The sequence below is a fragment of the Ananas comosus genome, linkage group 15 (assembly GCF_001540865.1).
Source record: "Ananas comosus cultivar F153 linkage group 15, ASM154086v1, whole genome shotgun sequence".
NCBI classification, from domain to species: Eukaryota; Viridiplantae; Streptophyta; class Magnoliopsida; order Poales; family Bromeliaceae; genus Ananas; species Ananas comosus.
In genome coordinates, this window is record NC_033635.1 from 4,589,380 (window position 1) to 4,661,468 (window position 72,089).

At 35.5% G+C, this 72,089-nt stretch overlaps 4 protein-coding genes across 9 annotated transcripts in view; 1 reads left to right on the plus strand and 3 right to left on the minus strand.

Moving 5' to 3' along the window:
- On the minus strand, positions 7,422-20,057 carry LOC109721290 (probable histidine kinase 5). Of its 4 annotated transcripts, none has more exons than XM_020248812.1 (14): positions 18,872-20,057; positions 16,619-16,909; positions 14,794-15,207; positions 13,977-14,180; positions 13,396-13,565; positions 13,081-13,293; positions 12,787-12,973; positions 12,164-12,215; positions 11,808-12,037; positions 11,593-11,691; positions 10,538-11,196; positions 9,587-10,093; positions 8,534-8,954; positions 7,422-7,804 (listed from the first exon to the last, which is right to left on the minus strand). In XM_020248812.1, the coding sequence occupies exons 1-13, from the start codon at positions 19,124-19,126 to the stop codon at positions 8,693-8,695; spliced, it is 3,543 nt and encodes a 1,180-aa protein (XP_020104401.1). In that variant the 5' UTR covers positions 19,127-20,057; the 3' UTR covers positions 7,422-7,804; positions 8,534-8,692. The 4 variants fall into 4 exon arrangements, with proteins under 4 accessions (XP_020104401.1, XP_020104400.1, XP_020104399.1 ...); XM_020248811.1 differs by having other exon boundaries at positions 7,422-7,763; positions 13,977-14,255; XM_020248810.1 differs by having other exon boundaries at positions 13,977-14,255.
- On the minus strand, positions 40,802-50,206 carry LOC109721392 (heat shock protein 90-6, mitochondrial). Its single transcript, XM_020248993.1, has 20 exons — positions 50,191-50,206; positions 47,904-48,104; positions 47,734-47,807; positions 47,400-47,525; positions 47,198-47,291; positions 47,018-47,101; positions 46,479-46,622; positions 46,276-46,389; positions 46,046-46,105; positions 45,851-45,925; positions 45,622-45,726; positions 44,969-45,100; positions 44,775-44,867; positions 44,609-44,686; positions 44,237-44,491; positions 44,051-44,153; positions 42,908-43,082; positions 42,439-42,544; positions 42,004-42,093; positions 40,802-41,330 (listed from the first exon to the last, which is right to left on the minus strand). Exons 2-20 carry the CDS (start codon positions 48,015-48,017, stop codon positions 41,145-41,147), a joined length of 2,208 nt encoding a protein of 735 aa, XP_020104582.1. The 5' UTR covers positions 48,018-48,104; positions 50,191-50,206; the 3' UTR covers positions 40,802-41,144.
- On the plus strand, positions 52,857-56,901 carry LOC109721166. Its single transcript, XM_020248609.1, has 4 exons — positions 52,857-54,322; positions 54,651-54,862; positions 55,038-55,261; positions 55,540-56,901. Exons 1-4 carry the CDS (start codon positions 52,870-52,872, stop codon positions 56,315-56,317), a joined length of 2,667 nt encoding a protein of 888 aa, XP_020104198.1. The 5' UTR covers positions 52,857-52,869; the 3' UTR covers positions 56,318-56,901.
- The window catches only part of LOC109721781 (protein ROOT HAIR DEFECTIVE 3-like), an 8,705-nt gene continuing 2,749 nt past the window's right edge, over positions 66,134-72,089 (minus strand). For all 3 annotated transcript variants that reach the window (XM_020249562.1, XM_020249563.1, XM_020249564.1), the window contains 14 exons: positions 71,996-72,052; positions 71,581-71,739; positions 71,193-71,261; positions 71,005-71,096; positions 70,681-70,759; positions 70,004-70,169; positions 69,731-69,855; positions 69,257-69,519; positions 68,816-68,912; positions 68,327-68,488; positions 68,130-68,234; positions 67,735-67,829; positions 67,162-67,258; positions 66,134-66,626 (listed from right to left, as the gene is read on the minus strand). In XM_020249562.1, coding sequence (XP_020105151.1) covers positions 66,384-66,626; positions 67,162-67,258; positions 67,735-67,829; positions 68,130-68,234; positions 68,327-68,488; positions 68,816-68,912; positions 69,257-69,519; positions 69,731-69,855; positions 70,004-70,169; positions 70,681-70,759; positions 71,005-71,096; positions 71,193-71,261; positions 71,581-71,739; positions 71,996-72,052 — 1,809 coding nt within the window. In that variant the 3' untranslated portion in view covers positions 66,134-66,383. The remainder of the gene's footprint in view (positions 66,627-67,161; positions 67,259-67,734; positions 67,830-68,129; positions 68,235-68,326; positions 68,489-68,815; positions 68,913-69,256; positions 69,520-69,730; positions 69,856-70,003; positions 70,170-70,680; positions 70,760-71,004; positions 71,097-71,192; positions 71,262-71,580; positions 71,740-71,995; positions 72,053-72,089) is intronic.

A 72,089-nucleotide genomic window follows, 5' to 3' on the forward strand; every position in this document is an offset into this window, starting at 1 on the left:
GACTCGTTGATACATTTTTAAATTATTTTGTAGCTAACCTCTATTTTTTGAATATTTACACCAACATGAAGCATTACAGGTCGAAGCTGCCAAACGGCATGAGGAGCTGCTTAAGTTGTTAGCAGCTCAGCCACCTCCACTCAAGAGCCAAGACGTGGCAAGCCCTCTTGAGGGCAAAATTCCACCATGCGGTAATCTTGGGAACAGTAGAATGCCAATAACAATCAGAGCAGATAAAGGCAAAGGGATTTTACCAACTCCAATGAGACAACCAGAAGAAGATAAGAATCACAATTCACCATGTATCTATCAACAAGCATAACCATCAACAATTACCTTACCTGAGACTGGATTTTCCTTTTTTTGATGGTGAAGACCCTCGAAGTTGGATTGAAAATTGCGAGCAATACTTTGAGTTATATCAAATACCCCAGCACCAATGGTTAAGTGTGGCAACCATGCATTTGATTGGTAAGGCAAGGACATGGAAACAGGGATATTTCATTAACAAACAACTCGTTTCGTGGGATGAGTTCACCGAGGCCGTATGTCGAAGATTTTCATAAATGGGAGAGAGATACGTAATCTGGGAATTCAGTAATTTAAGGCACATGGGTACATGTGAAAAGTACCAAGAAAGGTTTGAAGAATTGAGATTCCTACTACTTTATTACAATCCCCATCTAATTGAAGAGTACTTTGGCCTGAAGGAGGAATTAATTCCATTCCTAAACATCGCGCATCCGTGTTCATTGGAGGAAACATACGAGCAAGCTCAACTACATGAAAAGGCCCTTGCTGCCCTTAACCGAAGGAACAGATACAATCCTAAGGCATTAGGAGCACCATACGAATCGAATTCTTTATATAAGAACGCTGTCAGCAAGCCCACTGAAAATACCAAGCCTCAATATTCCACCTTACAAAAGAATCGTACAAACCAAACCCCGATTAACAAGCAACTAATGGATCAAAGGAGAGCTGCTGGATTGTGTTTTCGATGTGGAGAAAAGTACCACCCGGGGCATGTTTGTGCCAACAAAACCCTAAATACCATGCAGTCTATGGAAGAAGTCATGGAAGTTTACGATGAAGACTGTTTACACGAGGAACAGAATAAAGGAGTAACTTCAATGGGGGAACAACAAGAAACAAAAGTAATTCCTGATGAAGGAGAACTACAAGAAATTGGAGTTTCCATACATGCCTTGAGCGGAGAAAAGCCCCAAGATACTATCAAAATACGAGGTGAAGCAAAAAACAAAACAATTACTATTCTGATAGATACGGGAAGCACGCATAGCTTCATTGACTTACAAGTGGCTAAGGAGGTAAGAGCAAAAATGCTGACAGCATTGCCGTTGGTAGTGACAGTTGCTAATGGGCATAAGGTGTTAAGTAAACTTCAATGCCCGGGGTTTTCTTGGACCATGCAAGGACCACGCATTCTCAACATATTTAAGAGTGATCAGGTTGGAGGGTTCAAGCATCGTGTTGGGTATTGATTGGCTCAAATCCTACGGAAAGGTAACCTTTGATTTCTTATCAAATTCAGTCACCATTACCAAAGAGGGACAGATACTAGAGTTGAAAGGGATTGAAGAAGGAGCTAAGCTAAAACTCATTACCGCAACCCAATGGAGTCAAGAGATGGAAACAGGAGAGTGTTACATTTTAAGTCATCAAATGCTACCCGAAAAACCCAAGCCAGAAGCAAACATTCACCTTTGCATCCAGCAAGTGTTAGACTAGTGTCCAGATATCTTTGAGGAGCCGACAGGGTTACCACAGCCTCTCAGCCAGGATCACAAAATTTTGTTACAATCTAACACCACGCCAATTAATGTAAGGCCATATAGATACTCACATGAACAAAAGGAAGAGATTGAGAGGCAGATAAGAGAGCTATTGAACAACTCGATAATACAGCGTAGCAACAGTCCAGTCGCCTCACCGGCTCTGTTGGTAAAAAAGAAAGACGGGAGTTGGAGGATGTGCATTGACTATCGGCAACTTAATAAAAGTACTATCAAGGACAAGTTTTTCATACCCATCATCGATGACCTATTAGACGAATTGGGAGGCTCGAAATACTTCTCCAAGATAGACCTGCGATCTGGTTATCATCAAATCAGGGTGGACCCATCTGATATCCCAAATATAGCATTCTGAACTCACCAAGGACATTATGAGTTTAAGGTTATGCCATTTGGCCTCACCAACGCACCCGCCATCTTCCAAGCTATTATGAACTGCACGTTCGAACCTTACTTACGAAAATTTATTTTGGTATTTTTTTATGACATTTTGATCTATAGTAAAAGTTTGGAGGATCATGTGAAGCACTTACAAATTACATTAGAAGAGTTGCGAAGAAATCAATTATATGCTAAAAGGAGTAAGTGTTACTTCGGGCAAGACAAGGTGGAATATTTGGGCCATATTATTTCCGCAGAAGGAGTCGCCAAACACCCAGACAAGATTGAAGCTATGATCAAGTGGCCAACACCCAAATCTGTTAAGGAGCTTCGAGGATTTTTAGGACTAATGGGTTACTATCGGAAATTCATTAAAAGGTATGGACAACTTAGTAAACCATTGACCAAACTATTGAAAAAGGACCATTTCTGGTGGAACGACGACACCCAGCTAGCATTTGAAGAGTTGAAGGCAGCCATGACTAAAGCTCCGGTGTTAGCTATGCCCAACTTTGATCTATCTTTTACCATAGAGGTTGATGCATGTGACACGGGAATCGGAGCTGTAATGTCTCAAAACAGAAAACCAATCGCTTATTTGAGCAAGGCGATCGGGGGTAAACATCTTGGGTTGTCTACATATGAAAAGGAGTTTCTAACTATACTCATGGCAGTGCAAAAATGGAAATATTATTTAAGCATAAGGACCTTCATAATCAATACGAATCATGAAAGTTTAAAACATCTTTTGGAATAACGAATATCAACTCCAATGCAACAAAAGGGAATGATGAAGTTAATGGGCCTTAACTATACAATCCAGTATAAAAAGGGGAAGGAAAATGCTATAGCCGGTGCATTATCGAGGATCGTTAACGAAGAAGGCATTACGCTGGCTATAACAGCAGCTATACCAACTTGGGTTCGAGAGGTGGCGGAGAACTATAAAAGGGATCCACATTGCGAGAAAATGATAGGTGAGTTAGCTTTGCATCAAAACACCCAAGGGGACTACTCATATGGCAATGAGCTGCTACGATATAAGGGCAAATTGTACATTGGGGAAACAGGACCATTAAGGAAAAGAATTCTTGACCAAATGCATAATTCCGCTTTGGGAGGCCATTCAAGGATACAGAACACCTACCAAAGAGTCAAAAGCATTTTTATTGGCCGGGGTTAAGGAGAGTAGTTGAGGAGTGGGTAAAGGGGTGTACCGTATGTGCTCAGAACAAGGTGGATGGAACACCCTACGCAGGTAACTGCTAAAATAAAGGACTATTTATAGACACATTTGGGTGCATAGAAATTGGATGAAAGATATTGGCATGTAAAATTTGTTTGTACTATTTTTTGTGGCAATATTTGTAGGCCATAGGCTTTTATAAAAAAATAAGAAGATGATTGAACATGCCTTGTGGATGAACTTCTTTTCTATTATCATAATAACTTAAATGCATTCTCAGTGAATAATGAATGACAACCTTAAAAATATAAATAAATAAATAAAAGACAAAAGTTACAGCCAAGATTTTGTTTTTAAATTGATTGTTAAAAGAAGGTTTGCATGTTATAAGGATATTAAATATTAAATAGTCTCGGAGAAATAATATTGTAAGGATAAAGAGAGACATCATCCATTAACTATATATCCACCAATGATCAGAAAGCACATAGCCGAGAAATTTCTAATAGCGAGTTTATATTTAACATTTATGTTTTTTGAAAAAAAAAATCAAAATTATCCTTGATTTAGAGCTAGAATTCTTAAATATGTCATATTTCTGGTTTCTCTTTTTTTTTTGATTTTTTTTTCTTTTATATTGCTCGGTGACCCTTTTACACTGGAAACTCCTTTACAAACTATCTACATAATATTAACCCGATGTAAGGGCACAAACCCGAGCACCAATTTCGAGTTTCCACAACAAAAATTTTAGGATTCTGCAGTTTCCTTTTGGAACATTGCATTGCTGCCAACGCAGCTTAACACTAACTTTGGAAGGAAAAAATTGCACAATACTCTAGAACTTTATATTAAATGATATTTATATTTTATTAATTAGTAAAAACGTATAGAACTTGTTTAAACTATGGACCATATTTCAATTTACTATCAGATCATTCAAAAATTAAATTTTACCATCCAGTCTTTCAGTTTGTTTAATTTGAGTCAGTCAACGCCACTTTAAATCAACGATACTTCGAATTTAAAATTTAAGCTAATTTTTTACTTTAATAAATTTATAGTTGTGAGAATTACATAAAATATACTAATTAAACCAGTAAAAATAAACGACTCATCCAAATTTTGAAGTCAAAGTATAACATTCCAATAACCCTATAGTGGATGAAAAAAGAGTTTTGATTAAAAATGTAAGAAACCACGCACCCTAATTATACTAATAATAATAATTGAGATTAAGTATTTTTAGTCGGTGGTTTAGACTGATGAGTTATAATTGCTAACGCGAAGTCAAGCAAATTGAAAGGTTGAGCAGCCAACTCAAAATGGTTCATAATTCATGTAAATTGTGTATTCTTTTTTTAATTTTCTAGATCAAAGAAAAATAATTTATTCACCAATTGTTTTCATGCTCATTTTCATACTTCTAGAAACGGGAATTAATTGGATCTTAGAAATAAATTGTAACTTTAACCTACTACAAAATTCTAATTTTCATGATTTTTCAAAATATGCATTCCATCGTCTTGCTAATTTATCATAGCCTTAAATAATGAGATCATTTATTCTTTCTTATACTCTTTTGCGCATTTTTTTACATTTCTCTCAACAACGAAATAAGCCAACCAAATTTTGGGCGTGTTTGGTTCGCTTCTTTTTCATCCTGGAATCGGAATCGGAATGGGTGAATCCGTTTGTGGGTGTTTGATACGCGGGAGTCCCATTCCAATTCCGATTTCCGAATGGAATGGGAATCCCCCAATCATCTCTTTTTTCAATCCGGCCTAGGAGGCCGGATTGAAAGTTGAATCCGGACGGAATGGATATTTATTCGGATTAAATTTATTTTTTCAAATTTTTTAATTAAAATATGAGTTAAAATTTAAAAATTAAATATATAATTTTAAATTTTAATTTAAACTTAAATTAAAAATTAAAATTTAATCAAGTATTTCGAATCTAACTTATGAATTTGAATTTAAATTAAATTTTAATTTATATAAAGTTTTATTCAAATTTTATTTCAAACTTAAATTAAATTTATGGATTCAAATTAAAATTTAAATTGTAATTTTAAGTTTGAATTTGAATAAATCAAAATTTAGTTTCATATTTTGAATTATCCACTCAACTTCAAAGTTTAATTTTTTTTAAAAAAACATAGATTTAAAATTTTGACATTATTTCAAAATTTTGATGTAATTTTTTAATATTTAATATTTAATTTGAATTTAAATTAATATATTATAAAGATAATGTTAATATACTAATTTGATTACGTTTTTTATATCACCTGAACCAAACACCGACAATAGAAATGATTTATTCCGATTTCGATTCAGGTGATGAACCAAACAGAATTAGGTAATGAGTCATTCCGATTCCGATTCCAGTTTATTTTGATTCCGATTCCGACTCCAACTTCGAACCAAGCACGCCCTTTGAGTGAACAAAACAAGATGCTACGCAAGTTGTTCCAAGAGTCAAATGATGCTACAGATTAGGACTTTTTTTCAAAATAATCCTATAAATTTTTTTAATTAGGTAAATAACTCTATGAAATTTTTTTTGACAAACTAATCCTTCTTTTGCCATGTAGGAGCCACGTTAGAATTTTTTCTTAAAAACGGTGAATAATTCACAGCCTTCATAAAGACGATGAACGATTCAGTGCGTTTCTTATTTTTTCAGAAACTTCTTGCGCTTATTTACTATTTCTTTCTATATCCCATATATAATTCTAACCACCACATAAAAATTTTAACAAATCACATACAATCTTAACAACCTGAAAATCATAATAATCTATCCGTACAATCCATATATAACAACCTGAAAATTCTAATAATCTATTCATATAATTCTAACTATCAAATAAAAATTTTAATAATCCACTTATAATCCTAGCAATTTCACTTTTTTTATATTTTCCATATAATCCACGTACAATCTTAATAAATGCGGTGAACAATTCACCGTCGGTAAATAACATGAAAGAATGCGGTGAACAATTCACCACTTTTGAAAGACATGAAACAGAATAATTCACCGCGTTTTGAAAAAAAATTCTACATGGCGAAAAAAGGATTAGTTTGCCAAATATAAATTTGACTGGACTATTTTACAAATTACAAAGTTTTAGAGGATTATTTTGGAAAAAAGTCCACAGATTTATAAGATGATACGTAGTATTTAAACTTGTGTATATGCTCATGCAATTAAACGTTATAGTTGTAATTTTGTTTTAAATGGCTGAAACATTCTGTAACTGTTATACCACATCCAGAAGATACTAATTCTGCACCCATAAAAGAAGAAGTAAATAGTTTTTTTAAAAAAGACTTAACTAGGACAGATTTGAGGAGCCAAAGTGTATTACTCAGATCAAGTTCAATCAGATTCCCCNTGCTACCTTTCTCTCTCGAAAAAAAAAAGAAAAAAAAAAAAGAAAAAAAAAAAAAAAAAAAAAACTGATTCTAAAACTGCCCACCAATACAAAAATCCAGTACACTCTTATTAAGCTCCCCACAAGAATAAATTTTGATGTAATGGAAAAGGAACCAACATAACAGATGCTCTGAACATCCAAAATGAGAATGGTTGCAGAAGAATTACACCATAAATCCTATCCAAAATGAGAATGGTTGCAAAAGAATTACACCACAAAATCCTATCCTGGTTTATCATCTATTCAACACCCAGATCGATATGTGCATTACAGTTAATTGCTGTATCCTCACAATATTGCTATTTGTTGCCGAATACCAATGTACAGCAGTACACGGCAATACATGTAAATAAACTCAGAATACACATATTTATATGTAAAATGCTCGTAAAAGAGAGCTCTAAGAATCCATTACCGATTCAGAGGACGAAAAGGAATAATACATAAATGCTTATTCTTTTGGAAACAAAATTACATACATTAGGGAATACAATATGGGTAATAGTACAAAGCAGTAGGGGAAAAACGAATACATATACAAACACCGTAAGAATAATGAAGAATACTGTAATAATATAAAGATAAGATGAGAAGTTAAAAAATTAAAACGTATTTTTCCTGCTTCTGATAGAATACAGTTTGACCATCCATACATCCAACAAATTTCTGTGGTACGAGGGGGGGAAAAGAAATACTATAGTTCACATACATATATACAGCATTCAATAAATTATATTGCATACCCTACTCTAAGCATCACCAATATACAAGTCAAAACATATGAACAAAAGACAATTGCTTAACTCATTACAAAATCATACATACAACATGGTGGGGTGGAATCTACTTAGTTATCTCGTGAGGATGCTCTTTGAGAGGGACTACGGGTTTCTCGGGAACGTTCCGTAAAAAGTTCGCTGACCATCTTATCCTGGAAATTGAAGTCATCCTCTTAATGTAGTGTTTCAAATCCTGAAGTATATAGCAAAATTGATGATTATAACATCCGCTCAAACTCTATACTATGAAGAGCATCAGCAGATGATGAATGGTGCAACCAATACATCAATGGGCATTGTTTGGCAAGAGTGCCAGCTATTTTATTTGTTTACCAACAAAAAGAAATATAGAGATGTCCATCTGCCAGGGCACTCCACTGAATTGAAGAAGCATTGAAAACGAAAAAGAAAAAAAATAAAAGAAGAGAAAGCGTAATTAAACAAGACCTAACAGTTTTATTTTTCGTATCTTTGAGCTTTTCAGTTTCTACGTTTGTGCTTTGTTAATTTCAGCGGTTTCATTTTCATATAAGATGGAACATCCTTTCTACAAATTCACCTGAAATGTAGTTCAAATCAAACTGGTTTTTTATCAAATCGTCCAAGTTTCTTGCAATCACAAACCAATCACCTCTAAGAATTTCAATATTCGAAGGTGCAGTTGTTCTCACAGTAACAGTTGGCTGATGATGGTATCTTTCTCCACTTAACAATATAAAGGCATAAACTAATTCAGACTTAATATGTCTTGACATAACTTACAACACCAGTATATATAATATATACACATATAGGGCAATATTGCTCTCAGAGAGTGGTATAGGGTTTCGGGATTGTTGTTTTCTGTTTGAGGTTTAGGTATAGGGTTTTAGGTTTCAACAATTGAACCAAGAAAAACAAGTATGAAGAGAAAAGGACTCACCGGATAATCGGGCAGCCATTGAAAAACCAAGTTCAGATGGTCCGCCACTATACAGCTCAGCCATCCAAAGAACTGTTTTGCCATGCTTTCTGCTTACGAATTAGTCACCCTGCATGATTGAGGAGATAACCAGAGAAATCAGGCAGCAATGACAACTTCCTAGAACGTTGGATCTACCGCATCGGACTCAAAGAACCGAGCCACAGCAGAGTAGAGCTGCTCTTCTTCAAACGGCTTAGACACATAGCCATCCATACCACATCGCAAACATTCATCATGTGTTGCCTGAATTACATCTGCTGTCATAGCTAATATAGGTGTGTGCCAATGGGTCACATCCCCGTTATCCATAGATACTTCTCTCTCAATCAGTTCATTTATTTTTTTCTCACAAGAACGGATTTGTCTCGTGGCCTCGAAGCTGCAAATGATGGTAGGAAAGACTAAGTAGAATATAATATGAAGTGATTCTAGTAACATAAATAATGAGCATTGAGAAAAAGAATGAAAAAAATTTTGACAGAGAGTGGTGTACTCTACAAGTAATTGGGCAAATCTCTCATTATAGCTGTGTAGAAGTCAGGTCCATCTTTTTCACATAATAGAATGAAAACTGAAGTGACTCTCTTGATAATCACTAAAGAGTTACTATAATTGGTGAAAACAATAAAAGATAAAGGTTAAGAAATTCAGATACTTGAGAATACATCCTACTTGAACAGAAATGAAGAAGTTCACTCTTCCAATCCATTAAATGAAGATAGAGGTTAAGAAATTCAGATACTTGATAATGCGTTCTAACTTTAAACAAAAATAAAGAAGTCGACTCTTCCAATCCACTAAATGTTATAAGTTGTGTAGAGAATTTTTAAAGAAACCAAAGATGCCAAATAAACGTGAAAAAAACAAATTGTCACAACAACAATTATTAACCTCTCATCATTCATGCAATGTATGGGGACTTACTAACTATAAGGTCAATCATGTGAAGCGCACTATCTCTTCAAGTAAAACTAATCTCCATAACAGGAGCAAAAGGAAAAAAAAGAGTACCCATCCATCTCAGGCATCTGAACATCCATAAAGCAAGCATCAAACTTGTGACGAGGCTGTAGCATCACAATTGCCTCCTTTCCACTAGCTACACAGGTAACAATAGCTCCATATTTCTTCAAAGCAGCAGCTGCAACTCTACGATTAACTGCATTATCATCTACTACTAAAATCTGTTTCTCTTTCAAAAGGCTTTGAAGTGCCAGCGGCTGTCCTCTAACCTGCTGCCTTTTTATCCCTACACCAAGCGCTTTTCGAAGGCAAACAGCCATCATACTAAGGCGAAGGGGCTTCCGTATACAGTCAATATATCCTGCTGACTTTAACTCATCAATCTCAGTTAGACTTAAAGAAGTAGCCAATAGGAAGAGCTTTGGGGTGCTTTGTCTTGGCTTAATTGTACTGCCATTTCGTCGAAGGTCAGTAAGATGACTGGGAAATGCCAGACCGGATCCTTCACCCCAAGCTTCCTTATCAACAAGCACCATGTCCAATTTGCTCGTCCCGCTGAGAAAGTAGAATACCAAAGTAAATAAAGGCTAACAAATATTGTTAAGAACTCTTATATATGTTGATGAATGTGGCTTATATCTAGTGCACCCTGCCGGGTTCTAAGAGTCAGCCTCAGTAGAATTTAGGGCTCTTTTATTATAAAATCATGATTAATTGGATATTTTAGTATACATTATTTTTGAATATCATAATCAATGCTAAACGAAACATACATAATCAATGCTAAATGAAACATACCATTACGTTCTCACAGCAACATACTTAAATGAATCAACATTTACAAAAAAATACTCTCAAAGAAAATTGGGGCGGTGAATCAACATTTACAGAAAATAAAGCAGCAGTTAAAAAAAAAAAGCTATGGCATGCTTAAAATATATCCTAAACTAGCATCCAACTTTCAAACAGCTAACCAAGGAAAAAGAAAAAGACAATTACCTTAAACTGGATGCCTCGAAAATGGCCGAAAGTGCAGCTTTTGGGTCAGTGGCAATATCTGCTTGTATCCCTAATCTCTGCAGATGATACTTCGAGATCTCAGCACGTACTCTTCTCCCATCAACAACCAGTGCTCTCATTCCCCAGAAATCTGAGAGAGTAGCATCGAAATGGTACCTCTTCATATCTCCTGAATTCTTCTTTCCTTCTGTGAAAACAGCAGTGAAAAAGAAAGTACTTCCAACCCCAGGTTTACTAACAAAACCTATTTCTCCACCCATTAGGTCAACTAAGCATTTGCTAATGCTCAATCCAATACCAGTTCCACCATATGTACGGGAAGTAGAACTATCAGCTTGCATAAAAGGTGTGAAAATACGGCTTTGAGCATCTTCAGGTATTCCAACACCAGTATCTTCGACTGTTACTAATAGGTTTACTGAATCACTTGGTTCAGTTGTAGACTTGAACATTCGGAAGTTTTCCAAGTTTCTCCGTCTATCTACTACTTGAAACCCACTTAATGTGTTATATGATTTATCTCTGCAATTAGTACGTACTTCAGCATTTTCATGTGATATTGGGCTGGTAATGTTATTAGAGATCTTCACTTCTCCAACCAGATGCACCGAGACAAAGATATGTCCTTCTTCTGTGAACTGCAGATGTAACCAAATCAGCTACAGGGTTATAATCTAGGGGAGCCAAAAATGATTGGTAAGCAGTAAGAAATAAAAGTTTCAATTTCTATTATGCAAATGTATCACAAACTTTCAGAAAGAATGTGCAAACTCAAGTGGAGAGGCAGACATCATACGGTAATCAAGAAAACATCATTACATGCAAAAGATATAAAGCTAAAATTGATATACATTATGTAAAAAATTGACATAATCTAAGCTTTGGAATTGTAAAGGTTTGTTTATTTTAAATTTTTAATACGATCAAGACCATGCAACATATTGTATACCTGCAGAAATCATTAGACTGACACTTTTGACAAATAAGCTCAATAAAATAGGGAGATGCTTGATAAAACTAAACATGCAACAAACCTTCACAGAATTTCCAATGAGATTTGTAAGGATCTGCCTGAACCGCCCTGGGTCCCCAATAAGAACTTCTGGAACTTGATCAGATACATACACGGCCAACTACTCTCACCACAAAAAAAAAAAAAAGAAAAAAGAATGAAATACCACAAATACAATGACTATTAGGGCCAACAACAGCTAAATAGAACTAAATATGTTATGATTTAGGGCTTTACCTCTATACCTTTGACCTGTGACTTGTCTGAAAATAGAGAAAGCACATTATCCAGAACATCACGGACGTCAAAAGGAACAGCCTCTAGCTCAAGCCTTCCTGATTCTATCTTAGCCTGATCAAGGACCTCGTTTATTAGAGTTATTAGAGCCTTTCCACTTTGTTGAGCAGTCACTGCAAAATCTTGCTGAGTTGCGTCGAGCTCCGTGTCGAGCAGCATCTGCAACATGCCTGAATAGCAAGACCATCAGTACCTTCTTCTTGTCAATATTCTCTAGCAAAAATGTGGAAAATCAACCTTAAATAACAGGAAAAAAAAATGCATACTCATTACAAGGATTTTAAAAATTCACATACCTAAGACGCCGTTCATTGGAGTTCTAATTTCATGGGAAACTGTTGCCAGAAACTACATTGGACAATAAAATCTAATTAGTTACAAAAACAACTGAGTTAGACAATAAAATGGAAATATAATAGTTAGAAAAATAGAGGATAGATGGCAACAACAGAATTGTCATACGTGTAGTTCAAGCAAGGATTTAGGTGCCATGACACGGGGTCGTGCCAACCATTTGCAAATACAGTGCATGCCATGTCCTGCAGATGTCATTGCCAAAATACCATGTGTGCTGAAACACTTTGGCAAGAAATATATATTTCTTTTCGCATCAGTATATTTTAATTGCTCTTAATATATTTGTTTTATTAATCTATTGTACTCTATTAAACTAATTACTCGATAATTTCGAAAAAAGAAGGTTTTCAGTCTTGCCATCAGTATGTGTGTTGTATTATGCTGAAACCTTGTTAGCACAGAGCGGCACAATGGGCGCTTAAATCCTTGAGTTCAAAGTTCCAGTATTGTAGGGAAACAAAACATATAGACATGACATACTGGAAAAGAGGGATATAACTTGATTCTATGAGTATTACATATAAAATATTTTAATTTTGGTGGGGCGGGGTTTGGGGGGAACCTGTGACTTTGCTACATCAGCAGCTTCAGCTCGCACTTTTAGTTCTCGCATTTCACGGTAATCATCTTCCACCTTCTCGATGCGATTTAGAGCTGCATAAAATATATGCCCAACAAGCAAAACAATCACAGCAACTCCAATCGATGTTGTAATTGCTGTCCATGGCAACGGAGGCTCATTTTTAAATCTGAAATAAAAAAAAAACAACAGAAAAACAACATCAAAGTAGGGAAATAAAGCTCCCCAAGACAGCAATTTTGGAGGTTAATATAGGCTGCATGTGAGATCAGCTACCTGCAATGCATTTCATGTTTACGCAATGGATCCCCAAAATCCACATGGCTAATATGGAACCCACTTGACTTAGAGACATCAGGGCCATACATTTTAATAGGGGAAGACGAATTAGTGGTGTCATATAAGTTAACAACAATTGTTTGCTTGCTAGCAAGCTGCTGCAGAAGTTTATCCACCAAAGATGGGACATCAAATGATGCACCAAGATATCTGCAGTATAAATAAATCAGGAAAGAAAGGAAAAAACCTAAGGGTCTCTTTTGAAAACAAAAAGAAAAATATGCATGTTGTAGCGTAGTCACAGAAAGTTACCCTACTGTAGCTTCAATGCGTTCTTGGGGAATAGCATTTGGAGGAAGGTCAGAGTTGTATACTGCAAAAGTCAGCACTACTCCAAGGTGATTGGATTTCAAAAGCTTAAAGGGAGAGGTAAGGACCCCCTTTCCGGTTGACCTAGCTCGTAAAATGTTATCATGGTCTTCCTAAGTACAAAGTCAGAAAAGTTGTTAGATTCTAAATGCAAAATTAAAAGAGGCATATAATATGCATCGAACCATTAAATTACTAGGGAATCCTCAATTCTTGCCACTTCATATTTTCATGTCGCACCAAGTGCAGAAATATTTAGATTCCAGGTCATCACTTTTTGGAAATTTAAAGAATCCTGTGAACCGAACAAACCCCTAAAGAATGTCTTATTTCTATAGAAGGTGTGGATAACAACCCAATCCTAATGATATTTAATACAAAGAAGCATACGGTGAAAGGTTCAAAAATAGTACATGCATGCTATTTAAATCTCACCATCAAATTGCAGAAATACAGTTTTCTGGGATAATACAACAGGCATATAATCATATAAGAAATAAGAATGGCTTGATATATGAACTCACCTTGCCAGACATCATATCTATGGACACGATGTGAGATACAGTTTCTTGGGAGAATATAACTGGTGCATATTCATCTTGGATGGGTGAGGGGTTGAGCTTTTCGGGATTATAATCATCTTGAACAGGGGAATGATCCTCGGTCTCCATTTTCTTTATTTTCCATCCGTGCTGCTGCTCAAACAGCTCTCGCTGCGAGTGCAATACCTTTAATGCATAGGCAACACCACTTGTTAACGGCCTTTCAAATGCTGTCCTTGCCGTGTATTCCGCAAAGGTTTTCTGCCAGAACAGTTATAATAAGATCATGCTATCTGGCTAGTAAGTAAGACCTACTCCTTACTCAGGTCAAATTTTTCTTGAACTCAAATTTTTGATATTTTATAAAATGATCGATAAATTTTAAATGACAAATCAGAATTTGTTAGATCCCAAGTGTCTAAGAGCTTTATTTAAGATATGAAAATATTTGCCATAACTTAACAAACTTACGAGGAAATAGTATGCTGATATAATAATATTTCAACCACTATCAGAATTTTTATGATTATATTTATCTGATTTCACCCTGCTATTTTCTGGTTTGGGTAACTTATGTCTAACAGAATAAAAGAGTAATAAATATACAGAAAAGAGATAGATCTTCCAGACATGAGTTAATTGGAGCAAACATTATCTCATAAATCCCATATCACGATAAACTGAGGGCACCAAATACATAGCCAAACTTAAGAAACCAAGGCATGTGAGGGCTATCTTCAATCGACAAGCTATATTGATATATCAACAAGACAAAAAATGCATAGATAGAGTACTTTACCTGATCGATGGCAGAAGGATTCTTCCCATGGTGAAAAGTTGAGATCAGGATGGCCATAGCATGCACATGGTTCATGCTCACATTAAACTGATCCTGAAGCATCCGAGCTCTCTCGTCGCACATGTTCGCAAGAGTTTCCGTTCTCCTCTCAATAATATTCGCATTCATGCTCACAAATATCCATACTGACACCAAGACCCCAAGAAAAACACCCATATAAAGGATTTTTTTCATCCACTTTCCACCACTCTTCGAGTTCTGCAATTGCAGATGCTTCTGCTGATGATTTTGTTTATATGAGGACTTCGATAACTCGCCAAGTCCAAAAAGCACAAGTAGCCCCAGTAGAATCCACCATAGTATTTTTGACAGAAGCTTCTGATGCTCTTTCGCTGTGTTTATTAACTTCTTAGCCTGCAAGATATTTACATAATCCTACATAAAAATGATGAATGGTACTTTATAGCCAGGAAACCAGAATTCATCATCCCAACATCTTTTCTGTTTCTGCTATAATTCCACAGAAATGTGAATGAGCCACTGCTCTATTTATGCAGATAGAAAACACTAAGTCTAACATTTGTTTGATAATGAGACTAGCATATCATGATTCTAAACATATTTCTGACACCATATATAACAGTAATCATCACAATTAAGTCAATAAAAGTTGTACGTCCTTCACATTTGTAACACTAACATGAATACACAAACAACCCACTTGCTCCGTGATTAGAATGATCACCAGTAGCGCCTTCTCTGAGAATAGAATATGCATCAATTACAATTAAGCGATATGCTTAGGGGTGGTTAAATGATAATGAAGGAAGAATCAATCACAGCAAGTCTCAACTGGGAATCTATTTGACCATTTGATGAATTAATTCATCTACTATAATATCATCCACTTTCGGTTCCTGCAAATAAAACGAAACCTCCAAGGTGTCTCTAGCTGTTGAAAAAAAATCCAAGTAAAGGAGAATGATGAAGCCATGAAGGTGATTGCACTAAGGAGTCCTCCCAAGAGCCTTATCAAAGTTGATTCACTTTGATCTGAAAAGGCTTCAGTGTTGATGAGCATAGTCAGTTCTGCTACCGAGAGGAATTGGTTGAAGTCAACATCTAGTCTAACTTATGTTAAAAGGAGGACCCTTTTGGCATCAGGAATTGGATTAGATAGAATAAGATAAGATGGCAATATCAGGGGAGATGGGGGTTTAGCAACTTGGAGAAGTTGAGGATGACAACAAGATTTTTTTTTTTATACCAATCACAACCTCTCGGGGATTTGATAATCCCACCCTGGTAGGATTATTTGACTTGACCAAATTCCTCTCTTTAGTCCTTATGACCTACAGCTCCAAAATTGCTGAATTGCCCAACACCACTCTCTCTTCTTGTTCTATCCAACCCAATCCTAGGTGCCCGACGACCCCTAGGGTTTTGCAAATGCACATCGTAGTGCTCACAGGAGTTCCACAATCTCGTTAGCGAACAAGATCTTGAAGTTAAGGTGATGGACCAGATGAGGCATCCACTGCCCCACCTAAGAAAGTTTTATGCAAATTATTTGTAAGAGATGAAATGCATAGAGAGTTAAAGTGCAGCAGAAATCAAGACAAATAGTAGTTAAAAAACCATGAAAAAGAATAATAAGTGAACTCAGACAGTAATTTTAGTAATGATTGTGGCATTGGCCTCAAAAGCTTCCCATCTAAGACACAGTAATCATGTTAAGTCACCAAATGCTGAAGCATAACAGCATACTGATGAAAATATCCTTTTGACAATTTGAACATGTTCGGAAGGAGAAAAATGCACTGACCTTTAGTAGTGTTATATCATTTTGTACAGGAGAAGAAACAAAATTTTGCTGAGAGGTATCTATCATGTATTCATTCTTTGGTAGTGAAGGCACAGGATTAACCAAAATGTGCTCGTTTTGAACAGCGCAATGACCTACACGAACTATTTCATCCCTCACACAATCTTGTTGACCTCGTCGCCGCTTTCCCTCAAAGCAAATTGCTTCTCGAATACAAGAGAGGCTACCACCTTCTGCTCTGTAGGTGTCATGTGAAGCCCGAGACTTCTCCATGCATTGAGCAAATGTTCTCTGCATTTTAGAAGGAAATACTGGAGTTTGAACCAGCTAAAAGGAAACTAAATCTGTTTAGAAATATGTAAATTCTACAAAAACCATCATGCCTAATTACATCTTATATTTAAAAGGAGAAATTGTAAGCTAGTAAATATTACATCTCTCAAGCCAATTTATAATGCAAAATTGGGAGGCCATTATCAATGAAGAATGTCAATGAAGTTCAAAAACGTGATGCCCCAGAGAGAAATATCAGACATTTTCAACAGATATATTCCAGTTAAGAATGTGCAAAATAAGTTCCAATCAATCCATATGATTGACTAATGACCAAATATAGCATGAAAAATAAGCTGGACGGATTTAAACACTTAAAAATTTAGAAAGCAAGGCATCGAACCTAGCTACAGGACTACCTAAATCTCCATATCATTGTATGAAAATGGACAGATCATTACTGACATCACCTACAAGATCCTCCTAGGCCACTGGATTGTTGATGGACTGCAAATTGAGGGAAGGGAAGAGCATTGAGAGCCACTGAAAGGTTAGGAGTTAAAAAGAAATCACTAGTTTAAGGCTTCAAAATTTGAGCGGTTGGAAGAGGCGATCAACTGGTTAGGTACGATCAAGTTTTGTTTCTCCGTGATGCATGAACTTGGCTCACATAGTTATGTAAGTTTCATGAAAGTTGAACAAGGACAGGACTCCACAAAGTATGGTGACATCTGGCCCAATAGGGCAAAGACAAGTTTAAAATTCCATTGTAACAAGGATAGACTTACGTTTATCGTTACTTTTTTCCAACTTTTGATGTATTCATCAAACTTCAAAGTTCATACCTAATTCTAAACATAAAAATGAAAGAAAAATTTTATTCCAAATCTGATTTGACTCGACCACTAATTAAAATATACCTAGCCTTCTATTACTTGTATCACTTATGTGCCCATGATGATATCTATTTTCAAGTATCATGATCTCCTACAGTCTTGTCGACACATCAGGTGGTACAGTGAGTCAATACATAAACTTACTTCATTTCTCTAAGTACCACCCTGTACATGGACCAACCAGACCAGGGGATCATATAAACTATGAACCTCACCATCATTTTACACCACATTGTAATTGTGTATGAAGAATTCTTCAGTTAGTTTAAAGCTATTCCAATTAAGACTACTGTAGAGAACTAGCTCTTACAAGTCTAGAAAGACTCTATACTAGCAAAGCTAGAAGAAAACATCTACTGATAATCCAAAATGCATTTCAACGTTGAAAATGACGGGAAAAAACACGGCATGAAAAGGGTGCATACCCAGTTATTCCATTCATTCCATCATGTTTTTTCAACCAACTAACATGTTTTGTAGAAAAGGGTTAAAAAAATGGTCCTAATTCAACGATTTGACGGTTAGCCAAGAGTCTTCTGACTTGATGCATAGCGTATCATGTTATTAGTAATTTGGTCTTAAGTTGTCCACATTTCACACACTTATTAGTATCTATTTTATAACAAGCTTAATAACAAATTTTAAGTTTTAAGTTTTTTTTATTACATTACTCAACTTCTAAGTTTAAGCATTTGAACAAATTCTTGTGACCCCCAGAATATAACTAGCGGACTCACTTGTCGAACCGATGACTCAGAAAAACCATCTTTTCGCCAATTCAATTTTCGGTTCAGTTCTTGATACTACAAATTTATGCGTGTCAAGAAAGAAAAAGAAAAACTCTCCAGCTCCACTGAGAACCCTCGAACCCCGACAATCTAAGACAATTACCTCATCAAAACCTGACATAGACCCACATGATCTTCCACATAACCAAAAAAGGATGATAGCTCAAATCATATTAGTTGAAAAAGGAGAAAATTACCATGTACATAAACAAACTATGTCATACAAAATCAAGAAGGACAAATATGGTACTTTTGTAACTAGCTAACAATAGAACACACCAGAAGAATCTCAATACCTCCGAGGATGATAACAGCAAGACCAAGGCCTGGAGCTGGTTCTTGCTCAGGTTGGACTGCTCTACCAGCACCTGAGCTCTCTCTTCCCACAAATCCCTCCCCCTACATCCATAACTCCCCAAACCCCAGAAAACCCCTATTGACCCAACAAAACCACTCAAAACACACAAAACCAGGAACCTAGCCTTCAACCTCCTGCAGCCCTCACATTCACCACCATTAGAGGATCCCAAGCCCCTATTTTGACCACCCATTCCAGATGAAAACAAGATGATGGCCAAAGAACCACAAGAGTGGCTCAGCAGCTGCAGGAAGAGATCTTGAGAGAAGAAACCCAGCTAGCCTTTCCCCCCCAGTCTGGATTCAAAACTGTGCCCACCAACCCTTCAAAAGATAACCAAAAACCCCTTCCATTCCCCCCCTCTTTTCACTGCCACCAGCCCAAGAACCAATCAACACCACACCTTTTGGAGAAGCCACTTGAGGAGAAAGCAGAGAGTGCAGCAGGCATCTCATCAGAAAGAAGGGGGGGAGGGCTGCAGCAGACCCTCCTCCTCCTCCACCTCCACCTCCTCCTCCTCCCTATTCTTCAACCTTTTGTGTGAGCCCTTTCTTTGCTGACCCTTTTGATCTCTTTCCTCTTCCTTATCTTCATTGCCCCCTATAGAAGGTTAGGTTTATGCAATTTTTTTTTTAAAAAAAAAAAACCCTCCCAACCATCACAGATAACTCCAATCTTGGAGAGAGAGAGAGAGAGAGAGAGAGAGAAAAAGAAGAAAAACAAAATAAACAAATGAAAAAGGAACCCAAGAGAGACCCAGCTGGTCTTTTGCTCAATCTGGGCTGGAATCCCTGATCAATGAGGAAAGCAAAAAAGAAAACTCTCTATATATGTAAGTATAATAATAATGTAGGCATTATAATAATACTATATGCAAGGCCAAATAAAGCGCAACTAATCTCTCTCTTATCTCTTTTTATCTCCTCTTGTTCTCATCTCTTATTGGGTGTTTAGCCACATCATTATCTCATCATCTGGTAGGGACATGTTTTGAGGGACACCACTGATAAAAGAAAGAAAGCTTAAAATGAATAAATAAAAGCAAGGGAGGTCTTGACAAGAACAACACAATTTCCAGCCCTCTCTTCTTTCCTTCTTTCTTTCTTTCTTTCTAAAAGAGAGAAGTGAGAACAGGATAAATAGACTGCTGCAAAGAAGAGAAACTAGATATAAATAAAGGGGATAGAAATTAAGATGCCACATTTTTTTTTTTTTTTACAAATTTTTTTTTGCCAATAACAACTTTTTTTTTTTTGTTGGGTTTTATATACACAGGTGGTTTTTTGCTTTGCGGGGATGAAAGCGACACCACAACTTGTGCCACACTGAGAGAGATGTGGGTTGTTTAATAATTGAAATTATAGTGTTTAGGCTTAATGTGAGCAGAGGGGTTAGTAGAGAGAGAGAGAGAGAGAGAGAGAGAGAGAGGAGACAACAGGTTTTTTTTTTATATTTAGCTCCCTCAAAAAAAAAATTTATTAATAATTTTTATAAATTTATATTTTTATATATATGGTTTTTTTTTTACCATGCGAGTATCTTATTGATATTTTTAATTTGAACGCGATAACTGAATCACTATATTTATATCCATATTCTAAACCCTCCTTTTTAACCTAGAGGTGATAAAAAATGTAAAAATAAATATGATAATTCAATCACCGTATTTAATTAAATTTAAAAATATCATCTAAATGCTAGTGTGGTAAAAAAAAATTATTTATAAGATCATTTGTGAAAAAAAAAAAAAAAAATTAAGAAAGATAAATACAAAATAAAAGCCCACGGACAACACAGTCCTCTCTCTGTCTCTCTCTATGGTTTACTATACGGAGGACAGCAGGAGAGCAGCAGCAGATGCAATAAAGATAAAAATGTGTGGAGAAGCCCCTCACCTACGTGCAGTTTGAAATGGGCCCTCCAACTCTTTTCTTTAATTTTTTTTGTTTGGTTTTTTCTAAGAAATGCCTTTGGTTACTGATAATTTTGTCTTTGTATTACGTGGACACTTTTATTTTTTTTTGTATATGTGGACCAACCAACGGCCACCACTGCAGAAACCCCAAAAATATTGGAAGACGGCATGTGGGGACATGTGTACCCAAACACCCCAACTAGGGGTGTAAACGAGCCGCACACGGTGTGAGCTCGGTCGGCTCGTGTTCGACACAAGTTGGCTCGTTAAAGTATCGAGCCGAAAAATTCAGCTCGTGTTCGGCCCGTTTATTAACGAGCCGAACACGAGCCGTCAATGAGCTGGTCAACAAACAATAAAATAAAAAAATATTAAATAATATAAAAAATAAATTTATAAAATCTTACCCATTAGACTTTGATCTAATAGTTGAAACTTTATATATAAATGAGTTTTTTTATAATTAAGCTCGCATTTATATTTTTATTTTGCTAAAATTAAAATAATAAATATATAATTATATATAAGTATTTATATATATAAAAATATAATTAAATAATTATATAAATATAAAATATATGTATTCGAGTATTATCGAGCCGAACACGAGCAAGCTGGCCCTAGCTCTGTGTTGGCTCGTGTTATTAAACGAACTGAAAAATCAGGCTCGTGTTCGGCGTTTATAAACGAGCATCGATCTCGAGCTCATTTCGAGCCGAACACGAACTGGCTCACAAACAGCAAGCTGGATTGCCACCCCTACCCCCAACACAGCCGGCTTGTGTTCTTTTGTTTATTAATAACCTAACTGAACACTAGCTGACTGGTTGAAATATGGACCGTTTAGTTGCATGTAGTTGTAACTGTACTATAATTATAATTGTATATAAATACAAATTCGGTGTTTAATTTGATGTATTTAACTCCAACTGCTACAGAACTGCAGGCGGAGGCAGAACTGCAGCAGTTCGTACTACGCCCAAATTGGCCGCAGTTTCAACTACAGCAGTTGAAGAGAGTGACTTTAAATAAAAGATATGCTTACCTCTTCAATTATTTTTTAAATAAATTTTTTTTTATATTAGAGGTAATCTTACCATCATATATATAAAATAATAAAATTTTAAAAATTATTTTTTAACTGTATACAACCAAACAAATTATTTATACTTGCAGCGCTTTCTACTATATCCAACCAAAAAGGATGCATGTAGTTGTAACTGCTGCATTTTCAACTGCATGCATCTCTAACTATACTGTATTTATAATTATATCTAGCCAAACGGTCCGTAAGATGAAAAAATTCATCTACCAACTTGTTTATTAACGAGCCAAACACGAATCAACTCCTAAACAATAATTTGGATTTTCAGCTCTACTATTGGATAAAAAATTGAGAAAAAAACTAAAAAATTAGAATCTTAATATAATAATTAAAATTCATAAAATATAGATCTCTCTGTATTTGTATTGGCCCAAAATTCAAATAGTGCTCGGCTCGTTTATAAAACTAGTGATCGATTTCGAGCTCATATTCGAGCTATATCAAGCTGAACACAAGTGAGCTGATCTCAGCTAGCTCATGTTCAACTCGGTAAGATTTCGAACTAAAAGATTTAGCTCGTGTTCAGCTCATTTATTTAAACGAGTGATCGATCGCGACCTCATTTGCGCCAAATATAAGCTAGCTCGCGAACAACGAGCTCGTCTACCAGCCCTAGAAACATGAAATTGACTCTAGAAACATGAAATTGAGCATTTCTTTCTAACTAGGAATGTTGAGTATGGATATTCGAAATTTTATTTGAACTTAAGTCCGAACAGGGCATGTTTATCCAACACTAAATGAATATGCTTTTCAATACGGATATGCAAATGAAAATCCGACAAATTTGAATTTGGGTAGGGATTTTATGTGCACCCTATCTTGACCTAAACCCGAATTGATTTCACTCTATATTATATATGCGAATGTTTGGTGTTGTTATATTTTAAAATTTTAAATTTTAATATAGTTTGCTTTCTAAAATATGGTAAAGAGAAATAATTATTTGGAATTCGGGATTCTAGGTTTGATTTTCAGGTTTGAATTATTTAAAATCCATCCCGAATCCCATACATTGACGCATCTATTTTTAACATGTAAATTACACCACTGGTCTCTAAATTTTTCAGCCAAGTTTCCTTTTGGTTCTTAGACTTTGAGCTTCAACATTTAAGGATCTGAACTATTGAAAATATTTTCTTTAGCCCTTATCCTTATTTATTATATAAAAAACTTGTTGCTTGCTCCTCTGCATCTCTATATTAAAATATTTATTGTTTAATATATTGATACCCCGACTAATTGGTTAAAAGCTAAGAAGGGGCTAAGACAAGGGGACCCTCTCTCCCTTTACCTCTTTTTACTTGTTGCAAACAGCCTGGCCAGGATAACGGAGGCTGCGAGAGGAAATAACCTTTTACGCGGCATTGGACCATCCGACGACTGCCAGACAGTACTCATTCAATACGCCGACGACACAATATTTTTCTGCGAGGCAAGGAAACGCTGTATGCGGAACCTGCAATTCGTTTGGAAAATCTTTGCCTGGGCCTTTGGCCTTAAAATCAACTTGGATAAATCAGAATTCTACTACATCGGGTCCAACTCGCGCAAAGCTGAGAGACTAGCAAACATCACTGGCTGCAAAGGCGGAAAGCTACCCTTCCGCTATCTAGGGATGCCACTACACAACAAGCAACTTCGCAAGGAGGACTGGGCCTGGGTAATTAATCGCATAGAGGCAAGAATAGAAGGATGGAAAGCCAAATTACTCTCCCTTGGGGGACGGCTTACGCTCGTCAACTCGGTCCTCTCTAACACACCACTATTCTTCTTTTCAATCTTCAAAGCGCCACAGTGGGTACTACATCGAATTGAAGCCGTAAGACGAGCATCCTTCTAGAAAGGGTTCTCCAAAATCGCCAGGGGCGCCTGTCTTATCAACTGAAAAGCCATCTGCAAAAGCAAGAGAGAGGACGGATTAGGCATCAAGGATATGGAATCCATGAACACGGCCTTCTTGACTAAATAGTGGTGGCGCTTTTTCAACGAGCCAAACTTGCACTGGTGCAAACTGATTAGATCTCTCTACTACGCCAGACGAAGGCCCCTACATGAGAGTAGAGTTTACTCCCCTTACTCGCAGTGGTGGAAAGGAGTGGTACAATGCCGCGGAATTTTTATGTGCGGCGTAACCTACGACCTAGGTGATGGCCAGAATATCAGGATGTGGTCCGATATCTGGATCGGAGAAACCCCCCTTCGGATCCTCTTCCCGGATATCTATACGGCTATCATGAACAAGGAGGCCAGAATATCTCAGTGCTGAAACGCAAACGGATGGAGATGGCGATTCATCTGTCGTGGGTTCCCGACAAGCAATTCTACTGATCGACGCACACGACTAACGATGCTTAAAGACTTGCTTCTACACCGCTCCCCTTGTGACGGACCAGACTCGTGTAAATGGAGGTGGACAGCCAATCAAATATTTTCCGTCAAATCTCTCTACCAGTTTCTTACTTATGCGGGACAGCGAACCCCGCTGAGCAAACATATTTGGTGTTTAAAAACTCCGCTTAAAATCAGAGTCTTCATTTGGCTATTACTTCGGAAGAGACTTCTCACTGCTAACCGACTGCTCCAAAGAGGCATACCTGTTGACCAACAATGCGTTTTCTGCGCTGTAGGAACGGAGAGCTGCGATCACCTCTTCTGTAACTGTGTATACGTCTGATACCTATTTCTCAACGTGGATGGACTGGATATACCAAGCGACGCCCCTGGTGATGTTCATACCCTTTGGACCGAATTAGCTGCCTGCCCAGTCAAATCGTCGTGAATGCGAGGACTAACCCTTCTGGCTGCGATCTAGTTGGTGGTATGGAGGGATAGAAACAACTCCGTTTTTCAGACTACTTCGCCTGATGTGACCCGATCACTGGAACGAGTTAACCTTCTTACGACCAATTGGACCGTGCTGACCTGAAACCACACTAGATTCACTCTTCTCCCTTCTCATCTTTCTTTCTCCTTCTTCGCTCCTTTTGGCCTTTGCCTGTTATTTTTGCATTTTTCGAAGGCCCAAGCTGCTTCCATCTCTATACGCTCAGTTCATTTTACTTAATGAATGAAGCAAGTAGTTTGCTACCTATTTCTCAAAAATATATATATATTTATTGTTCCTTAATCATTCATCTCAAATTTAGTCCAATCAGTAGTTATTAACTAATTAATAATTAACAAAATCCTAAGTTTCTACCATGCTGGAATGGCATTTAGATTAGTTAAACTTAACAAAATCACAACTGAACGTAATAAATACCTAATTATTGGATAAACACAATATAAATTAAAAGAATCAAAAGCTGAGAGGAGTCAATGAATCAAAAATGGTTGAAGCATCTATTTCAAAATAACCATGAATTTGAGGGGTTCCCTGTATATTTTAACTTGCAGAGTCACTAGAGCTACTCTGTTACACCTCACATGCAGCTCATGTGTGTAGCCACCTGCATAAATACAGGGCCCTATTCTGATCTGATAAAGCCTTAAAATGTGGCAGCTCTTTATATATATATATATATATGTAGAGAGAGAGAGAAAGTTCGATTACAGCGATCGTGTGAGTAAGATCGCTTTTATACTCATAAGTTATTTTTGATAATAGAACTGCTGAATCGACGATTCATACCCTTAAAAATTATTTAAGACATTTAAAATTTTTAAAAATTAAATTTTATAATTTTTTGACATTATTTATTTTATCAAAATTGATAGTTTTTAATGACCGATATGAGATACTTACCAGTTTAACGATGTAAAATAATCAGACTCGATTGAATTTTTGATAGAAAACTCTATTCACGATCTAGATAAAGATCAATAACTCCGATCTTAAATTGAAGAATCCGATCATCCATTTTTAGAACGTCATTCGATTTTGACCATTCATTTTATACCCGCTTAATGGATTTTATTATGATTATGAAAAGTTACGAAATTTATTTTTTAGAAGTTTCAAATACTCTAAATCATATTTAACAGAGTGGGTCGTCGATTCAAAAGCTCTACCATCAAAAATAATTTATGAGTATGAAAAACTCTATATTCATAAGAGTACAGTGCCCAACTCTCTCTCTCTCTCTCTCTCTCTCTCTCTCTCTATATACTATATATAAAAGCACGTATTTCAAATTTTGGTCTGTCGACAGACCCATTTTCTGGCGGGAAAAAAAATTAATTCCCCTATTCATTACATAAAATAAATAACAGAATTAAACAAAACTTTTAACTCCTCTTTGTTTCTACAACAAAAAAAAAATTTATGCTTATTCAAATTTTTTGCCTACCGGAGAATATCNATCTCAGTGCTGAAATGCAAACGGATGGAGATGGCGATTCATCTGTCGTGGGTTCCCGACAAGCAATTCTACTGATCGACGCACACGACTAACGATGCTTAAAGACTTGCTTCTACACCGCTCCCCTTGTGACGGACCAGACTCGTGTAAATGGAGGTGGACAGCCAATCAAATATTTTCCGTCAAATCTCTCTACCAGTTTCTTACTTATGCGGGACAGCGAACCCCGCTGAGCAGGCATATTTGGTGTTTAAAAACTCCGCTTAAAATCAGAGTCTTCATTTGGCTATTACTTCGGAAGAGACTTCTCACTGCTAACCGACTGCTCCAAAGAGGCATACCTGTTGACCAACAATGCGTCTTCTGCGCTGTAGGAACGGAGAGCTGCGATCACCTCTTCTGTAACTGTGTATACGTCTGATACCTATTTCTCAACGTGGATGGACTGGATATACCTAGCGACGCCCCTGGTGATGTTCATACCCTTTGGACCGAATTAGCTGCCTGCCCAGTCGAATCGTCGTGAATGCGAGGACTAACCCTTCTGGCTGTGATCTAGTGGGTGGTATGGAGGGATAGAAACAACTCCGTTTTTCAGACTACTTCGCTTGATGTGACCCGATCACTGGAACGAGTTAACCTTCTTACGACCAATTGGACCGTGCTGACCTGAAACCACACTAGATTCACTCTTCTCCCTTCTCATCTTTCTTTCTCCTTCTTCGCTCCTTTTGGCCTTTGCGTTATTTTTGCATTTTTCGGAGGCCCAAGCTGCTTCCATCTTTATACGCTCAGTTCAGTTTACTTAATGAATGAAACAGGTAGTTTGCTACCTATTTCTCAAAAAAATATATATATTTATTGTTCCTTATATATTAATCATTCATCTCAAATTTAGTCCAATCAGTAGTTATTAACTAATTAATAATTAACAAAATCCTAAGTTTCTACCATGCTGGAATGGCATTTAGATTAGTTAAACTTAACAAAATCACAACTGAATGTAATAAATACCTAATTATTGGATAAACACAATATAAATTAAAAGAATCAAAAGCTGATAGGAGTCAATGAATCAAAAATGGTTGAAGCATCTATTTCAAAATAACCATGAATTTGAGGGGTTCCCTGTATATTTTAACTTGCAGAGTCACTAGAGCTACTCTGTTACACCTCACATGCAGCTCATGTATGTAGCCACCTGCATAAATACAGAGCCCATTCTAATCTGATAAAGCCTTAAAATGTGGCAGCTCTTTATATATAGAGAGAGAGAGAGAGAAAGTTCGATTACAGCGATCTTGTGAGTAAGATCGCTTTTATACTCATAAGTCATTTTTGATAATAGAACTTCTGAATCAACAATTCATATCCTTAAACATTATTTAAGACATTTAAAATTTCTAAAAATTAAATTTTATAATTTTTTGACATCATTTATTTTATCAAAATTGATAGTTTTTAATGATCGATATGAGATACTTACCAGTTTAACGATATAAAATAATTAGACTCGATTGAATTTTTGATAGAAAATTCTATTCACGATCTAGATAAAGATCAATAACTCCGATCTTAAATTGAAGAATCCGATCATCCATTTCTAGAACGTCATTCGATTTTGACCATTCATTTTATACTCGCTTAATGGACTTTATTATGATTTTGAAAAGTTACGAAATTTAATTTTTAAAAGTTTTAAATACTCTAAATCATATTTAACAGAGTGGGTCGTCGATTCAGAAGCTCTACCATCGAAAATAACTTATGAGTATGAAAAACTCTATACTTATAAGAGTACAGTGCCCAACTCTCTCTCTCTCTCTCTCTCTCTCTCTCTCTCTCTCTCTCTCTATCTATACTATATATAAAAGCACGTATTTCAAATTTCGGTATGTCGACAGACCCATTTTTTTGGCGGGAAAAAAAATTAATTTCCCTATTCATTACCTAAAATAAATAACAGAATTAAACAAAACTTTTAATTCGTCTTTGTTTCTACAACAGAAAAAAATTTATGTTTATCCAAATTTTTTGCCTACCGGAGAATATCTCCTTATCTCTATCTATAATATATATATATATATATATATATATATATATATATATATATATATATATATATATATATATATATATATATATATAAAGAGATACTACTCATTTTAACTCAGAGTCTAATTAANATATTTAATGTATATCTATATCTACACTATATATAAATTTATCAGAAAAATATTTAATGTATATCTATATTTAATGTATATCTATATCTACACTATATATAAATTTTATAAAATAAAAAAAAACTATATAATTATTGTTGACAAAATATGGTAGGTATTTTCTAATAGTATATAATAAATAAATTTACTTTTTTAAAAATTATAAATTTTTTAATAAATATGATGTACAATTTCATATTAATTTAAAATAATTATTAAATAATTAATTGTTACATGTATTTGTACGTACATTCAACTAGTATATATATATATCTATCTTCATTAACTGTGGAAAACACCAATTTTTGTGCTCTTAAATAAAGCTAGTTGACTCTGAGATGGACTAAAAGAGAGGCTAAGCTTAGCTAACAAATTTATTGTGGATCCAAAAAAAGATTTAGGTATGGGATATTTTTGACATTAGAAGTGGATCTCATCTTAGCATAAAAAAATTATTATACATGGGGTTATTCCAAATCGATCAAATGAGCATGTGCCCATTGTTGATTCATTTACATGCATGATCAGCCCCATGCATGGAGTTTGTACACTGCATCTTGTCATTTATCCGTCTGGCTAGTACGTTTCACATATACTTCATGTACCCACCATTCAATAACGATCAAACTCGCTCATCTTAATTTTTAGATTATAAATAAAAATATCACTTATTGAATGATGCTTAGGTGAAGCAGATGACAAAATATTCAGGTTCGTAGGATCCCATGCACGGACTACACAGATCAGTACGAAGCAAATTTTTTTTCACAGAATTTGCCTCCATTGAGGTACCATATTAGGCGCGCATCCCATTTCATATGGTACTATCAATTCAATAATTCAACATGAAATTAAATAAAAAAGGTGTCCTAGATTTATTAGGAAGTGCTTTCAGCATACTTGGGGAAAGCGAAAAGTTGAATTTAACCCGCTCGAAAGCAATTGATTTTTATGCGAAATCGACTGAAGAATAATTGTTTGGATAAACATCGACGAGAAGTAAAACTTCTTAACATGAGGACCTAAGTTTCAAAGAGCAATTGTCACTACAACAAAAACGGTCTATAGCGATACTTTTAAATGTCGGTATAAGTCAAAAAAAGTGCTGCTGGCTAAATTACCGACACTTTTGAAAAGTGTTACTATATGTGGGGTCGCTAGATATATAGTGACAGTTAAAAAGTGTCGCTATAACTTAAAAAGAGTGCTGCTAATTTACTAACACTTATTTAAGCATTTAGCAACCACCGAAACTCTATCTCGTTGGCTGCGGTGGTAGAGAAGGACGAGAGGGAAGGGCTCTTCGTCTAAAATTTTAGTGGATTGAGTGAGGGGGAGAAGGGGAGATGATAATCGATTTTTCTAATTTTTTTCTTTTTTATTTGTAATCGGACCGAATGGGCTGGGTGGGATGGGTTGAGTAGAGTAACCTTTAATTTTTTGTTGGATTAGGCTTTATATTTATGTGTTAGTAGATTTTTTAAAAAATTTAGGTATAAATATGACACTTACACAAAAGTGTTCCAAACATGTGTCCCTATAACCTAATTCTGTTGTAGTGTGTTGAAGGCTTAGTTTACGATGTGCTGAACCTTCGAAATCGTGGGTTTTTCTGTCCGAAGGTGCTTTGGAGCAACCTGGCAAGCTGGCAAGCGCAAGAGCAATTGAAGTATAAGATAAAATGCAGACACATACATGCTAATGTGGTGCACCATGTGCATTCAATAATTTCTCAAAACTTAGCATCTAAATAAGTCTTTGGTTTGTAGCTTTAATTAAATAATATATGATAACACTTGAGTAGGTGACCAACATTAGGTTTATTAGACACATTGATTAATGCAATCAATTTGCGGCTTTGCTAAAATTAACAGAAGCCAACCTAATGAGAGTCAAGTCAAAACCCAACAAGATTACACGTTTGTGGAATTTATTAAGCATATTATGGTTGAACACCAAACCTTTAATTAAAACTATATCACGTTGAACACAATGGAGGAGGTGGAACCACCACTCAATAGCATGTAATTAATTAATTAATTAAACTACCAAAACAAAACCCCATTTTGCTTTTTTTCTTTTTCTTTCCCCTTTTTTTTTTTTCTCTTCTCTTTAGATTTGCCCTGAATTCGAAGTTTTGGACCCTCCCTTCGAAATCCTTTGGAGCAAAATCAAACATAAAATTTTTGAACGTCTACAATGGTAGCGAAGGGCTTGAGCAGATACCATTATTCAGTATTCCTGTAGATTAGTTATGAAAATCATTTGGTCTACTTTGGGAACTAGAATTTTTGGAGAGAGGCTTTTTTTTTTTTTAAATGCACTTTAATTAGATGATAAAAAAAGATTTAATCCATATTTGCTTCCACTTCCAATTCTCTTTATAGTGTTTGTATCCAAGGGAGTAACATTTTCTTCTTTTGTTTTTTGGCTTTTTATTGTAACATTTTTTTTAAAAAAAAAATCTTGATCATTTAAAAACAAACCATATACTTTTAAATATGGAACTTACATGCATATTAATCCATTTCAATCTAATAATCCAACATTTAAAACTTTTGATCACATGGCTTATTGTAATAGAAACATAGCTAAGTGAATCACCTGATATACTCTAACTAATCCCAAAAAATAGCATAACAATATTCTAAAGTTAAAAAGTTGCTAAATATCTCAAATTAAATGAATTAAAAGACTAGATAACAAAATCAACTGCAACTTCAAACTAAAATAGGTTGTAGTTCAAGCAAACTCAATACATGTTTAATTAGTACCATAATAAAATAGTTTAACTTAATAAAAAAAGTCTACAAATTATAGTAATCATGTATTGGTTCACCAAATGGAGACTCAACAACAATTGATTAAATGCTCTACTTTTTGTCAAGCTATTGTCAAAAGTGATGTTTTATAAACTATCAGGATGACACAAAGACAACTAAAGTGTGATGTAGATAGAAAAGGAAATATTTATTAAAACTAAGAAGGCAACAAATAAGGAAGTGTGGACAAATAGCTAGTAATGGGTTTTTATAGTAGTTCCAATATTCATGACCTTTAAGAATATTATACAATGCAAAGATATTTATTTGGCTATTTTTTATAAAATAAATTGTCAATTTAGTTGGTAGTTTTTTTAATAAAATAGATTATCAAGCTGGTTTATCCCTCCTAATCACAATTCACCCCTCTTTCTTGTTCTCTACTCTTTTGTGTCTACTTGTTTTATTGCTTTTTTGCTTTTTTAATTTTATTTTTTTCAAAGCATTGCTATGAATATTCTTATGTAATTCATGGGTAAATTATAATTAATGGTTCTAGGTTGAACAAGGCTATAATTTTTTTCCTTTTTCTTTTACACATCACAATTGAGGAGACACTTTAAGTGCTTGTCAACTCAAATAATCCCTTAAACTAAGTCCACTTTGACAACTAATGCTTGTTAATTTTTATCTTGTTAGCTAAGCATGCATCAACATAAGCAATGATGACAACATATATTGTAGGTTTATCTTAATAAAGATTTTTTTTAATTTTTTTTTGGCCTACATTTTACAAAGAAGAGATTTATTCCCACAAGAGAAAAGGAGTCCCATAATTTTTTGGAGTCCAAGAATGAGGATAACTATGGTGGCTAGGGTCAGGATAAGTACAACTAAGAATGTTAATATCATAGAATATCTCAAGCTAACGTGCCTATCCAATTGATTTCCTTGAACATGACTAGTAATTGCATAATAAGGAATGAAAGAAAAATTGAATTGTCAAAAAGCTTAGGCCTTTGTTTAATTTGTGGCTTTTTTTTATTCTTTTTAGGGTCCATTTGGTTCAAAGATAACAAGCATTGGAATAAAATTCTTTTTATTTTTGGAATAGCTTCCTTTTCTGGAATAATCATGAACAAAAATAAAATTGTGTTTAGTTTGTAATGCTGATGTTCTCAGAAATAATTTAAATTATATTTGATTAATTTTATAGAATATTAGAGGATACTGGATAAAAGTAATGGTTGAATTTGATATAAAATATGATTTAATAAAAATAATTTATTATAATATTTAAATATAGTTTAGTATTGTAACAAGAGATTTGAGAAATTTTCTGTATATTATTCATCTAAATCCATTCTAATATTTAAATATAGTTTAGTATTGTAACAAGAGATTTGAGAAATTTTCTGTATATTATTCATCTAAATCCATTCTCTTATATAGAGAGAGGAAAAGCTTTACATGGAAGTACAGGATTATATCCTGTTATACAAAGAAATAAATAATACTATCCTAATAAGAAAGTAACATACATAGTAATATATATAACATAAATGGTAACATATATTATATATATATGGTATGTAATATATATGGTAACAAGTATAATATTTAAGTATAAATAATATGTATTAATATAGTACAATTAATAATTTTATAATAAAAATATTTATTACAATATATAATATGTCATGTCTATATAATTTACTTTAATTCAATTTATAATATTAATAAAGCTTGGAATTAAATCTTAGAATAACACCATTACTCCAAAAGGGTAGAATAGTGAATTTTTTTATTAATAGTCTTAAAAAATACTATAATTATAAAAGTAGACCTTAAAAAAAATATTTATAAAATTAGGTTTATATGGTAAATGATTTACCGCTTTTTAAATGCGGTAAATCATTAACCAGTTTCTTCAAAGGATTAAAATTATTTTTTGTGTTTAATACTATACATCTTTTAAAGTTTGGATATAGGAAATATATAAATTAGGTTAAAAGCGGTGAGTCGTTCACTACTTTTGATAAAAGCGGTGAATGGATTCACTACCTATTTTTACAAATAAAAAATTTAAAATGCCTATTTTTATATTTAAAATATTTTGCAGGCTTAGTAGCCCAAAATCTTCCTAGAATAGTTCTTAGGAAACATGCAATTATTAGATTTTTTTGGCAATAAGAACGAAAAAAAATGATATTAATTTTTTTATTTTGAGAGAAAGATACTATGCTATCCGCTTTTTTATTTTAAAAAAAAAAACTTATTTGAAAATATGAAACAGCTAAGCTTCGAACTTATGAACCTCGGATACCAACCATCGAGCCCTCTGTTATGGTATTAATTTTTTCTTTCGCTTTTTTAGGTTTTTGAGAGAGATATAGTTTAGCATTTTGCCGGATTGCATTGCAAGCTCCCCAAATAGCCAATGATGACAATAATAATAAATTTTTTTTAATAAAATTATAAAAAAAAACAATATAAAAAAAGTCATAATAATGCCGAGTTTATGAGTTGTTAATGTACGTTGATATATTTACAATATAAAATGCTTTGGGTGGTTTGAAATTAAGGACCGTTACCGCGATGCAAAGCATTTTACTTATCAAAAATAATATCCACGTTCAAGAACATAGAAGTCAAAACAATTATTCCACGGCATAATCCATAAATAAACCTCCAAAGCCCCAAACATGGGGAATGCATATGCTTTTTCTTTAAAGCATCCAAAATTAAATATTCATGTATGATAAAAAAAAAGTAGTTCATTGATTACGGTATTGTAATGAATAAAGAATTAAATACTAGGCGTATTGCTCGTGCAATGCGTGGAGGCAATTTAGTTTTAATTGTAAAAAAATAATAAGTTTCGAACTTTGGGGTAAAAACATACTTAACTTATCTGAACTATGGACTATTTTGTATTTGTTATTCAACCTTTCAAATTTTAATTTTATCTGAACTATTGACTATGGGTATAAAAAATAAAAACCCGACGAATATGGATACAGGTATGGACTTTGTATTTACCCGACCCGAACCCGAATAAATTATATAACATTTTGATATCTAAAGATTGTTTTAGATATTTAAAGAATGTATTGTTATCTTTAACTATTTGAATTTGTATTTTTCTTATTCAAATATTGATATTGTATGGCATGAAAGTTTTAATATTGTATTTGATTGTGTTTTCAAAATTTTATTTTGAAAATTTTGATTTTACTATAATATATTTTGAAATATGATAAAGAGAAATCATTATTTTGGGTACGGGTTTGGATTCGGATTTCAGGTTTTTGGTTGGGTTCGGATATGGGTATGGATTTTTGAAACCCGACGGGTTCGAGTTCGGCTTCGGATTCGGGTTTTAATTTGGTTTTTAGGTTCGGGTTCGGATTTTTGAAAATCCGACCCAAACACGACCCATTGACATTCCTAGTGTCACCATTGGTATTAGAGCCAATTATCAGCCGAAAGTGTGAGATGAATCTTGACTGAGCCAAATTATATAGTGGGGAGAGCGAGACTCTAATACTGATGACTGTTGTTAATGAAGTGCGGCTCACCACAATGTCGGATAAGCTAGCGAGATGAATCTAATATCGCCTGGTATTTATAAATCTGAGTCTGACGAGAATATCAGAACTTAAAGGAAGAAGAATGTGAGATTCCAAGTAGATATAATAAGACTAAAACTCTTAATCTGGTTATAGCATTTTGGCGGCACCTAAATCCAAAAGGTTAAAAAAGTTAAGCGTGCTAAGATAGAAGTAGTCTTAAGATGGATGACCCCAAAGTAACCCATAGTATTTTGATTGTAAAATTTAAGCTACTTACTAAGTTTAATAAATTTATAATTGCAAGAATTGCAAGAAGTATACTAACTAAACCTGTAAAGATAAACAACATATTCAAATTTTTGACATCAAAGCGTCGTTAACTAATTCAAATCAAACAAAATGAAAGGTTAGCAAGAATTTTTAAATTTTGAAAGGTTGGATAGCCAATTCAAAATAGTCTATAGTTCAGGTAAAGTATGTACATTTTTACCTAATTCCATTATGTGAGTTATTGCAAGAAAGAAAGCTTAACCTAAATAACTTCATTATGTTGATTAATCTTGAACATTGATTGATAGAGGAGGTTAGAAATATGATTGACATAAATTGATTAGAAAGAGTTTCCTTGAACTCTTGTTGTCTGAGTAATTTCTGAAAATAGGTCTATTTTATATGAAAAATAGATATGTAATAACAAAATTAAGTCTTTATTTAAAATTTTGAATAGCTAACCAAATTCCATAAAAAGAAATTCCAGATTTTTCAATCACAAAAATTGCAAACCACAATAGCAACAAATTGAGAGCATAGAAACAACTTACAGGAGTCAAAATAAAAGCAAAGTTCTATTAATATTAGCTTGTTAGTATTATTTCTCACATCATTTCATCCACTAACTTAATGCCTAAGCTTATGATTTTAATTGTGTTAACAGAAACAAACTTGCCGAAGAAAAATTTATTGCCAAATTGAAAGACATTACAATGAGAGATCGAGAGCCTCAAGCATTTCGCCCAGAGTTCTCCGTTGGGAGTTGACCTTCTAAAAGACGCTATGCCGGTCACTTTAGATAGACCAAACTTTGAACCGTCAAGAATGATTGTGGGACATCAGATCGTCCTATATATAAGATATAACTGTGCTAAAATAACTCCGTTATAATATATTGGGCGGTGGCTAGATCCAAGAAGTTAAGAAGGTTTAGTACGCTATAATTGTAGTAGTTCTAGGATGATGACCTTCCGAAAAGTGGGCCGGTCGGCTAAGATTAGCGAAACGAGTCTCATATTGCCAGGTGGTTGTGATTTTCTAAATCTGGCTATAGCATGTTGGATGGTGGTTAAGCACAAAAAATTAAGAAAGTTAAGCATGATAGGACTAAAATAGTCCTTGGATTGATAACACCTGGAAGTGGAACGTCACAATGATTCAATTTAGTAAAATTATTATGTCCTGAAGGACTGGAATCTTGACTAAGAATCTGGAATACTACCAAACTCTTTGAACAATCTGCTGAAGGAAAAAACTAAACAAAAAACTAAACCTCCTGAAATTCTCGATATATTCTCTAAATGAAACTACCAAAAACTAATAAAATGCTGAACCTACTGAATTTGTTCGTTACTATCCTATTTTTTCTCTAAATCTCTCGAGCTCTTAAATTTGTGAATGATTAGAAAAAGAAAAGTCGTATCTTTCTCCGCCAAGATATTTAGTCTCTTTTAACCCAACTCCGAACCCACCGAATTTTAGCCAAATTCTAAAATTTCCGATCATACTTATTTCCTTTCCTGATGATGAACGGCCAAGATTATTTCAACTCGACGCCCAAAATGCTTATCTTCTATGCCTCAATACCAACCAAGATTAACCTTACTTCCTCAAAATCCGACGGCAGAACGACAGAATTATGATGTCAACAAATTGTAATTAGGTGAATTGCAAAGGTCATGTATTGTGAAAGCTAATTAATTATGAGCCCTAATCAGTATAGGTGAGATCCAAAAGGAGAAAAAGTACAAAATCAATCTGATTTAAAAGCGGTACACTTTATATGATGTTAATGTATTAACATAAATGACATGAAAAAAAAAGTATTATATTATGACACATTTAAGTTGTTACATTAATTTACCAATATATTAACAATCTGAAAGGAATTTTTTATGGGAACTAAAGCATCTTTCTTTTTTTTTTAAAAGGGAAAGTGGGTGAGGTTGACCCATTTGATTGCACCTTTTCGGCTAATTTATGATTTTTGAGAGTGCCAACCAAAAAACTAGGGATTCACAAGAGAAATTCGAAAAGAAATATCACTTTTGGCTCATTTAGGCTCCTGATAATATGGTTTTTCAAAAAAAGAAAAAAGAAAAAATTGTAAACTCCTTATTTAAAATATTAAAAGTAAGAAAAAAAAAGACTGTTTTATTGCCAATTAAATTTTACAGAAATACACAGATTGCAAACTATTCATTATCTGTGGGTTTCCCCGATCTCCACAACGCAGGTTCACCCATTAATTCGATCTATTGCATTAGAGTTTTCTATTTGGTATTGGATGAATTAAATCTAAGTTCGGAGCTCAAATAAACACTAACAAATAAAATTGTAAAGGCTCATTCTAAATCGTGTGTTGTTGTTGTAATTGATATGTTTCAAATTCTATGTTAAGATTGTTTAATAACTTTCTAATAGAAAGCTCAGATCAAGATTTCTCTTTTTATTTTCATTTGCTAGTTAGCCCTTCACCCAAGGCAAAATTGAGAAATCCGAATTCTTGTGTAAGTGATAGAAATATTATTAGGATCTTATCTTATTCGAATTCTTACAAAACTTTCTCATGTGATAATGTTATAACATGATCCTTTTAATAGCTAAATCAAAAATTGCTACACTAATCAAAATGATCTGGCATGATCAGCACGTGTCATCCGCATCAACACATAAAATAGGGTGTGTATCAAGATATATCAGTGTGTCACATTTTGATAGCACCTTACTACGCTTTATGTCAGTAGCACGGGAATACACAAACTGAATAAATTAATTGATAATAACCAAATATTACAACAATAAAACATTGAATTTTTCGTTCATTTTATAAGTTTTTATTTTTTGGATGTGGTTGAACTAAATGCAACGACATAGACATGGAGCCTTAGTAAATTGTTAGTTTAGTGTCACACTTTGATTACTTACTAATTTAATACTAATCGCTATCTACTATTTAGACAATTTGAAAAGAATTATTTATTATCTTAGGCTCAAAACCCCAATCGCACTAGCAAAAGAATCCGCAGTTTACAGCACATGAGGGGCACTATTAACACACGACCATGATACAGAGATTGACAATGAAGAGTGCAAAAGCACCGCTAAATGTGCCTAAAAAAGTCTTCCAAAATATTATCAATAAACTAGTATTATAAATGTGAGAGGCGAAAATTTGGTTCACCCTCTCAAATTTCAAATATGATACTTAACAAGAGAGATTAAGTCTAAGAAGCTGAATCGATTAGTTATTATTATTTATATGTATAATACTGATACCTTAATAAGTGCTTGGTGCTTTTACAAGCACCGCAGCTAGACTCTATATATATATATATATGAGCAGGACTACTGTGCTATTAGGAGCACAGCAACCTTTATGCTCCTAACTTTCTAACCACCCATCAAATTTGATGGGTGGTTAGAATGAGAGGAAAAAGAGATATTGGAGAGACATATATATATATATATATATATATAATGTAGAGCTACGTATGCTATCAGAAGTATAGAGAATTTGATGGTTCCAATTTTTTGACCTTTGGATCAAAAATTATATGGTTGGGATGATTGCTGTCCCCCTAGGATTGAGTAGTACCTCTAGAATTGAATGGTCCCCACAGGATAATAATATTAATCCAAAAGTTAGAAATAATTAAAAAAACTGATCTAAAGACCAAAAAATTGAAAGCACCAGATCTTCTATGCTTCCGATAGTATAATAGCTTTACTCTTTCTCTCTCTCTCTTTCTATATATATATATATAATATAGAGCATTTCTCTTTTACAGAGTGCCAAGAAATATGGAAATACAAAAAGTCATTACATAGAAAGGTGGATAATACAAAAGTGATCCTACATCTAAAAAATGATATCCAGCTAAGCTTTGGAGTGGGAATTAATTAATCGAAATAATACCATTTTAGAGATTATCTATAGGATATATAGTCACCTATCATAATGATCATCTTATAGGGGAAAAGGGTAACCCTACATATATATATATATATATACATATATACATGGAAAGGTTAACCTACAGTGTGACATGCAAGGAAAAAGTTTTATGTTAAAGCAATTTGACCTATACTAACACCACATTGATACTATACTCCTATGCATAAAGCTTAAGCCATATGCTTCAACAATTACAGTAACTGCAAATTGGATTTAACTATGTAAGGAATGATGATTCCTAGAAGAAGACTTGTAGGTATTTAGCCCTATGATTTGAAGGATGTTATTATTTATATATTTATGCATAGTCTAAATCCAGTGAATTTGACTTAGTGATAATGATCAGGTTAAATGAACCTTTATATTAAAAATAAATATGCGTATGTAGTGGTATGCTTCGTGAAAATCATACAAAAAGTTTAAAACTTTAGATACGGACTTGAATGAGGTAATTAATTGGTTTAATGTAGTTGTGAACTTATATGTAATTAGCTATGCTGGCCCAATGGTCCTAAATTGTAATTAAATTCTAATAATACAAATAATTATAATCTTGGAATTAATAATTATGTTGAGTTTGTATTTAATGAACTCTCAATTGAAAGAACTCATGAGTGCAAAAGAGAAGTAACTCCCATTTTATAAAAGCTAGTTATGCTTCTAAGGTCAAGGTGGACACTGTATTTTGTTCGAATGGTGTTTGAGAGATTCATTAATTTATGGGAATATTAATCTTTCATCTCAAAATTAATTTTAGGATAAATTTCAAATACCACCATGTAATTTTGCACTTTCTCACTTTAGTACCATATGATTTAAAGTGTATTAATTTAGTACTATATGATTTTATTTTTATCTTTTCGTCAGTCTCTTCATTAACTTTTCGTTAAATCATATATAAAAAACTTCCGATACCCCACCCCACTTATAATTTATCAAATATTTATTTAGTACTTTTTAATTTTAACTTTGTCACTGACTTAACGAAAACAATTAGTGAAGAAAATAATCAAAAGAGAAAAATAAAACAGGATACGAAATTGATACATTTTCACAAAATACTAAAATAAAAAAATGCGAAACACATGGATTATATTTAAAATTTTTTCCTTAAATCTTATGCTTACCATCAGATTGAACGAGAGTGCAACGTTGCTGCATCTCTACGTGAAATTTATTATTATTATTTTTTTCAATCATCCCCTTTGTTACTTCTTTTTTTTTTTTCCTTTTTTTTACAAATTAAGTCGTTTTCAAAATCAAAACCACTCTTACTTTTGTTACAACTTACAACTTAAGTTCATATGTTATCGTTGCAATTTACAACCACATTTTATGAAATGAAAATAAATACAATAAACCAAAGTTAAGAGATCTACCCGCCGAATAAGACAAACTCACAAAAGCCCAAAGATGAAACATATTAAATAGTCCTCTTCTCTTCTGAGTTCTGATTAGGGGAGCATTTTGTTCCAAACTCGACCAAAAGCCGGACCCCGATCCAGTACTACTACACAGATTACACATCCTGTGTTTGGATCAAAACACGACAGAAACACAATCCAAATTCGATACTACAGATCAAAATCAGCTCCACAATCAAATTTTAGTAATACTGACACGGAAGATACTCGCAGAAAACCAGACTAGGAACTTCCAAGGACTGATATTCACAAAACCCCACAAGTCGTGGGGTATCACAGGTCTCTTTCTTGTAGTCCTAACCCATCAGGTAACACAGCATGCGACGAAAATGATGTAAAGAGAGAAAAAAACCAAGTATCTCAATATTCAGCATTCGGCCAACAACCACCAACTACAATCCAAACACCGCAATTCCCCATTTCTATCATCTATCTTTGACTCCGTAGATAATAGGTTTTCTTTCATGAGTCTTAAGTGTCCTAATGATAACATTTAAATACACAAATCTAAGGATCAAAATTCATTTTCAGTGCCGACTTTATAATTTCAACTGTCATTTCATTTATCTATCTAAAGAAACTACCTTACCCAGTGGGTGAAACTCCATTAAAAAGAAAAATTCTGTTGAACCTCCTAACGCAAATGAAACAGTTAAGAGAAAGAAAAAGAGACTCATTTCTGGCGACCGGCTTCCACAGGCTCGACCACTTCAGCTTCAAATGCATTCGCGTATTGGGGTTCAACAGGTTGGCTTGGTTGCGGTTGGTATACCTCAGCAGCTGCAGGAGCCCATTTCCCGGAAAACGCAGTTCCCATCATCTCATATATCTTACCACTGAGCTCCTTTGGATTATCAGGCTGCGTAGCAGTACAAGGACATAATTAGCTTAAACTGAAACAATATATAAAATATGCGAAAGGTTGCAAACAAGGATTTAAGTGCTGTGACACGGGGTCGTGCCGGAAACTTACCGGCACGGTACGGCACGGTGCGTGCCGAGCCGTGCCAGTCAAAAAAATCTTGCGTGCCGACACATAATAGCATAAAAAATCTTGCGTGCCGACACATAATAGCATGAAATATTTATTTTCTTTAACAACAAAATATTCTAACTATTTATTATGTCTTTTTATTACATCTTTTGAACTTTATTGTGGAAATTACTTACTAATTTAAAAAATAGAGGGTTTTGAGTTATGCCATCGGCACGGAGTCTATATCGTGCCGGTATCTTGTTGGTACGGTACTGCACGGTGGATACGGCCCGTGCCGACGGGCACTTAAAACCTTGGTTACAAAGTTGCACAATTTCCCCAATATTAAACAACATGCTTCCCAATGCACGGACTCATAAATATGAAAGTAGGTGTATTTAATTATTTATTGGCAGGTAAATCCCAGTAATCTAAAAATACAGCAACACATAGAGTAAGGGACCTAACCAAGCATAAAAATGGTTTATGAAGTAATAAATACACCCACTGATATTACAAAAAAAAAAAAAGGGTTGAGAGATGAACATGAACTCACAGTGAATCCACTGGAAATCAAAGCAGTTTCGAATAGAAGATCTACAGCTCTTAAGGCCTCAGGATCATCAGGACAGGTCTTGGATGCAACCTGCAACACCCATAGAACAATGTAAGTTTGATTTATTCTTCTGATTTTATCTGATTGCAAGTAATGGAAGCTTCAGTCAGCCACCTACAAACTATCGACACGAAAGCTCCTCACTCTGGAAGTTTTACTGATATCTTTCCCATGCATTTCTTATATTCTAATGCTTGGTAAAATGTTTTGTAAGTTAAAGAAATTAGTTAACAAGCAGTTTAGTGCAAGAGGCTCCAGCAACTTGGAAGTTCTTCTCATCAAAAACAGAGATAACTATGACATGAACTCAATAACTAATCTAAACTTCAACTAGGCTTACAAAATAATTTCATCAGCAAATAAGAAAAAGCTTACACTTAAGTTCTTGATAATTGGATGTTCTGGATTAATTTCGAAGACTCTTCTCGACTTCATGAACTCCAAACTAGAAGGATCTCCCATAGTTTGGGCCCTCATCAGCCTGAAGAAAAGTGGCACAAGGAAATGAAATCATAAAATAGCATACTTAATACCCAGTAGACCATGTGCACATTTTGTCTTTTATTCTTCCTCTCAAGTTATATGGGACTGAGTGCACCAGCAGATGGATTCTCCATTCTTGTGAGTGTTGGATAGCTTGCATGTCATACTTTAACAAGAAAAGGACTGAAAGAAGTTACAAACAACTTTTGTTTTTCCTGGCAAACAAATACTGGAGATACGGACTTCAAAAATCCACCATCCTCAGGTGCCTTCTATCGCATAGAATTTGAGCAAGAAAACTAATAAAACAAAAGGTGTAAGCACGGTCAAATGAGGCCTTAGCTTGGTATGACAGACCAACCTCTCCATATTGGCGGACCAGCCAAACTTGCCAGTAACAAGAACACATGGCGAGGTGCTAAGTCGGTTTGAAATATCAACACGAGCAACTTTCTCTCCCAGTCTCTTCTTGATCCACTCGCATGTCTGACTGAATTCCTGCTTGACTTCCTTCTCCTTTTCCTCATTTTTATCACCTAAAATCCATTGAAACACATCATAAATAAGAAAAGTATGACAATCACACCTATCATGTTTGTCCTAAGATTACTGAACTAAGGATCACAATGGAATTGAAACATTTAGGAGGTGTTTGGATTGGGTACAAGAGGGGGGATAAGAGGGTTATCCCCCCCTCTTGTACCCAAACACCTTTGGAGGGGGTGGGAACAACTTGTTCCCACCAAGGGGCCCCCCGGGAGAGAGAGAGAGAGAGAGAGAGAGATTTTTGTTTTAAATTAAAATTTATAATTTATAATCTCAAAATTAAAATTTATAATTTAAAATTATAAAATTTAAAGTTTAAATTTTAAATTTGATATTTTTAATTTTTAAGTTTTATATTTGATATTTTTAATTTTTAAATTTTATATTCGATGTTTTATATCTTTCAAATTTAAATTTGGTCTTAAATTTAAAATTTGATATTTAAAATTAAAATTTTTAAAATTAAAATTTTAAAATTTAATTTCAAATTTTAAATTTTAAAAGTTATAATTTTATATTTAAAATTTAAAAATTTAAATTCAAAAATTAAAAACTTAAATTCAAGTATAATGAGAGGGGTAATATCATTATTTTCTATTTATAACCATCAACTATTTCTCTTATTCCCAATAACCATCCAAACACAATTTTTCTAGTTCCAGCTTATTCTCACATTTTCATCCAAACAAAAAAATACCCTTATCTTACAAAAACCCATACTTGTACCTATGCCCGGTATAACTTGTTCTTGCTTATACCCAAACCAAACGAAGCGAAGCAATTTATCTTGAATTTGATAAGCAGGTATTATTTATTTTACCAATAAAACTAGAATTGGTTTAACAGATTCTACCGACAAGCATCTAAAGGCGCTTGAAATATATGTAGCACTAGGCAGAGAATTTTTACAAGCATCTAAAAACACTTGGAAGTAGCTAATAGAGAATTCATAACTAACCCAGGTCCAAATCTTCCTTGCTAATATCAACAAAGTTCTTTTCCTTGTAGGACTTCAGATTTTGTATAGCTACCTCATCCATGGGATCAACTAAAAATAGCACCTGCAGTGAATAGAAAGCTAGTTTCTTTTTTCCCCAGAAAAATTATAGGTGGAAATGACTGACTATATCATTGCAAAATATACCTCAAAATCCTTCTCGACAAGCCTCTCCAGAAATGGAGCATTCTGTGCGCTAGTCAAGCTATCTGCAGCAATATAATAGATATCCTTTTGCTCGGGCTTCATATTCTCGACATATTCATCCAAGCTAATTAACTGTTCTTCGCTTTGAGAAGAGAAGAACCGAAGAAGAGGTGCAATTCGCTTGTGGTTTGCCTGGTCTTCCATGCAACCCAGTTTAAGAAATTTGCCATAATTCTCCCAGAACTTGTCATAATCCTGATGGAAATCAAAAGTAAAAACAATTAGAAATATGATAGAAAAATCACAAAGCTTGAGGGAATCGAGAATTAGAACCAGCAACAGAATATTGTAGTTGAGAAAGGAGCAGCTTACATCTTTGTTCTCACTCAGAGAAATGCCTAAAATCATATCAAAGGCCTTTCGGACCAATCGTTTCCTCATTATGCGCACCTATGTTGCAATATTCATTAGTAACTTAAATAAGATTAATTCATCAATTGTATCTTGTCCTGCACTGAAAAATCCAAGGTGTTCTTACAATTCGGCTTTCTTGAAGGATCTCCCGAGAGACATTCAAAGGAAGGTCATTCGAATCAACAACACCTTTCACAAAGCTCAAGTATCTTGGGAACTAAACCAAAATAAAGCACAAATCATCAAAATTACAAGGAATTTATTTACCAAAAAGGAAGCAAAAAAAGATTGTCAGGAGGCGATGAAATCCTAACATACCAGCTCCCCATCGAAATCATCGGAAATGAAAACACGTTTCACATAAAGCCTTATGTTCTTAGTCTTCCTGTCAATCATGTCATCCTTTTTCACAGCAGGCACGTAGAGAATTGATCTAAATTCCACCTCACCCTGCATTAAGCAATGACAGCATGCTAGAATAAATAAAAAAACAGTATTAAGATATGCATTGTTTAGACTTTATGCAAATAGACAGGAAATGGCAAAGCATTGAAATATTATCTGAGAATTAAATCAGACCATATATAGCCATATAAATCAAATGATGAGACATAAGGAGAAAAACATGCTATAAATTTAGTTTTGGAGGTCCTGATTTTGTCGGCCTATAAAGATATAGGAATTAGTTACCACAGAAAACCAAATCCAGAAAACAATGCCTGGGATTCCCTCATCGTCACAACAAAGAATTCAAACAACATGCGAGAGCATACTTTATTGCATGCTAGGCAATTCTTTGTACATCAAAAAGCTATTGGCACACTTTGGGCTCAATAACTTGTCGAACTACAAAGAGACTTGAAAAATATAAAGAGATCATAAGCCCTTCACTTCATACAATATATTTCTAGAGCAGCATACACATAGGCAACATTCAAGACAAGCAACTTCTTTTAAGATGATATACACACCTCTGTAGTGAAGTGAGATGAAGCCAAAGGATCCAAATACTCATTAAAAGTCTTTTTGAAAAAGTCATTGTACTCTTCTGTTGTCACGTCTTTAGGGTTTCGAAGCTGCAAAGAAGAATCAATGAAAAAACATAATTTCATTGGATTCAAAAGGAAAAAAAAAAATCCACATTATAAAACAGAACGGTAGGACCAAAATTTGCACAGAAGAACAAAAAAAAAAAATTACCCAAATAGGTTGTGTTTCATTTGTGAGTTCCCAGTCCCAGTACCTCTCTATAACCTTTTTAGTTTTCTTTTTCTTCTGCATCACGATTAGGTATAAGCACAAAAATTAATTTCTTATAAGGAATTGCTAATTTCCCATGTATCATAATCATCAGAAGAAGTCAAAAAATAGTATGCCAAACGACATAACAGTTACCTCAGCTTTAGAGTCATCACCCCCCTCCTTAGCTTCAGCTGGATCCTCATCAACCTCAACCTAGTTAAGTGCAGGAAAAAGGAGAAAAAAGAGACAACCGAAATTCAGCTTATTATAGGACAAAGAGTTAAGCTACTTCCAAAGGTCTGTAAGATTTCATCATGAGTTGCAAAGGACGGAATAAAATCTTAGGCGAAGATAGTCAAGAAATTTTATTAACTAATTCTTACTTCTTTCGTGTAGCCTTTCTCTTGCCACGTGTAGATTGGGAAAGAAACAAACTGCGAGTAATTCTTCACAAGTTTTTGAATCTTCTCAGGATGAGCAAACTCCTTGTCATCACGCTAAAAGGAAAGAGCATGCGGAGAAGTTCAAGAATAAGAGTTGAGATGATAGTAATGAGTTAGCATACATAAACGAATTCACAAGAAACCTTGAGGTACAATGTAAGACGTGTTCCTCTTGGAAGAAGTTTATCTGGGTCAGTCTCTTCTCTGATGGTAAAAGAACTGGCACCAGCCTCACCCTCCCAAACATACTGCTTATCCGATTTTGGGCTCTTTGTTGAAACAACCACCTGTTTCAACCAAATGGAGCAGTTAGAAAAAGAAATAAATCACAATTTGTAACTGGACAACACACATAAGCAGAAATAAAGAGAGAAAGGATTATAGCCTATTTGCCTCACTACTCAAACAGCTTCTCTGCTCCAAGAAGTACCAACCAAGCATCCCCAAACGAAAAAGGGAGCTTCAATTGTGGCAAGAAGCTAAAATAAGCTTCTTGCTGTCAAAATAGAAGTGCCAAGATGAAGCTTCTCATTCAGCTTAAGCTCTAGTGGAAATTTGGTTGAAAATGAGGTTACTACTACTGCTTCTACAAACAGAATTACTAAAATAGCACTTCTACCATAACTCGAGAGAAAGGTCAAACATTTCAATCATTCAATGACAGAATATGGTTTAAGCATACCTTGTCAGAAACAAGAAATGATGAATAAAAACCGACACCGAACTGGCCAATTAAATTGCTGTCGGAGCCAGCTTCCTGACTCTCCTGTAACAAAAGATGCAGCCTTTGTTAATAACATCAAAAAAACAAAAATTGATACTAAAAGACAGAATTAAAAGAGTCTTTCCCGATTTGTGAGACCTTCAATGCCTTTAGAAACTTTGCTGTTCCACTATGTGCAATAGTTCCTAGTGAGTCAACAAGTTCTTCTTTGGTCATACCAATTCCAGTATCACTGAACATAATAAATTAAGAAAGTTATATAAAGCTCCACAGAAGGCATTCTCAAGCATGAAGAAGACAAAATGAAGCTACAGATAATATTAGCTCGGACAACACTCACGTGATTGTGATTATTCCATTGTCTTTGTCAGCCTGGATGCGGATATCAAGATCAACAGCTTCCTTCAGAAGTTCAGGCTCCGTTACACTCAGAAATCGCAACTTGTCAAGTGCATCACTTGCATTGCTGAGAAACAAAGAATGCAGCTGTAAAACATAGTTTCTTTGCATAAACAAACTTGACAGTAAATCTATAACAGATTAAGCACCTAGATGTACATGATTATTATCTATAACTCTATAATGCCAAAATTGCTTTACTGAAGTCAAAAGATTGTCCAAGACAAACAAACACAGAGGCTTTGAAGCAGACTTATAATTGTTATGCCACTCACCTAACCAACTCTCGAAGAAATACTTCCTTGTTGCTGTATAAGCTGTGAACTATCAGGTCCATCAAGCGACTAACCTGCCAAAAATATAAATAATGGTACAACATGTAAAACAATTGTCCCCAAGCTCACTGCTGTTTGTATATAATATAATGATTACAATTACAAAGCACCTCAGCCTGGTATTCAAATTTTTCAAGTTGCGCGTTCGATGTATCAACTGCTGCAGTAGTTGATTCATATCGTTTGCTAACAATGATACTGTTTTGCAGGTTTGTTTCCACCATGTGACCAAGTCCAGTATATTTTGATCCTGAGAAAGGCGAAAACCATCTCCTCTGAAACTGAGGAAGTCTGTGCTCTTGTTGCGGTACCTAGCAGTGAGCAACAAAAAGCACATGTTAGTGCAAACTTGAGGGATTGTAATATTAGAATGTGCAGACATGTATACTGGAGATGAAAAAGACATGATTCATGTATGACAATACAAAAATTCTTTACAGACGATCTCAAGACACAAACAGGATATGTGAATGGAGAGTTACGCAAGAATACTTCTAGAAGTACCAAGGTCTTAGTACTACCACCTTATTTTCATTGGGGGGGCATCCGAATAAATGATCGACACCATTGAACATGATCAAGGACATTCAAACTTTCTGGAACTGAAATTTCGTTAATTTTCAGCATCATTTCCCTAGTGATCAAGTAGCTCCATAATTGGACAGTTATTGGACAGTTTCAATATATGAGGTGTTTTCCTATGCAATAGATTAGGACAATCCAAATAGGTTGAAATTTTTATACAAATTTCTTTTCCTATCGAGATCAAGGTCAATACTGTGATTTCAAGATTAGCAATTCTATCATATAGGTATGCAAGGTGATTCAATTTTGACCACTCATTTTCCGGTCGCTTGACAAACTAGAAAGTGATTTCAAAATTTATGAAATTTGATTCCTAAAAGGTTCAAATTAGGGGTGTCAGCGAGCCGAACACGAGCGAGCTAGGGGCCGGCATGAGCCGGACACGAGCTGGCTCGTTAAAGTATCGAGCCGGAAAATTCAGCTCGCAAGGACTAGATTGGATATATATAAAAAATAAATTTATAAAATTTTACCCATTAGATTTTGATCTAATGGTTGAAACTTTACACATAAATAAGTCTTTTCTTAATTGAGTTCGTCTTTATATTTTTATTTTGCTAAAAATCAAATAATAAAAAATATATATTATATATAATTATTTATTTATATATATAAATATAAATAAATATAAATTAAATAAATTATATAAATATAAAATATATGTATTCAAGCTGTTATCGAGCCAAACACGAGCGAGTTAACCCCAACTTGTGTTCGGCTCATTTATTAAACGAGCTGAAAAATTCAGCTTGTGTTCAGCTCGTTGACTAAACAAGCGATTCGATCTCGAGCTCATTTCGAGTCGAACACGAGCTGGCTCGCGAACAGCAAGCTGGATTGCCACCCCTAGTTCAAATTCCCTATATTGAAAATCAGGTGGAGGTAACAAGAGGTGATACTTCTAAAAGCATTCTACAAAAAGAAAAAGCTTAAAGCACAGAATTACCTATCACAATACAACTAATTAATTAAGTGCTTGTTTTGAGCAACTGTTAAAACTTACATGCTCAACCTAGTGCTCTCTTCTAAAAGCCTATTAAAGATATACCATGAAATAATGATATAATAACAGAAAATATGTATCCATTCTCAAATAGCCCCTCTCTTTTTTTGGGGGTTGGGGGGGGGGCATAGACACCTTCTGAACTTCATTTTTTTTTATTTAAGATATTGCCCAAAGGGAATAGCTTCATTGAATTAAACAGCTCTATTGGCTGCAAACGGTTAACAGTTGATAAAACACACAATTCTTTTACTTGTTAAAGAATTCAGAACAGCTAATCTTAACAAAATCAACATTTGATTAAACATCAATAATAAATTCAAAAATTAAGCAGGTTTCAATTAAAAGAAAATTAGTTGACCAGCCTCGTTCAATATGACCAATAGTTGAGGGTCTCCCTATACATTTTTACGTGTAATAACTTTAGAATGCATGGCCAAAAGAAAAGGTAAAATACAAGTTTGATAAGAGTAAAAGCAAGTTTATTTCATTACAGAAAAAGGTCACCTGCTATGATGGAAATGTAGAATATAAATTAATGAGAACCAAAAAAAAAGAAAATGAAAAGAAAGAAGGACGCCGACACCTAATACCCAAAAAAATTGAGAAGTAAACAAAAACCTAAAGTAGCATCAACTGACGAATCAGATAACAATCAATAGAACAAAGAGTATCATTTCACAATCGAATTTAAGCGATAACGAGACAATTTCGCATCAAAACCAGCAAAACCCTAACTAAATCCCACCCTATTAATTCGAAAACAAACACCATATAAGCTACGACATCAAAGGGAATGATTCGAATACCGAGCTCGAAAAGGAGGGGAGCGGAGGTGCTCGAGCTCGCGGCGAACGAAGCGGAGACGGGGAGAGGGGAGGGGGGCTGAAGAGGCGGCGGCGGCCGCGGAGGGCGCCGTCGCGCCGTATCTGGCGGCGGCGGAGAGGGATCGCCTGGAAACCCTAAGCATTTTCTCTTCGTCGTCCTCTCGAGGGTTTCAAGGGTTTGCGATGGAGAATGGAGGAGGAGAATTAGGGTTTTAGGAGGGAGTTTATGGAGAAATGGGCTTTGCAGTGGAGCTGCTTATAATATGGGGGGGAGCTTCTGGATACAAGAAGGGCACGTAGGGTGCGGGGATCCAACGGCTGCGATTGTGCGAAACGATCCGGGCCGAGTTGGGGACTCAGTAGGCTCCGGAAGAGCTGAGAAATAACAGCCTGCATCTGTTGGGTAAGGATAGGGGTGTAAATGAGCCGAACACGAGTNTCCACGCACCCCCCACCTTCCTCGCCTCCAACCCCGCCAAGGCCGCGCCACGACTTTTTTTTTTTTTTGCTTTTTTCTTTTCTTTTCTTCTCCGACTCTTCTCCACCGTCTCCGACGACGATGCCTCTCTCGTCCTTCTCGTCCTTCCCCGCCCTTCTCATCTCTCCCTCTCCCTCATTCTCTGCCGCCTCCGACGACGATGCATTTTCGCCGGCGCCGACGTCGACACCGTGGAGGTCACTGCGGCGTTACAGGCTCGGAGCGGGGGTCCTTAGCGGTGTCGTCGCCGGCACCGTGGCTGTTGGCAGAGAAGGTGACAAAAAAAAAATATAGAAAAAACAGAAAAAAAAAATAAAGATAAAAAATTATATAAAAAGAATGATGAATATCAAATTATATCGTTAACTGCAAAAAAAATTATAAGTTGCACTATTTAAGATGTAAACTGTAGCTTTAAGATGAAAACTACACTCTTTAAACGAAAATTACACTCTTTGAAAAATATTTACACTATTTATCTTTTTATTACACTCTTTCAGATGTAAACTGCATCTATTAAGATGAAAGTTACACTCTCTAAACAAAAGTTGCGCTGTTTCTCCTCTTGTTGCACCATTTTTTCTCTTGTTACACTATTTTTTATCTTAAACTGCACCCTTTTAAGAGATATTCATACTGTTTCTCCTCTTATTGCACCATTTCTGTGTAAATAAGAGGAGAAATAGTGCAACAAGAGGAGAAACAGTGCAAGAAGAGAAGAAACTGCACTATTTTAAGAGATATATATACTGTTTCTCCTCTTGTTGCACCATTTCTGTGTAAGCAAGAGGAGAAATAGTGCAACAAGAGAAGAAACTGCACTGTTTTAAGAGATATATCTACTGTTTCTTCTCTTGTTGCACTGTTTCTCCTCTTGTTGCACCATTTCTGTGTAAACAATAGGAGAAATAGTGCAACAAGAGGATAAACAATGCAATAAGAGGAGAAACTGCACATTTTTAAGAGATATTTATACTGTTTCTCCTCTTGTTGCACCATTTCTGTGTAAATAAGAGGAGAAATAGTGCAACAACAGAAGAAACAGTGCAACAAGAGGAGAAACAATATAAATATCACTTAAAAGGATGCAGTTTAAGATAAAAAATAGTATAATTTTCATTCAAAGAGTATAATTTTTATCTTAAAATAGCAGTTTACATCTTAAATAGTGCAACTTATAATTTTTTTTGTAATTAACGATATAATTTCATCTTCATCCTTCTTTTTATATAATTTTTTATCTTTATTATTTTTTTCTGTTTTTTCTATAATTTTTTTGTCACCTTCTCTGCCAACAGCTACGGCGCCGGTGACGACGCCGCTAAGGACCCCCCGCTCCGAGGCTGTAGCGCCGCAGTGACCTCTACGGTGTCGACGTCGGAGCCGGCGAAAATAAATCGTCGTCGGAGGCGGCAGAAAATGAGGGAGAGGGAGAGATGAGAAGGACGCGGAAGGGCGACAGGCGTCGTCGTCGGAGACGGTGGAGAAGAGTCGGAGAAGAAAAGAAAAGAAAAAAGCAAAAAAAAAAAAGTCGCGGCGCGGCCTTAACGGGGTCGGAGGCGAGGAAGGTGTGGGGTGTATGGACGAGGGCAAGGGCAAGGGCGAGAGCATGAGGGTGAGAGGCGAGACGGACCGTTTCTGCCTCCGCTCCGCCTCCGCTGTACCGGCGAGAAAAAAAAAAAAGAACGAGAGAAACGAAGAAGAGAGAGAAAGAGGAAAGAAAAAAAGTAATAATGGTATTTTGGTCAGTTTGCTGAAAAAGCAGACCGAATCTGCAAAAATGAAAAAGGTGGCCCGATTTTGCAAAAATCCAAAATAAGTGGATTTTTTATGCAAATTGGCCAAAAAAGAATTCTAACAAGTTGGTTTGCAAAATCAAATGTTTGAAAGATTAAGTAACTTCATTTATTTATTTATTTATTTTATTTTATTATAAAAGGGAATTATTCGGGGGAATACTTAATCGCTTCCCTCCGAATACCCGAACCATTTCGCCCTCTCTAAACCCTCTTTCTCTCTCTCTCTCTCTCTCTCTCTCTCTTTCGATCTCGATCTCTCCTCCGTCCCCGCGAATATGCTCCGAATCCCTGAGACGGCCGTGTGCAATAAAGCGCGCGACCAAACCCTAGCCCCGAAATGGAGGGGGAGAGGAGGGCGAGGAGGCGGAGGAGGAGGAGGAGGAGATGGGGTGCCGGAGCTCGAAGCCCGAGGAGGCGTCGCCGGTGGTGGCGCTGTGCCGGGAGCGGCGCGACCTGATCCGCGCAGCCGGGGAGCGCCGCTTCGCCCTCGCGGCGGCGCACGCAGCCTACTTCCGCGCCCTGGCGCGCGTCGGCGCCGCCCTCGACCGCTTCGTCCAGGAGGGCCTCGCCGCCGCGGCGGCGGCGGAGGCGGCCGCGGCGGGGGCGTCGCCCGTGCTCACGCTCCCCCCCTCCGAGGGGAAGGGCAAGTCCAAGCCCAAGATCGACGGATCCGAGCGCAATGGCGACAATGGCGACAGTGGCGGAGGAGGCGCGGCCTCCTCCTCTTCTCTCCCTTCGATTTCTCGCTCCGCTTCGCGCGATTCGCACCTACATTCCCATTCGGACTCGGATCACGGCGAAATCTCGGAGGAAAATGGTGGAATCGAGGTTGGAGCAGGTGGAGTACCACAAGGAGAAGCATATGGAGGAGGAGGAGGAGGAGGGTTTTCATGGTCTAATCCTTCTTACCCTTTTTATCCTCCTTATCCTCCTCCTTATCCTCCTTCTTATGCTCCTTTCTCCAATGTTGGAAATGTGATCCCCAATTACCACTACATGAAGTCGAGTTCGACGAAACCAACCACAGTGTTCCAAGAACCCTACACTACTTACTCCAATCAAGCATTTGTGAGTTACGATTACGAGGATAATTATCCGATTTATGGTTATTCCATGGGCTCTACCATTCCTCCTGTTCAAGATCAGACTTTTTATGAGAATGCGGCACCGGCGAGTCCGCGAAGGGAAGCGAAATCCACTGCTCCACCGCCGCCGCCGACGGCGGCAGCAGAGGGCTCCTCTTGGGATTTCTTCAATCTTTTCAATTCTTATGAGCAGTTGTTTCCGGGGTATGATCGGAGTGGGTACGCGGCGACTTCGTTGACAAGTAGCCCGAATTCAAGCGAGGTGAGGGAGAGAGAAGGGATTCCTGATTTGGAAGACGAGACGGAGCAAGAGACGGTGAAAGAAGCAGCGAAAGAGAGGAAGGTGACGGGAAGTGACTCAGGAAAGAAGGGTTCCAGTGTTGGGAGTTCAAAAGGAGCCGCGGAACACAAAGAGGATGAGGTGAATGATGAAGTTGTTATAGAGAATGAGAGTATTCACTCCTCGGAAGATAGCGAAGCGAGAGGGAGTGTAAAGGAGGAGCAGGAGAAGGAGGAAGTACATGTGACGAAGGTTAAAGGAGTGAGCTTCGAGGACGATACATCATTGGTTAGTAATGGTAGCCGAGCGAGTAAAGAGAATGTAATGTCTGTTCATGGGACGAGAGACGTCGCCGAAGTGGTGCAGGAAATAAAGGAACAGTTCAACTACGCAGCGAGTTGTGGTGAAGAGGTCTCGAGAATTCTCGAGGTTGGGAGGCTGCGCTATAGATCGAGGAATAAGATTTTAAGATGTGGGTATTTCACTTCTTCGACTTTATATCTTAAATATATTGCCCACTTTAGTATGCATGTAAACTTGCAGATGTGATTGATTGTCCTAATTTTAGGTTTAAGCCTTTTCAGCTTAAGTTAGAAGCAAGTTCCATATTATTGCAAAACAACAGTTCTATAGGCGATATTCTGAATTGCGAATTGAGTACATTGGCTTTTCTTATTTAGCACTTGTGCATCTTTTGCGCAGGAAATTTTTTTGCCAGTATTTTTCCTGCGTTTATTTTAAAGAAATGCTTCATTGTCAGAAAAATATGCAGAAAATTGATTAAATATAGTTCATTGCAGTTATCTTATCAAGGATCTTGTATTCTATGTCTCTGCGTTCCGCAACATCATCTCGGACATCGAAGAGCTCTCCACATTCAACTGGAGATATGAAGCAGAATATGGCTATTCATACAAATTCCGAGAGGGTGAATGATTTTGAGCTTAGCAACCTTACATCAGTATTGGACAGGTTGCATGAATGGGAGAAAAAACTTTACAAGGAAGTTAAGGTACGTCCTATAACACAATTAAGCACTAGTTGTTTGTGTGGTATGCAGGATAACCGCTTAAATGGTTGGATCAACTGCCATTTTTGGCCTTTTTCACTCTCTGAGATTAGTGTTGTGTGCAAAAAGAAGAATCATGAAATTAGTTTCTAATGACATTATCATGTGACTGTTCTAGGAAGAAGAAAATCTGAGGGTCATCTATGATAGAGAGTGGAAGCGACTAAAAGCATTAGATGAAAATGGAGCAGAGGCTCATGAAATTGATTCCACTCGGGCTTCAATAAAGGCGTTGGTGACGAGAATAAATATTGTCATCAGATCTGTAAATGCTATTTCTAGCAGGATTCACAAGCTAAGAGATGATGAATTGCAGCCGCAGCTCATCGAATTAATCCAAGGGTATTGAAATTTGAAAACCAACCTCTCTTTGTGCATATGTTAAAAACATCAGGTTTCTTCTACATGTTGATGTGAAAATATATTAATATGAATCGCAGCTTCTGTTTGGACAGGTTTTATTTGTTTTCCTTGAACTTCACAATTTTGTTTTAGCAAAATAGTAGGGTCCATTGGGCCGAAGAGTCGTCATATATTTGCTCCTTGTAGTTCCATGAAATAACATAGGGATATCTATGGCTTCATGGTGACATTGTGATTAAGTGCCATTTTTTCTGCAGACTAATAAGAATGTGGAAGTTTGTCCTCGACTGTCATCGCAAGCAATTCCAAGCGATGGTTGAAAGCAAAGCCCAAAACCTAATACCAAAATTTGGGGGTCTACGAAGTTCTGCTTCAAAGGCGACGATAGAGTTAGAGCTAGAGCTCCTGAACTGGGCTTCGTGTTTCAGAGATTGGATTCAAACCCAAAAGGCTTACATCGAAGCCCTTAACGGCTGGTTGCTGAAATGGCTTCTCCAGGAGAAAGAAGAAACACCTGATGGAGAAGTACCATTCTCTCCCAGCCGAATGGGAGCCCCTCCTGTGTTCATCACTGCCAATGATTGGTGTCAAACCCTGGAAAGGATATCCGAAAATGGTGTAATAGATACAATGCGAGCTTTCGCTATAAATGTGCACAGCTTATGGGAGAAGCAGGACGTGGAGCAGCATCAGAAGCTGAAAACTGAATATCTGTCCAAAGATTTTGGAAAAAGGCTTAAATCTGTGCAAAAGGAATACGGGATTAATGGGCCTGTAGATGTTGATAAAATAGCTATGATTCTCGCCAGTAACGGGCCGATCGATGACCGCATGGTGGGCTTGGATGCATTGAAGAAGAGATTAGATGAGGAGAGGGCCAAACATGAGGAAGCCGTTAAACAAGTCCGAGAGGCGAGCGCGACCAATTTGAGAGCGGGCCTGATTCCGATTTTTGAAGCGTTGGGGAACTTCACTATCGAGACACTAAAGGGTTATGAAGGAGTCAGAATTCCGAATGTTGGCGGAGTAACTTAAGTAAAAGCTTCATGTAACCGGCTTTGGCTTTTCTGTCAAGCCGAAAGGTGGAAAAATCTCTGCTTCTCCAAATTTTTGCAGCTAAAAGATCAAATTTCGCAGTGGAATTACATTGATGAGTTGAACAACTCGTCGGAGGTCACTTTGGTGACGAAAGTTTCAACCTTCTGGTTCAGCAATAAGCTATTTCAACGGATTGAGGAGCTATTCAGATAATAAGTAGAGAATTACTTGATTTATTTTGCGATTTTCAGGGAGGTGATTTTCCCCGTGGAACCGGCTTACGCATAGAAAGATCGCATGCTCCAGGAGGCGACAAATTTATCGAAACCAGAAGCAGCAGCAGTTGATTTCTCAGAAGATAATGAGCTGTAGAGTGAAGTAGTGAACTAGTTTAGGAATAACATTGCTCTGTGCTGTTCTCTAGATTATGGCTTTTCAAATCAATTTTTTATCTCTAGCTGTGAGGGGAATTTTGTCAAAAGGCCCTTGAGGAAGGGGCCATGAGTTCTTGTCTCTTTTATTTTTCTTTTCCCCTTGTGATGTAAATACATTTCCAATCTATTGCAGCATCAATTGTTGTATGGCTTATTTGGAGGCAGATTTTGTGCTTACTGGATCTGATTTTTTCTTTCTTTTTTTTTTTCTGTTTTTTGGTAGGGACTAAATCACCTCATTTTTTAAACTCGCATGCGGGGGATCAAAACCTGATCTCTTGATCGAAGATTCGAGATACCAACCAACTGTGCTAAACAATCTGTCTAAATTGATCTCGCTGTAGTTTCGGGGGAACAATCATGTTACCCACGAATCCGGAGACTAAATCACCTCATTTTCTAAACTCACGTGTGGGGTTCAAAACCCAATCTCTAGATCAAAGATCCGGGATACCAACCAACTGCGCTAGACAGTGTATCTGAATTTGATTTTGTTGTAGTTTCAAAGAGTTAAATCACGTTTCCCAAGAATTCGAGGACTAAATCACCTCAAATTTTTTTTTTTTACACTCCCATGCATGGATCAAAACCCGATCTCTTGATCGAAGATCCGGGATACCAACCAACTTTGCTAGGCAGTGTTTCTGAACTAATCTTGTGGTAGTTTCTATTGCAAGTTATGGCTGTATCTCCAGATCTTCTATGTCAAATGTGTTGTGAACCTGCTCGACTGATCGAATTGAATGGAATAAGATTTTTTTAAAAAATTACCAATTAGGGTGAAATAATATAGGGATGAGATTTATATCATTCACGCATATTTGGTGTAACATCGGACACATAATGGTATGCTCAAATTATTAGTGCAAAATACTTGAGTTCAATGGTTGGCATTGAAATCATAGTTGGATCATCTAACCCTAGGAGTGTAAATGAGCCGAACATGAGCGAGCTGGGTCGGCTTGTGTTCGACTCGCTTAATAAACGAGCCGAACACGAGCTAGCTCGTTAAAGTATCGAGCTACAAAATTCAGCTCGTGTTCGGCTCGTTAATAAACGAGGCGAACACGAGATGGCTCGTTAAAGTATCAAGCTACAAAATTCAGCTCGTGTTCGGTTCGTTAATAAACAAGCCGAATACGAGCTGGCTCACGAGCTGCCCAACGAACAATAAGTTAAAAGGATTAGATTGAATATATAAAAAAAATAAATTTATAAAATCTTATCCGTTAGACTTTGATCTAATAGTTGAAACTTTATATATAAATGAGTTTTTTTTTATAATTGAGTTCGCCTTTATATTTTTATTTTGCAAAAAAATAAATAATAAAAATATATATTATATATATAATTATTTATTTATATATATAAATATAAATTAAATAAATTATATAAATATAAAATATATATATTCGAGCTATTATCAAGCCGAACACGAGCGAACTGACCTCAGCTCGTGTTCGGCTCGTTTATTAAACGAGCCGAAAAATTCACCTCGTGTTCAGCTCGTTTACTAAACGAGCGATTCGATCTCGAGCTCATTTCGAGCCGAATACGAGCTGACTCGCGAACAGCGAGCTGGATTGCCACCCCTAGGTAAGGCTCGGTTGGGTGAAAAGGCGCAATGGGAAAGTAAAATTTAAAATAAAAAAATAATTTATTTTATAAAGAAATATTATGTTATGTAGATTATTATAGTTATTATAATAATTTGGCTCATTTACATAAAAAAAAAAAATTAATAAAATTTATTTTTGAAATTTTATAGACTCATACCAAATTTTAAAAATCAAAATGATCTTATTATTTTTCCTCATTCCTTTTCCTTAATTTCCTCCTCCCTCTTATGTCCTTTGACACCACCGTCGTCTCATTCCTTTTCCTTTTTTTCCACTGCCTTCCTCTCCCTTCTCCTCCTCCACCGTCACTGTCGCATATCAGGAACGCAAACACGAGAGCGATGATCTTAGAGGGGTTCCCCCTGATAATAGCGGGGCGACGGTCGAGAAAGTCTAGGTTGCGCTGACAATAACATGCAGATGATGGAGGAGAAGGGAGACAAAGGGGGCATCTATGTCGTTCTTTTTCTTATTTCATTATATATTATGTCCTCATTTTTTTTATTCATTATGTATTGTACTATTTGATAAGTGCAAAAAAATTATAAAATAGTGCAGCATTCTATCATATAGTGTAACATTAAAAATTTAACTTTATGTTGCACTATTTTTATGGTCTATAGCACTAGTCAACGAGTATAACATATAGTCAAATAGTACAATATTTTTCTTAATAAAAAAATAAAGAAAATAAAAGAAGCAGAAGAAGGAGGAGGACATTGATGTCTCCTTTCTCTTCCTTCTCCTACTTCCTCTCCTCCTCCTCCTCCTACTCCTCCTTTTCCACCAGCTCTAACACCCCGTCACGCCCTGTCGCCTCGAATTGCATCACTACCCACACTCTCACCTCAGTGTTCCATGTCACATTCTAGCCTGTGTTGCTGCCGTCACCGTCACCAGCAGCGGAGATGTAGGCCATGTCCAGACGATGGCAATGTGTGGACAGTGGAGGAAGAGGAGGGAGAAGAATTGAGTGGAGAAACAAAGAAAAGAAAGAGAACATAGGTTTTTTGGTCTGTTTCTCAAAAATTGATTCGAAACTGCAAAATTAAAGCAGACGGTCGAATTTTGCAAAAATGCAAAACTAATAAATTTTTTTATGCGAAAAGGTCAAATTTTTTTAAGATAATGAATTTTGCAATTCTACTAAAATATGGAGAAGCATAATTTTATTTTTTTTATATCTTAGGCTATTTTAGCCTAGTAATAACGACAATCACATCTCATGTACTATATTTCTTCTACCTATGATAAAAGCTTAAAAACCAGAGTCAAACTTTTTAAGTATACATCGCAATTTAAAACCTCTCTATTTATGTTGTGGTAGCTACACCTTAATAAGATTTAAATCTAAATTTAAATTTGAATCCTAGGAAATGCAAGACTTACAAAAGTACAAAAAACATGCTATTACCTAAGGGGTACTACAGAATGGTGTAGCGAAAATATCCAAGAATGCATATATATAAAAATAAATTAAATAATGGTGCAATATAAATCACTATTACTGATGCATACTATTTGGAGTTGTGTCATCTCGAAGCGTAGTCTATTCTTGGTTTACTATCCCATCCTATTTGTAAAATAAATTAGGCATACATCCTAGATAATTAGAATACCATCTTAGAGAGCTAACAATTAATTAATTGATTTAAATATTCAGTAGTGATATATATTGTACACTTTTCAAATATGGTAATGAATATGTATTGAATGTGTCTATGCAATAATATAAATGAAATCAGTCCCAACAAATATGATTAGTACTAAAACATCTACATATACCTCTGATATCGACAATAATCGTGAGCATAATATCTGAATAGCTCTAATACCTCAACCTAGACCAACTATTAAATGCATTTCTCATCCATGCTTCTGACCTCCAACATCGAGTGTTACTCTAAATTAAATAACTTATTATAAGTACCTAATCAAACTAGGAGTATGTTATTCATTCTTGCTGATACTATCTGAGAAGTACTTCTCTGGTCTATATGTACCCAGCTATCCTGATATGCACCGATTATAAAAATTGATATGTTATAGAGTGTTGCTTAGCATAGCCCCTCAAGATCTTACTCGTACCCAGCTATACTATAATACGGATGTTAAGATAAGATTTAACCCTATCACTCATGGTAGAGTTAGGTCACGTCCTAGCCTACTAAATTCGGCGTACATCAACTCACTGTATCTTACGCTAAATCTCCACTCCACGGCTCTTGACGATGGCACTGTCACCAATAAAATGTTGGTTTGATTGTCCCTGGCTCACCCGATAACCATATACACCGCTATCTCGAGTCTTCAACTTGCCATAAATTCTTGAACCTCTATTCGACATTCATCACACACGCATGCGCGCGCGCACACACAAAGAACTAGGCCAGAATACTTCTAATAGCACCAAATCATTGGTGCATACGAGTTTTTGGCCCTTGGATCAAAGGGTTGTGGGATTAGGATGATAGTAGTCTACTTGGGTTCAGTAATAATTGGTGAAATAACGTGACTTAATGGATAGAAATAGTCAAAGGAGTAGATTTAATAGTGACAAAGTTAATAGCACTGAGTACTTGTGCTATTAAAAACACCTCACCGCGGCTACCACACACTATTCCTTTACAAATAGTTAAAGAAGTTGCTTGGTTTTTTGAAAAAGAGAAATGCTAAGTCTACACTTTGGGGGTTGTAATTTTTACAACCCTCATCCAAAGGACCAAAAAGATTCACCCCAACACTTCTCGGTTTTAGTTTAACAAAAAAAATGATGAGACTTGTTCTTACATACTTACATTACAACCCTAAAATGCTTGTTAGGGGTTGCAGCGCTTTCTGAAAATTATGAGGTAAAATTGCATAAAACCACCCTCAATTATATGTCAGTTTGAAATTGCCTCAAGAATTATGTTTTCTTTTTGAATTGATACATCCTATAAATTTTTTTAAACCAAAAAATTTGGGATTATATCAAAATATCTTTGATAATTTCTTCATATTTGACAGTTTTGATCACTTTTTATATTTCAAAATAAAGTAGAAGATGTGCTAAAGTGAAGGATGTTAGCAAAAATTAACGACAGTGATAAAGATAGAGGTGTAATTCCGTGTCGAGCCGTCACAGTCCACATTGACCAGCCAGGCATAACCCGGTTTCTGATCTGCACGGTCTTTTTTTACATTCTTGGCCCAGCACGGCCCTCCAGCCCAGATAGCACGAGCAACGCCGGGCCAGGCCGGACTCCGGGCCGGCCCTTTATTTTCCTTAAGTTTTCTAAAAATAGATAAAATTTTAAAACATAAAAATTAATATTTTGATAAAAACATAAAATTTAGAAGAATATTTAGAAAAACAATAAAAAATTAAATATTTATTAAAACTAAAATATTAAAAAAAATTAACAAATTTTGGGCCAAAATATTCTCCCAACACTCAACAATGAGGCCGGGTTGGACCAAAACTCCGAAGGTCAACTAGGAGAAGCCCCGTATGGATCGTTAAAGAAGTTGCTTGGTAACTGAAAAATTATGAGGTAAAATTGCATGGGACCCCCTCAACTATATGCCATTCTGAAATAGCCACTAGAATTTTGTTTTCTTGAATTAACACCTCCTAATTTTATTTTACATTTTTTGGTAATTTGATGTTAACCAAAAAAACTAGGGATTATATCAATATATTTTTGCTAATTTCATCATAGTTTTGACCACTTTTCAGCTAATAAACTGAATTTGTTAACTGATTCTAGCTAATTGAGCCATTAATTTTTATTAATTTTTTATTAAATGATTAAAATAATTAAAAAAAAATAGAACTTATATAAATGTAAATTAGAAAAATGGGAAAACTTCAAAAACCACCCCTGTGGTTTCGCACTTCTTCACTTTACTACCCTGTGGTTTGAAGTGTATCAATTTAGCACCATGTGGTTTCGCACTTTCTCACTTTACTACCATGTGGTTTAAAGTACATCAATTTAGTATCCTGTGGTTTCTTTTTTCTTTTTTCGTCGGCTCCTCTGTTAATATTTTATTAAATTATATATAAAAACTTCAGATACCCTATCTAGGTTTATCGAATATTTACTTTAGTACCCTTTTGTTTTAACTTTGTCAATGACTTTTTTTTCCTCCGTTAATATTTCGTTAAATTATATACAAAAAATCTCAGATACCCTACCTAGGTTTATCGAATATTCACTTTAGTACCCTTTAATTTTAATTTTGTCACTAATTTAACAAACAAAATTAGTGAAATGGATAATAAAAGAAGAAAAATAAAACTGCAGGATACTAACTTGATACACTTTAAACCACATGGTACGAACGTGAGAAATTAAGTATGAAATCACAGGGGCTAACTTGATACACTTTAAATCACAGGGTACTGAAGTGAGAAAGTGTGAAACCACAAGGGGATATTTGAAGTTTACCCTAGAAAAATTAAAGTTGGGGGGTCTATTTTATGCTCCTATTGAAATTGCGGAAAGATTACATTATATGTGGCATGAAAGTGTGATAAAAATATATTCTATTTATCTTCGTACGTAATATTGCAGTTCGTACACTGCACGGTTCAACCGAAAAATGCAAAATCATATCTGTAAAAACTTTCGCTCTAATTCCATTTTACCTACTAATATTAGATAGACCTCAATGCCGAACGGGCCCTTAGAATGGCCTGAAGTTGAGTAAATACACAAAGCTATAGAATTTTTTGGGAGTTCCACTCCTCTTCTTTTTTTTCTTTTTTTTTTTTTGAGAGATAGGTAGCACGCTACACGCTTCGTTTATTTTATTTAGAAATAAACTTAACTAGAAATGCGAATCAACTAGGATTTGAACTTGGGTCTCGGATATCAACCACCAAGCCTTTTGCCACTTGCTTTAGGGACGGTCGGTTGAAAAGAGGAATGATTTAAGCCCGATTTTTTAGAAAATAAAATATGTGACTAGTTTAAGAGTTTTTCAAAAAAGAACTAAAGACCCAATATATATACGTTAATACTTTTAAAATATCTAATATACTGCTAAATTGACCAAAATACTTTTGTTGATTTTTCAAAAAAAAATTTCAAATATATTTCTAACTCCAGGATTTATTAACAGGTTTAAAAGATATAAGATTCACATCCTAGCTTCTCAAAAATTAGAATTTACCTATTTATCTTATCAATTTTTTAATACTAAAAATTTTTTTAAAAAAATAAATTCTTTATTCATGAGATGTATGATTTACATGCACAATATTATGTTTTTTTTTTAAAAAAAATGGTCATAGTTATGTGTCGGATTTTAATTGGCCTAATCCTTAAACTCCTGTGAGATAGGAAGATTATGGGAACAGAAAAGTACAATATGCTTTCGAACGCGATTCAGAAAATAGTGTTTTTTTTTTTTTTTTTTTTTGGAGAGATAGGTAGCAGTGTAGCACGCTATGCGCTTCGTTTATTTCATTTAAAAATAAATTTAGCTAGAAATGTAAATTAACTAGAATTCGAACTTGAGTCTCGGGTACCAATCACCAAGTCCTTTATCACTTACTCTAGGGACTGTCGGTCGATTCAGAAAATAGTTAGTATCTAATAGTGAGTACTATTATGGGACTGAATACGTACGGTTGCGTAATTGAAGCGTGTCATTTGTTGTTTGACCACTACTTTGTGCGGTAGATGATTTGGCCATTTCTGAGATTAATTTAAAGTGGTCTAAACTAAACACCCCAGTGGTCCTGCACCCAGTAATTATATATAAAATAAAATATAGAGTTTTGACTGGTGTGCTTTTAGTACCACCAAGCACCTAGTGCTATTAATTTTTTCATTATTAGATTTACCACTTTGACCATTTCTCTCTGCTAATCATATTATTTAATCAACCACCTACCCTACCCTAGGGGACCACTATCATTATAATCGCATATCTCTTCGTCCAAAGGCCGAAAATCTAATAACACCAATGACTTTGTGCTATATATTAAAAGCATTCCAGCTTAACTCTATAAATATATATATAATAATTATTATTTACAGAGTCCGGCTACTATACTCTTATGAGTACGATAGCCCTCGTACTCATAAGTCGTTTTCGATGATAGAGTTTCCAAATCGATGATCCATACCGTTAAACATTATCTAGAGTATTTAAAACTTTCAGAAATCAAATTTCATAGTTTTTCTACATCATTTACCTTACGATCAAAAGCTCATAAAATTGACAATTTTAACGGCCGGTATGGGATATTTGCTAGTTTAACTATGTAAAAGAATTGGAATAGATTGACTTTTTGATAGAAAATTTTATTCACTACCTAGATAAAGATCAATAACTTCGATCTTAAATTGAAGGATCCGATCATCCATTTTTAGGATGTCGTTCAATTTTGACCATTCATTTTATACCCGTTTGATGGACTTTATTATGATTTCGAAAAATTACAAAATTTATTTTTTAGAAGTTTCAAATACTCTAGATCATATTTAACGAAATGGATCGTCGATTAATTCGAAAGCCTCATCAACGAAAACAACTTATGAGTACGAAGGGCTCTATTCTCATAAGAGTATAGTAGAGCACTCTACTCTTATTTACATACTATTAATAGTCCTTCAGCACAACTATATATATAGTTTACATGCTATACTATTGATATTATGTGAATATACAGTGTTCACTATATATCAATTTTTTCATCCTTGTATTATTATTATTCCATCAATCGCCACTAAAATCTATGCATCAAAGGGTCAAAAGGTTGATAATAAACATTATTACCATACTATCAAAATATTCCAACCGTACACTCTCTCTCTTCGGATGTTTCAGTATTGAAAATAACTTATAAACACGGTGATCTCCGTACCTTCGAAAGTGTCGGAACCTCTCTCTCTCTCTCTCTCTCTCTCTCTCTCTCTATATATATATATATATATATATATATATAGTTGAGCTAGAATACTATCGATAGCAAATGGGCTCCATTGCCACCTATTTGTTTTTTATGATAGAGTCTCCAAATCGACGATCGGCACCGTTGAACATGATCTATACCACTTGAAGTATTTAGAAATCAAATTTCAAATCTTTTCGATATCATTTGCCTAATGATCAAAGGGTTTCAAAATTTATAATTTTAATGGTCGATATGAGGCGTTTTCTCGTTTAACGGCGTAAAGATATCCAAATTAATTAAATTTTTATTAGAAAATTCTTTAAACTATTTAAAATAAGATCTATACTCTTGATCTTGATTACAAGACTCCTATCATCATTTTTTAAAGAATATTCATTTTCAGCCATTCATTTTTATGTCCACTCGATGGATAAGAGAATAATATCGGAAATGTATAAAATTTGATTTATAAACACTTCAAGTGATATAGATCATTTTCAACGGTGTCGATCGTCGATTTAGAGACTCCATCATCGAAAACAAATGGGTGGCAACGAAGTCCGTTTGCTATCGATAGTATTCTAGCTCAACTCTCTCTCTCTCTCTCTCTCTCTCTCTCTCTCTCTCTATATATATATATATATATATATAAAATACAAAATAAATTCGGGTTCAGGTCGGATTCGAGTTCGGGTTCGGGTCGGGTACGGTCAAAATCCATATCCGTCGGATTTCTATTTTTGATATCCATATCCGAATCCATATCCATTTAGTATCGGATATATCCGTTTCATTCGGGTTCGGATTCAGATAAAATTTCGGGTATCCATACCTATTGACATCCCTAACCTCCGCTGAGGGAAAGAATCTGTTTCAGCGCTATTGTAGCGCAGAACATGTTTTCGAGTTCATCAAGTAATCAGAAAGAACAATTCTAGGGCACACTCATCACTATACATTAGATGGAGAAATAAGTAATACAAAGACTATCTAAACTGTTCCTTTTTCGTCGACACCTGCGTTTATTGTCAGCTATTAATCTCTTCCATCTTTTCTACAGCTTAAGTGGTTAAAACAAAACACAACAATATACAGCGAAAGTTGGTGTTTCCTATTTACGAAGAGTTGAGCGTCGGAGAAGCAGGTGAGGACGATGAGGAGTGTGAGTCGGGGGCCGGGTTGGATGATAAAGGAGGTTGCCCTTGCGATCGGCTTCTGAAACTTGGTGCGTCAATAGAAGGGGCCGGTCGTGGAGGTTGGGGGGGCTGGTAATACTTGTGCCCCTCGTCGGCTAGTTTCCTTAGTATGTTCATTACTGTCGGAAGAAACCTTGCTGACAGAGCTAGAAGTCCAGAGAGCTGCGCAAAATAGTCGACAACATAGGAGATTTATCAAAACCCAACTAAAAATAAGACATAATTGATCATACCCGAGTGGTATAACACGAAACAAAATTAGATGTTTGTTTTTGATTTGACCAGATTCAATATTCCAATCCATCTAGTAAGCAAAGGAAAAATTGCAGCTCAGGGCTTGAATTTCGTTTTAGAAACAAAATAAAACATATGTTTTGTGGTTAAAATTAGCAGCAAAGTCTATTCATGCATACGATTTTATGGTACTTTTAAAGTATGATTAATTACTCATCATTATCTTAGTCCTTTATAACTATTATTTATAAGAGACATACAAGCTAAGCTAACAAAAAGTTTGTTTCCAAAAGATGCTGGGTACCTGTGATGTTTATGTAGTCGTTTTCTCATGGATAGTAGTATCATTTATTAGGAAGTAATAGAAAATCCTCAAAGTCAAAAAAAAAAAAAGTGATTAAGATATCATTAATCAACAATATCAAATTGTGTACAGCAAATATAGAAATGAAATTCTGCTTACCATGCCGCGCCGAAATTCTTCAAGGATATTGAATTGTAACACCACGGCATAGGATACAATGAAAAGAAGAAAGAGTCCCAAGATGTACACTGGGTTCCTGTTCATCAGCAAGAAGAACAGGATAAAATTATCAGGCTTTATCCCAAGAAGGAATGTACAAACACACGTGACGAATAAATGAAGATTCACAGTTATATCTCTGCAAAATAATATATTTACAAATACACCACTGTGGAAACAGAAAATTCATTTATACCTCTTGGAGATCCAGTTTCTACACAAAATAACCTTACCTTAGGTAGGGTAGTTATCTGATTCATGGAGAGAATTTATTTGGTCTTTTAGATTAGTTTCTTTGATGGGCATTTCTGTTGGTACAAGGGCATAGTAATTAAGTTTTTGAACAACATATACAGCAATTCAGATTTTGCAGAGGTAGTATATACACTAATAGATATTTTTGTTAGGGTATTTACATGCAAATATCTCTAAATAATAATACTAAGCCAATAAAAAGTGAAAATGAACTAAACAACAGAATAGAAAGACTTATCTCTCGTAGCACAAAATTACCTTAGAAGCATCATAAATTCGTTAAAACCGAGGATTGCAATTGCGACGATCGCCCAAGGAGGAGGCAACCAATTACTACTCCGTCTGTGAGCTTCCTGAATCAGGCCAAAAAAGGGAGAAAAATAAAAGACAGAGTAGAAGCAGAGTATAAGCATCAGAACTGTGCTGCTTCTGTTCTAACAATGTATGTGTTGGTAATATTCACTCAAATGAACTTTCAGAGTATATTTAACATTCAACTATTTAGATGAACTAACCCTCTGACACACAAAGTAAAAGCCTGTAAAGGAGACAGCTAAAAAATTCAAGATGGACCGGCTTTACCTTACTGAGTAATCCCCAAAAGTTTATAGAAACAAAACGAGGCAAAAAGAAAGGGAAAAAGCAAACCATACCTGTGCTGAGATTGCTTGGGTGATGGTGTACTCAGTTTCTGATTTAAATTGCCTCCAAATGGACTTGCACTGCACTGGAGTAATTAATGTATTCCTAGGTGGTATCTGAGAGAAACGAGCATAAATTATGCTTAAATTTCATATAAATCTTAATTGTGGAACAAAAAAGTGAAAAACAGGTTGTAATTATGCACTACCTCTTCCCATGTGCTTGAAGCGAGAAGGTCTGTAGAGGCTTCAATACTCCTACTTTGAGAGACGGGACCTTGTTCTAATAGACTCGAGCTGAGAGCATTCTCTATCTTGTCTGGTTTATCATCTAAGCGTATGGCCGCAAATACAGCTAAGAGTTTTAGGGCCTGCACAGGATTGCCATGCTCTACAATCATTTCCATGGACGCAAGCAGGCGAATATAAAAACACCACCCAAATTGTATGTATTAACAAATATGTTCCTGAACTTCCTTTTTTCTTCCTGTGATATTTGATGCAAATCGTTAAGAATAGCCTAATTCTCTGTACATCAAGTTTGTCAGGGGAATTCATATCCTAAAATCTAAAGTTAGGGGATCTGTATTCAAATGACACGTAGCGTGCAAACGACTGCATATTTTACGTAACAAAAGATACACTATCCTAGAAAATATCCATATATCAGTAATTGAGGTATGTAGTATTCTTAATACCGCTGAACGTGCTTCCTTTGTTATCGCCCTAATATCTTCCTTCCCAGTCCAAACCCTTGGTATTGAGTCCTTATCATGGTTAAATACAGTAGAAAACCTGCAAAAGATCCAATAACAAGTGTCAAATTATGAGAAACAACCGTATTTCTCTAAAAGCATAAACTATGAGAGAATGATATTTTTAATATTTGTATTCTACACTTTCCCTCACGTCTGGTTTCGAGGCTTTTTGATAGGCCCAAGACGTTGACTTGGAATAAATGGGAGGAAATTAAATGAAACTAGGAGCCTAGCAAGATTTGCACTCAAGACCTTCTACTCTAGTACAATGTCAAATTACTTTTAGAGAAATATGGTTGTTTCACATTCTTTAACAACAACAATAAGAAAATAAATTGTGGAAAAAGTGATAAGAAGTAAAATCTAAGTAATAATTACTACCTATCCTTCATATGTATCAGAACCTTCCCTGCTTCATCTCTAGCTTTCTTTTCTATCACACCTCTAGCGAATTCCTCTAAGTTTTGGATCATCGTGTCGTGAGTAGCCTGATCAAGTTCAAACCCAGAAAGGGAACTCGTAAAATCAGAAACGGCTTTTTCTGTCTCGCGCCTGTAAAGGTTCCTAATTGAAGCCCAAGTATCATCTCCAGCTGCTTCTAGAAGTGACTCAACAGGTCCTGCCAGTGCTTCTGTTAATTTGCTCTGCAAAAATAAAGGGTGTATAACACATGTATCCCTCTGGAAAACGAGAGTTTTCATAGATGCCCTTTGAGAAGAAAACTTAGGAAAAGATATGAAGGGCACTGCTAATATTAAGCCCAAGAAGGGCAAGCTGAATTGTCCTAAAGGGATTTCGACATGTTAAAAAGGCATTTATGAAACTGTAATTGGTTAGGAAGAAAAAGTGAAGAACCTCAGAAGAAGCTTTTAATTTAGCTAGTTTTGCGGTTCGAACAGATGCAGCATGGGAGTCGATATCACGCCTGAGTTTGTCCCTAACTTTGGAAGCATCCCAATCTGCTTGCTCAACAGTCACATCTAGACACAGCAAATATATATATATATATATATATATATATATATATATATATATATATATATATATAACAGGTTGTTAATTTACTTGCCTAGAATAAAATGCATAAAAGTTTCTTTAATGAATTTAATCTTCAATAGGAACAAATACCTTCTAATCCTCTATCAAACTCAAGCAAAGAAGCCCGAGTACAATCACGAACTGCTGCTGCAAACGCCTTCCCACTTTTCAATGACTGTTCTAAATCATTTTTGAATTTCTCCAAAGCTTTGGAACGGAGGTGTCCCAACATTGCCGTGAAAGTGGAATGCACATACTGCAAAAAGAGGGCAAAATGGAGAAGTTTAGATGAAAATTAATAGCTTCCAACAGAAAGACAAGCAAAAAGGAAAAAAAAAAAAAAAAAAAAAAAGGTAAAACTGTGTTGGCATAAATTTACTAAGAAATTCAAAATCACTCTCACACCGTGTCATTCATCAAAGTCAATCCCAGTAAATTACCTATTATACGGTCAAAAAAAGGTAAAATAGCTGTAAGTTTTACTTATTCAAGTAGAATCCTACTTGTATGAAATCATTTAAGCCAGAAAAACCAAAAAGCTTAAATGAAAACTTCCTCCAACTATATTGCCTTATCCTGCAAATTCACAAAATTTCCATGGTTCAACAACTGATGTTCGATAAACAGAATATCACCAATCCTAACATGTTTCACTAATTTTCTTTTCAGTTAGAAATACAAACTCACTTTTAAAAAATAAATATTTAAAATATTAATACTTTTTAAATACTAATAATTTATCAAGTAAGAAAGTGTATTGCCCTCACATTCAAGGCTCCAGATTCCAACTGCTCTCTTTTTGCGGTCCTAACGCCTTCATCAAAGTAGGCAGCTTCCATGTCATACCTACAAGAAAATATACATAAAAATCATACCAAATAAAGAAAGGAAATTAGCCGTATGGAAAAGAAGCAATTTACGAAAAAATAGAACCAACTATAATTTGAAGGTCTGAAGAGCTCATTATGCTTTAGTTGACTTTGTCACCATGAAAAAATGATTAACAAGAGAGTTTTACTTCCAACATGATCTCTTGATGCATAGAATTTCAATATTTAAATGAGAATCGCATGCAGAAATTTGAGACCCACTCTGATAGGTAAAAATCGAGGATGGAGCTAAGTTTTCTCCCAAAGCCTGCTACTCGACCAGATTGAACAGCTGTTTTCAACTCCAACCAATTCTACATATTCCAAAGATTACATTAGCAAAATGCAGATCCAAAAAAAAAAAAAGAAAAAAAAGGTAGAGAACCAGATTACAAATGCGTAATGTAAACCTCATCAGATGCCAAACGACCAAGCTTTTCATTTGCAATCTCTTCACACCGAACAGTAGCAACCATAACCTACAGAGACAGAAAAGAAAAAGGCAAAGAGGGAGAGAAGAGTAAATAAGAAGGCTAACATGAATATTCCCACCCTGGAAATACCGTGATTTGCACTTTACTCCCCTTAATAATCAAAACCTACACTTAATAATCAAAACCTACAATTAACCACTAGTTTGCAAACTTTGGTGTTTTAGCCCATTCTATGGAGAGAGGGCGCAGGATTTTCTAATACACTAACAGATCATCAGTAGATCCTCGAGATGCGTACAGTGCAAATCGTGATATGTCCAGATGGATTTTCAGTATTTCATACTACTCAAAATTTAAGAATAACCTTGTGAGCAGGAAGGTCAAGGTCCTTATTTTCTCTTATGACGGCCCAAATCTGCTGTGCACTAAAAGAAAATGCTGAGCCTGGTATAACACCTCGCCTGTCACCTGCAAGGCCTCTTGGAGCAATTGAATTGAAAAAGCGCTGCCTTAGCTGCGCAACCTGTAGAAAATAGATTATAAAAGAAAAGAAATTCATAAGATCTTCCACCAAATGAAATATTAATGACACATTTAGTTGATTTCCAAAGGATGATTGTACTCCAATTGACATTTTACTCCCTATTTATTGCGTGCGGTGAACAAAATAAGATGTTAAGGGTATCACATTTAATTCTCAACTATTTGCAAGTGGTCGATATTATGATTGCCGCCTTAAGATAGAACATGATATGTCAATTACAATACTTGCTATATACCTGCTCTTTGAATTGCTCTTCCTTCTCTTCATAACTGGGCAAAGCAGTAACCTCCACCTTTTACATTAGAAAAGTAAGTACTCAGAATTCATAA

Coding starts and splice junctions, on each gene's coding strand:
- LOC109721290 (XM_020248811.1), bottom strand. CDS start 19,126: ATGGGTGGTCAAAATAGGGGCTTGGGATCCTCTAATGGTGGTGAATGT. Junction 11,197..11,592: donor TCATTGGAAATTCTGTGAAG/GTTTGTTGCATG, acceptor TTACATCTGCAG/TTCACAGAAGAAGGACATAT. Junction 8,955..9,586: donor CAGATGCCTGAGATGGATGG/GTACTCTTTTTT, acceptor CATCATTTGCAG/CTTCGAGGCCACGAGACAAA.
- LOC109721392 (XM_020248993.1), bottom strand. CDS start 48,017: ATGGTGGAAACAAACCTGCAAAACAGTATCATTGTTAGCAAACGATAT. Junction 45,926..46,045: donor GTGATGACTCTAAAGCTGAG/GTAACTGTTATG, acceptor ATCGTGATGCAG/AAGAAAAAGAAAACTAAAAA. Junction 45,101..45,621: donor CATCTCACTTCACTACAGAG/GTGTGTATATCA, acceptor TGCTTAATGCAG/GGTGAGGTGGAATTTAGATC.
- LOC109721166 (XM_020248609.1), top strand. CDS start 52,870: ATGGGGTGCCGGAGCTCGAAGCCCGAGGAGGCGTCGCCGGTGGTGGCG. Junction 54,323..54,650: donor GAGGAATAAGATTTTAAGAT/GTGGGTATTTCA, acceptor AGTTCATTGCAG/TTATCTTATCAAGGATCTTG. Junction 54,863..55,037: donor AACTTTACAAGGAAGTTAAG/GTACGTCCTATA, acceptor TGACTGTTCTAG/GAAGAAGAAAATCTGAGGGT.